This window comes from Phaethon aethereus (assembly GCF_964289735.1).
Source record: "Phaethon aethereus genome assembly, chromosome: 2".
In the NCBI taxonomy this organism is placed as follows: domain Eukaryota; kingdom Metazoa; phylum Chordata; class Aves; order Phaethontiformes; family Phaethontidae; genus Phaethon; species Phaethon aethereus.
The window spans coordinates 82704806-82776894 of record NC_138582.1 but is presented as its reverse complement, the minus strand read 5'-3'; positions in this window follow the sequence as shown (position 1 = coordinate 82776894).

The following is a 72089-nucleotide window of genomic DNA, read 5'->3' as shown; positions in this document are numbered from 1 at the left end:
CGTGAAGGGGCTATCAAATAAGTTAGAAGGAGGAAAATATAAAATGTCTGCCTTCATGCTCTATTAGATATTATAATTAAAAATAAGATAGATTATATAATTAGTGTAATTATGATTACATCTAAGAGTGCTAGCTATGGATCAGTGTACATCTATGTGTATGGAAACAGAAAAACAACTTCCTCCTTGGTAATCTTCTCTCTGTGTTTTTAGGTAGTAAATACTCCATGTACCCATCATGCTAAAGGTTACTAGTCTGCATTTTATTGTGAAAATGGTTATCTTTAAAGTGTTTTTAAAATTTCTTTCTCAAGATTTAGAAACAGTTCCTATAGCTTTGATTTCCTTTAATGTCTGAACTGATTTAAATTATATGTTTTGAAGTCCTGAAATTGATGTAAATGAAAATTATAACCAAAATAGCAAGAATGATTGATTTAAGTTGAAAATCTAGTCATATTTATCCAGTAAGTGTATGGTAATTTTACAGTATCATACTGAATTCATAACAAGTTATTGATTTGAATGCAGACAATTTATGCATTTGGAAAATAATTGTCTACACGTTGCACTGCTACAACACCAGTTAGCAAGACACTAATAAAAAATTCTTTGATATAGGAGAATGATAATACCTAGTGTTCAAGAATCCTCTTTTGTCTTCATCTATGCTGTTGTAGGCTACCAACGTTCTAGACATGTTTTAGCACTTACGTGTCTCATTTGGCCTTTGAGGAGTAACGCGTGATAGCAGACAAGCTACTGGCATATGGCTGCTGTTTGCAAGGTCTGAGCTAGTTGCACTATACGATCCTTTTATAAGCACTATTGCATACTAGAATCTGTGGTTCCATCATCAGGATTCTAAACTGAACAGAAATTAAACAGAAGATGTAGTTTAAGTACTTTGCAACATCAGAACATACGGAATTTAAGTGGTCTCAAGCTTAGACATCCATTTAAGGGAATAGGAAGCATGCAGACATCTTTTTATTCCTTTGTATGGTACACTTCAAAACCACCAAATGTGATTTCTTTTTAAGTCCAAATTTATTTAGGTCACAACATGCCACCATAATAGTTTGATACTTCAAGTACTGGGTGAGAAGAGACACATTCCTTGAGTTCAGCTATGTTGTGTCCTTTCGATAGAATTTGGGAAGTACTTTGAATAGCAAGGATAGACTTAAACATTTTCCCTCAATAAAATATGTTCTATCTTTCTAAAGTGGTGTTAAGTGGCAGGTATTGCTATTACTTTTAATGTCTTGTGCAGCTGAAATGGAAGGGGCCTGCAAAAGGGACAAAGCTGCATATTACTTCCCAACCCAGGTAACACATCAGACTGCTCAAGAACGAGTGAGAATTTGCACAGAGTGGGTGAGGTGATTTGCCAGTCATGGCTTTTAAAAAGGTGGAGGAGGGGAGAATTTTTTTTTTTAATGCCAAAAAAACACACACAGAAAATAAACAAAAAGTCAAGAATGCAGTTATAAGAACAAAAGGGAAATCAGTTGATACTACCTGCGGCTCCATACTAATTGGAAAGATACTTCTAATTGTGAGTAAAAATGGGTGTCCTTGCTGACAGCTTCCTACTGTGTTCATGGAAATAGAACTGGGTGTATCCTTAATCCATAAACAAGATTTTCTTGGATCCACTTCCCATTTATCGTTTGCTAATGCTTGCCTGCCCCCAAATTTGTAGTTGACTCATAGGTTAATAACCTAACTCATTGATTAATAACCCAATACAAATGTTCTGTGAAATAAACACACTGTATATCTTTATCAGACTCTTCTTTTTGATTCTCCTATTTTTAGGGTTCAGATGGATTTTTTCTTTTTTAGCAGTGATGTTGAACATCATTACTAAAATGAGGAACTTATTTATGTTTTCCTGATGGTGCTTACTAAGCTATGCCTTTAAAGCTTTAGGAATTGTTGCTGAATGCCAGTGGGAGTTGTAAGATGTCAGATCTACAGTTTCTCCTCACACTTTATAGGATTGCGTTATCTTTATAGATACCGAAATGTGGTACATAACAGGCTCTTAATATTCTATGAGACAAGGATTTAAAACTTCTCAGTACATCTCCCACACAGCCAAGCTCAAAATTAAGGACCTGCTTCTACAAGGTCTTCTAATCTTGCTATCCACTAACATTCATCAAAGATTGGGACAGCCTGTATGTCTCTAACGGTACTTGGTTCTTCACAGATGAGTACTGTACTTCAGAACCAGAGTTTTATCGTTCTTATTTGGAACCAGCGCGCATCTTCCCAAAGGACATTAATCTAAAATTATTCCTTTTTCTTCTCTATTTTCAAAACAACTGACAAATACTCATTTTCATAAGGGAGCCAAAAAACTAGATTGCAAATGTATTTTCCCATTTTAATGGAAATGTTTTAAAACTGATTTGCTTTTATTTAGCGTGCATGTTGTATTTTCTTCTTATAGTCACTGATTATCTTCAGAAATATCTTCAGAAACGTCACACCTTGGGTCATATATTGATGCTGAAGTGATTTGGGGGGGGGACAGGCCTTATCCACTTCAGTAGAGTATCCAATGAGAGGTACAAAATACCAACCCCAGTGACTACAGCGTCACCTTCCTGGCTGATGATCTGTCTCATTTTCCAGAATACAAGAAGTCTTGGCCTCATTTACTTACAGTGAAGAAATAAAAGCTGTAAAAGAGATCTACATGTCTTTTTAAGAGACAAAATGATGACATAAGCAGGAAAATTGCAGTTAGTGGTAGTACAGGCATATTAGGCAGTTCCTGTTCAGCTTTCGAACATGGAGAAAGACTGGCTCTGGTGGCACCTTTCCAGGTGAGTATCATCATGAGGATGGGACACTCCTTTGCGCAGAGTGCCTGGCTCCACTTCCTTTCTCCCCACCACTGCAAGGGATTTGGCACAAGAAGAAGAAAGAGTTTCAGAGAGAGAACAGTTAAGCTTCAGCAATTGCCTAGACACGCCTGGGAATGCAGATACATCTTCACTGAGGCTCCACGGCTCCACAGCTGGAGAGCTCTATGCAGTCCCTCGATACACAGTCACTAACTTGGCTTTTTGTAACCTGAGCAGTTTGAAGCCCATGAAGAATTCATCCCTCTCTAATTTGTTTTAAATGAAGAAGTAAACATACATTTTAAAGAGAGATGAAATAAGCACATTTGGACAATCAAGTCTATATGCTTAGGGTTTTTTTTTTACTTTAAATGAGTATTTTATCTTTCTATCAGTTTGCATCCAAATTCAGCTATAGAATGATCTTTTAGTTTGAACATTTTTCAGAAATTCTGTTCAATAATAAACCTCTTCTGTAGTTTCTTATTTCTTACTTAGCCATATCCTTCTACTGACACATTTAGAAAGCAAACTCAAAATAACAATGCATAGAGAAAATGTCCATTGAGCCATAGATCAAGTTGTTGTCAAGAATATTTATTATTTTATGTTCTGTAAGCAAGAGTTGTTTTCTTCTGTTGACTGTGAAATAGATTATATTCTTGTATGTTTGCTTGTTGTTTTCCCCTTCCAGTGCTTTCATTTAAAAAATAATATGATAAACAAAGACACTGTTGCTTAGCAACTTTATTTCCTTTTTAAACTTAATGCTTATAGTTTGAAATGTAATGTAAGTTCAGTGTATACTGTGTGATAAGTTATTGGAAAATAATTAGCTTCCTCTTTTTTTGTCTAATTTCTCAGAAATACACTTTATGCATTATTGTATCTGCTATTTGCCTAGAGAGAAGGAATCTGTCTAAACTATATTCATGTATAGATATTTTATTAAAAAGTCAATCTATTATCCTGCATATTGAACAATTAATTTTTCAGTAATTAAGGTTTTAGTAAAATTTATTTTCTTTGGTATGTATAGAATAATCTTAAATCACTAAACTTCTATAGTTTAAATGTACTCCATGTAGAGCACTTCTAGCTTGTATCTCTCTAATGAGTACCCAATGATATAACCAGTTCATGCTGTATAGTTACACTTTGAAATTGTTAGGTTTTGTGTGTGGAAGGCTAGAGCCTTAGTTATTTATCAGTCCAGTGATACTGAAGTCAGAAACCATTCATTGTCTTCTAGCAGAAGCAGCTGTCCCAACAGTTTTTTCCTGCTAATAAAATCAACCTGTTACTAGTGGCTAGTAGGGATATATGACCAAGCAGGGATACATAGCTATTATTTTGACTATCTGTCTTACTTAAAAGCTTCTTGCACATATTCTGAAATTGTTTCTTGCAAACGAAAGACCATATGAAGATGAGTATTTTGTCCATTTTCAGGAATTAGACACCATGGGTATATTTAATAAATATCTTGTATGTTGGTTAAAACTTTAAAATTGGCCATGCTTAATCTCATTTTTAAATCCTTCCTGGAAACAGATTTAGGTAGTAAGTTTCTAAAATACAAACCAGCAGACACAGACTTTTCCTCCTTGATAGTAAGTCTCACTTACAGTTTGGGTTTTTTGAAAATTCTTTTGCATTCCTTTTTTAGGGAGAATGAAGTTTCCACATTTTGATGGATTTGTAAGTAATTGTGGATAGAACTGAGACTTTCAGTAAAACAAGAAAGTTATGGAAGGTTGCTGTATTGTGACAAAAAGGATTTTCAGTATAGGAAAGAGAGAAAGATGAAGGAAACAAGGAAACGCTTATTTAGGGCTCATGTTAAATCTGGATGCTGTCATATTATGTTATCTATATTGTATAAAAGGAAAGGACAGTAGTTCATTATCATTTAATAGCATGCAACTCTATATAAGAGTTAATTACTGAATTTGAGGCATTTATAAATAAACCAAGTATTTCCAAACAGCAAAAAGTTGGCAGCAATTTAATATGCAAAGATGAAAACTCTTTCTTCCAATTATTAAGTATCTTTAAAGGCAATTCAGATAGATTCAGTTGCTGGGATTTTCTTTGCTGAACTTCTCTTTGAGGAAAAGTAGATCTTCAGTTAACTACCTGGTAGAAGGACAACGTTCAGTAGACTTTCCTTTCTCAACACCAGCAGTTTAATCCATACATCATGGCACAGATAACTCTGGAATGTCATATTCCTGAGGTTAGAATCACTGATTATGTCTTCCTCAAAAACTCTTTAAGTGAAAAGGGAGATAGCTTTGTTAGGAATAGGAATTCGTAAGTTTTACCAGTAAGTTTTTGCTTTCATTTCCTTTGAATTCAAAGAGTAGATCGATTTCTAAATAAATTAAGACATAAGAAGCAATAATGTTGTTAGTACTTTCTTTAACCAGAAATTACAAGCATGAAATAAATATGGATCGGAAATACTTCATCTTTTAGTCATAAATTGTCTCTTAAAATTTGGTGAGACTTACTGCCTAACAGTTGTACAGTTCTGTGTGCAGCCATCCCCTTCTTACTGATCCTAGAATCTATTAGAAGGAATAAAATTCCTTTTAGTGGAAGCTAGCATTCCTGATTTAGAAAAAGGACTATCAAATTGCAGAAAGCTGAGTTGCAATATCCTTTACACCTTGTTAAGTTCCCTAACATCAATATGTTAGGCAGAAAGCAAATTAAAAAAACACATGAAAAAGTTACTTATTTTAGTTTCAACATACACAGTTTGTCTCAAGCATGTACGTAAAAAAATTCCAAATCACTGTTTGCTGAGTTGGTTAACAGCCAGATTTCATCAAATATCAATAACACAACAAAGTACTATTATCAGTGGTAACAGCTGGGGTCATAATTTCCAGATCTAATGACAAATTATACAAACATTTTGAAGCTTAGGTAATTTTTACTTGGCAAGTCTTTCAGTAACTTTTTCAAAACCAGTACTTTTTTTTTTTCCTCTTTTTCTACTTTTTCTCTTTTTTTCCTCTTTTTTCTTTTTTGTCTCTTTTTTTTTTCCTGAAAAGTCTTTGTAAGATGAATAGATACTCTGCAGTACATTGGTTTCATAACAAACTCTCTACAGTCTGATGTCTGTATGCAATACAATTTTGTATGGCTTGTCATTAGCTCTCTGTACATATTTTGCATAGGTCAAGAAAAGCCATTTGCCTAAGAATCAAAGGCAGCTTGTGATCCAGGAGAAGATCTCAAAAAGTGCCTAAAGGTATAATGAGAATTAATCTTGCAGTCTCTCTTAAATCATATCTATCACGAACATCATAATTAACCATTTAGCTCAGATTGCCTAGCAGCCCCCGCTCTCCTTGGGGTTCTGCTTCACAACTTTTCATGAGCCTGATCTGGTTGCTGGTTGCACACCTGCATGCACCTTCCATCTGGATGCATTTTGCTCAGCTCAGGCATTCTCCCTAGAGAACATTTACAGTAGTTCTAGAGTATGTGCATTCTTATTCTTCAGCTTGGCTGCATTAATTTTTCTTGTCTTCTACCTGAAAGCAAAAAAACAGAGAATGCAAAAATAGCTTTTTGGTATAGGCTACTATTCTCACAATGGAAAAGAACCTAAAATATTATATTAACAATATTTCTTGAGAAATGCAGAATGAGATATAGATTTGGTATGAGAAGAAGAAGAGTTGCAACGAAGGCTCATGCAGCTTTTGCTGATGGAAAAAGACATGAAAGATGACTCTACATGTTCATACAGAAAATTCCTGTAGTTGAGCAATTAAATAAACAATTGACAACTTTTCGAAACTCAACTTTGTAATGTGATGATCTGAAATTTGGTAAGCTTACTAAGGTACTTCTGTTGATGTTGTAGAGAAGGTGAATTTCTTTTTTAGAGGTCCTCCAAGAAATTGTTGCCATCAGTTCCTAGGATTCTTTAGTACTGACCAGATGCCCATGAGCAGTAGTTCATTCCTGTGGAGTGGCTGCATATTAGGCACTTTGCATCATCAGCTCCCATTCCCACCGATTTCAGTAAATTCTGGCTCAAACCTGGACAGCTGAAATACAGATCAGATTGCTGTTGTGCTAACCTATATGGGCACACAAACACACTGTAATGGATATATGTCAGACCATTAAGCTCCATCATCATGAAAAAAGCCATTGCACACCTGAACTTTTTCCAGTGAGAGAAGCCCTCACTTCTGGTGTTGGAGCACCCCTGCTCCAACAAATTTCAGAAAGACAGTGGCAGTTGGTGGGGCTGGAGTCATGATCCAGGAGGTGAACAGAAAAAAGGCACTCCTTGATGGACTGGAGTACATACCCTGCCAAAGGCACGGCATCCCCTAAGTGACCTAGTCATAGAATGGGACAGCAGGAGACCATGCAGTGTCAGGAAGTAGAAAGGAACCACAAGGTGGGTCAACCTCCCAAGCTGGCTTCCACCTTAGCAGGAGGGTCCTGACCCGCTGACTGGGACCTCCAGCTGAGATGCAAGAAATTGAGACTGGGAAAAGACAGACATGTCTGTCTAGGTGCTGGTGTCCTTTTTCTTGCTACTCAAATAAGTGACTGGAGGTTTGTGGTGGCTGGCAAAAAATTAAGTAAAATTACATTTCCCAACTCTTTTGTCCATAACATGCAGTGCCATTATTTCCTCCCCCTCTATTTTTACCTGGATTTTTCTGTTTGTCTTTCTTCTGATTGAGTTCATATTTACTTGCAGGGAGGTAAAGCCTCACTGGTTTTGCCTACAAAATCCTGAATATTGTACAAAAGAAAAATTACAGAGTGTGAATATTCATTTGTGATGGTTGCTTTTCATATATGCAGGTTACCTTACATAATTTTTAAAACTCAGTATTTTTTCTCCAAAAGACTCTAGAGAAATGGCACGTTTTAAATTGGCACTTTTCTCTTCTTGTTGTTTTAAAAATATAACGGGTTTCCACACTTTCAAGAGAAATATTTTTACAAACCAGAGTTCAAGCATGATAGGAACAGGTTTCAGGAAAGAGTTTACAAGATATGTTTTCTCCTGTTTGTGTCTTGCTGCCTGTCTCCCCCAACCCACCACTGTTGAAACACTTTCCCTCCTGTACTCAAAAAACCTTCACATTTAAAAATACAAGTTTATATTTCTAAGGATAAAATTACATTTTTCTTCATATTAAACTTTAACTTTCAAAATATCTGTTCACAAAACCTTTGTTTGGTTGGTTTTTAAACCACATTTTAGTTCAGGAGTATTTTCCAAATCTGAAGCTTGTGATATTGAGAGGAACATTGCTTAAATAATAACAGAACCACTGTATTTCACAACCATTGAGATAAAATTCTAAGACAGAAGACAGAAAAACAGACAATGAGAAAAGCAACATGCATTTAACACAGCATGAAAATAAGATGCTATTAAAATCAACAGTGAGTTTTCCACTAGAAATAACAGGATATAAATATCTGAATACTTATTTATCTCTTTATTTATGTGTATTAATATCTTTTTCTAGTTTCTAATGGCAATAGGGTAATATTGCTAAAAGAGATGAATTGTAGCAGAAGAAAAGTTTTACAGGCCATCTAAAACCTATAGCTCCCAGAAATGAAGCAGATGCAGGAACTGAGTGAACATTTGTGCTTACTCAACTTGAACATGTGTTCAATAAATATTTGCAGCCATATTCAAAGGAACTGAATATTTAACTTAAGATTCAGATCACATGCAATAATCTTCTAAAAACAGGAAATCTCAAAATAGCAACAAATAAAGAAGATTAAAAAAAAGACTTCTATCAAAAAGGACAACTAACAGAAAAAAAGAAAGAAACTTTACACACTCATAATTTGGGAAAAATGGATTTTCTGAGATAGTGATTTTAGAAAACTATTGTTTTCAAACCATTTGTTTCTATGGATGATAATTTTTTTTCTGAAAATATATATTTTCCTCCACAGCAATATTTTCTGTAAATATTCAAAGTCTATCCTGAAGTACATTTGTTGTTTTATTTCAGTTTATTTTTATTAAAATCTTCTATGCTTTTAGATCTCTTGCTACTGAAAATCCTGGAAAATAGTTTTATGACTTCTGTGGTAGAAGTCTCTCTACTAATTATTACTACTGGGCATAAAGTTGCCCATCTTGAAAAGGGTGAAAACTACATACAGAATGATTTACCCAGTTCAATTCTGCTCCTGTTTTATTGAAGTCAACAGTTGTTAGGGTGAGATTATCTATATGACTTAAAAGATAAAAAAATACTTATTTTATATGGTAAACTTCACATTCTTCACTCTTTCTTCCTCTCTCCCCCCTTCCCCCATTTTTCCTGGTTTTATTGGTTTTCCCTTTATTCATTTATAATAGCAAAACTTAGTTTTAGTCATGGAGTTATTATGAAGAGATCATTTAAATGTGTTGTAAAATGAAATGCTTTGCTTAATCAGGTCCATAGTGTCTCGTGCAAGACCTGTCATTTGGACTGTGTTTCAGCATTTATTACTGAGCTTCAAAACCAGATGTTACGTAAGTACACTGTGCCTTCAAGTGAGTACATCTTCAGTGTTCTGCTACCTTGCCACTGCTTCCCATCACCTGGCCTTAATAGATTGGTATTTTCTCTGCTGGCTCTATCCTTCCATCAAAGCATCAGCTCACATACCTTGTAGTTCCTACCACTAGCTTTGCCATCTTTAAACGACCAACCGCAGGGGTTTATTTTCCCTACTCTAAACCCACAAAATCTCTCTCCTATAATCCCCAATTAATCAGCATTAGAACACCTGCATAGGTGAGTCTACCTCTCTCAAGATAGGTTTTAGTAAGTGACCAGTGGAAGGGAGCAGTTATCTGAATGTCCAAAGAAAGAATTTCACAGGAATTATCTGGTATAGATTTTCTGATATGACACTGTATGTATGTGGGACTTCTCTCCACTATGGAGTCTTCAATGTTTTGCAAAATGAGACTTGCAAAATAACAAAAAAACCTTTTCATTTTTAATCACATCGACAATTCTGTCCATGTCTTAGAATAAAAGTATCAAGCTGTATGAGAAACTGTCTACACAGTATAGGCACTCAAAGTATTTCTCACTACATGGACATCCTGGTCCTGAAAAACTGCAGATCTCTGAAGGCAACAGCTCTTGCATTTAAAACTCATGTAGTATTTAAGAAATCTCCTGCTTATTGAAACTTTCTCCTTAAAATTCTTTGATGTAAAGCATTATTGCTTATTCATTGACCCATGCTTATGTTTGCCCATTGCTTCTTTAGCAAAGTAATGGAAAATATTGCCTAGAGAGACCCTTTGTAGTTCCCAGTAAAGTTCCAGTTCCTCCGAATATTCTGCTGAAGTTTCTCATCTTTCCTTTTATTTCAGTCATTAGATGGAAGAGAGTCCATCTGTAGTTAATACTTCACATTTCTGAGAGATAAAATTCCAGAAAATAAAAATATACAGGTTTTTTCCAACTTTCCCACCTACCCTAACAGTTTCAAATGAGCATTAATTATGAAAAATTTTAGAAATGTGCAAAGAGAAATTGGGACCCAAAAGTAATGCTACAGTCATTTTGCAGTCTCTGTTTTGGTCCTTGTTTAATTTCATGATTAAAAAAAAAACCCGAAACAACCAGAAAAAAACACCTTGACATGTTGAATGCACAATAATCTTCAAAATGAAAGGTTTTCTCCTCAGAGTAGTTAATAATATCCTGCAGCCACTTTGATACTTTTTTTTTAAATTAGAGACTTGTAAGCTGTTTAATTTTGAGTAAATCTCAATTTTCTGACTAAAAATACCTTTCCAAATTTAAAAAAAGAGAAACATCTCTTTATGTATCAATCTTTTTTTTATCTTCCTTCAGTATCTCTACTTGTGAGATCCATGTTCTGACTTTCTTCCAGCAAGATTATTCTTGCGTTTATCTGGTAGAATCCATGGATGTTTTTTTTTTTCCCTTCCCTCTCTGGCTTCCTTCATCATGTCATTAATGTGTCTATGCAGCACTTCACATGCTTTTGAATTCTGAAAAGATAAAGCTGTAACTATTCTGCTTTCATTTTAGATTTGATTTTTTTTCAGGTGGTACTCTAATCTGTTGAGTGTTAAGTGTCACAGCAGATAAGCTAAGTTATAAATTGAATTTTTTCTTATCCATATATTTATCTTTCAACATTCCCTCTTTCACTGAGTCCTGCAGAAACATACATTTAATTCTTCTCATTCATTCATCAGTGCTAGTTCATCATTCAGATGAATCAGAAGTCTGCTCCTAGAAAGGAAATATGCATGTCATATATATGTTTTATGAAAAAGGTAAGCTCTTTGAGTTCAGATCCCTTTTTATTGCAGCTGAAGGGGAAGATGTTTCCTCTGAACAAAAAGGAAAAATAATGATGAAGTCTTCATGAGAAAATGAAATACCTATTGGGAATTAAATGACAGTCAGTAGAACGGCTTCTTCTGTGAAGCTGTTGTATCTCCTCCCAAGAGGCTGAAATCATCTTATTTGGCTTCCGGGAGGTACCACACAGAATTATTTCTGTCCTAAGAGAAAAATTCCTGTTAATTTTAAATTATTTAATGTTGACTTTTTGCACTCTCAATGATAAAAGCTAGAACAATTCTCCTTGCAGGCTAACAAAATAAACATCATTTCTACGTGGTTTCAAAATGTGTGCCTGTGTCTGTGTGTGGTATGTACACAGAACAAAAAATAAAATAAGCTACAGGTTCAAATTTTTAAGTGCCTGTAGCTGTTATCATTCTATAGGTTTTAGTTATTGTAAACCCGATCTGATACTTTAAGATAATGTCACCATTCTAACTAGACAAATCAAGAAACTTTCTAATTAAAATAATAATTATGAAAGGTAGAAGACTTTTCACTAGTTGAATGGCATAATTTTCAAAGGCAATACAGTGAAAAGCAACTGAGTGCCCGGAACGCTCTGCTAATACGGGATCTAGCGATTACGTTTCTCACCTTCTCTAAGATTTGAGAGGGCTACTTTGCTCTCAAACATAAAGCCATACAGCAGGATTGGATATTCTACAGACCCTTCCTCTGACTCTCTCTTTGATGATGCTCTAAACAGCACGGGTCATGGCTGTAGACATCTGACACTAGGCGTCTTTCCGTACCACCTATCCAGGTGGAGAGATAAAGGCTGAATAATACTAATGAATTAAAAACACCCACTAGACAATACTTACTGATTTCTAAAGGTATGAAGTGACTAGACATTCCCTTTTTCTTTCACAAAAGACAGTATTAGTCTTCTTTCACAGTACACAGTAAATAGTCATATTAGAACATCATCCTTAAAACCTCGGTGTCTTCCCTTCCTCCCCTTCTCTAATGTTTTGGCTAGAAGGCCTTTCAGTCAAAGTTGACCAGTCATGATTACAATCATTGCATGTTAACCATGTGCAGCACAATAACAGGAGAGAACTTAATTTCTCAAAATAAGTTACTCATTATTAGTTAGAACTGCTGCAAGAAATGGTGCAAGCTGGCTGTCTCTCTTAGTAAGCTTACAAGCTGTTTGGCTAGTTTGGTGTCTCCCCCTGATTTGTCACCACTGCTGCTTGTACTCTTCAACATCCATGATACTTGCTACAATCACCATTTCAGTTGCCGGTTCGGTTTCATTAAACCATCAACCCAATAACATTTCCTAATAATCAAAGAACAAGTGAATGGTGGTCACTATAAACTGCAGCTTGTCCCGTCTAGGATTCATCAACATCAGGAAAGTCTATATGCACTATTTTTTCCCTTTTCAGATTTATCTGCTCTTTCAGACAGTTTCCAGAATATACTGTATTGTCATTTGCAGGTCTGTACAACATTCAAAAGCAGTTAATTGAATTTGTACTCAGTGTAATTTGATTCTTACTGCGGAAACTGTCAATAAGGATTTGAGAGATTTTTACTCCTTAGGATCATACAATAATTTGGATTGTAAGGAACCTCCAGTGGCCATCTACTCCATCATCCTGTTTTATTTTACATTGTATGAAATAGTCTTTAGTGATAACTGACTGATATTCTGGCAATTTTAAGATGAGATTTTTGTAGACTATACAAATTGATGAAAAATTAAGGTCTTAAATTTGTATATAAAATGTTCATATTTTAAGAAGAAGTAATGCAAAATGAGGGGAAGTAAAGCAAAGGGTGTTGCATTTAATTGCCTAAAACACTAATCTGTGTAAGTATCCTTAAGGGACCCTATTAATGAATCAGTACTGTAGTCTGATGCATACTGTATAATTGCACACAATAAAGTGATTCCTTCCCCCAGGGCTTTTTAAGCTGTAGAGAGACAAAGGTACACACTAATACATAAAACTTGAAGAATCAACATGACCAATTCTTTCACAAATCATGGAACTAATGATTATCAAGGGTTTTATAAAAATCCATAGCAAAGCAGTGTATGAAGATAAGGTTTTTAGAAAAGATAGATGGTGGACAAGTTTGTAAATACTTATATGGGACTTCTGTCATGGATTGACCTGTTCCACCTGCCAGAGCCCACCCAGCTGTTCTCCCTCTGCCCCTCCTCAACGGGACATGGGAGGAAATAAGATGCAAAAGCTGCTGGCTTGATATAAAGATGGGGAGCTCACCGACCACCTACCATCACGGGCAAAACAGGCACAACTTGGGGAAAACTCACTAAATTTAACCAATTAGAAATAAGAGATGGATCATGAGAAACAAAGACAAAACCTAAAACAACTTCCCCCAACCGTGCCCCCTTTCTCCCCAGGCTCAGCTTCGCTCCATCATGCCCACCTCCTCTTCCTCCTCCCCCCGAACGGCGCAGGGGGATGGGGAATGGGGCGCTGCGGTAACAGCCCGTCTCTGCCGCCCCTTCCCCCTCACGCCTTCCCCCGCTCCAGCGTGGGCCCTTCCCAGGGGCTGCCGGGAAGCGCCCGCCCCGCCGGGGCCTCTCCCGGGGCCGCGGGGGCGTCTCTGCCGGGGCGCCCGGAGCAGCCCCTGCCCTCCTCCCGCTCTCCCCTCGGGGCTGGCGGGGCTGTTTCTCACAGCCTTTCCCTCAGCCCTGGCTGCCGGGCAGCGTTGTGCCCTTTCTGCCCCAGGCTTTCCCCGCGGCGCCCGCCCGGGGCTGAGGGGCTCAGCTGTGCCCTGCGCTGGAGCCGCCGGAGCCGGCTGGGACCGCCCGCGTCCGGCACCGGGCAGCCGCGGCCCCGCCGCACGGGGGCTGCCGTGCAGCCCTCCCATTCCCGCTATCAAAACCTTGCCACATAAACCAGATACAATTTGTCAAAGATGCAAGAATATAATAGCACAGGCATGAAGATTTCATGAAACACAAAAAACCCCAACCTATCTGGAGGTTGAATATTGGCTTCATGGGATAATTGGTTTCCAAAGTCACACGCTTCATACAGAAGCAGAGACAGTATATGAGACGGGACAGATGAAGGATAGTGAAAGTAAAGATAAGCGGTTTATTCGAGTATAGTGCAAAAGAGCAAGACAGTGGAAGAGGATGGGGAGAGGGATGAAAAGTCTAAAGCCCACTGGGAAAATAGTCTTTGTTGCAGTGTTCTAAATAGATCAGAAGAAGAGAAAGATTGAAACTGTCAAGGCCATGTTGTAGAAATCAGATGCAAAATGAGACTCCGAACCAGTTTTAGCTACGTATTTGAAGAGAAAAGGTCATAGCTTATATATTTTGCAGAAAAACTTGGCAAGAGTTAATGACACTTGGGCTGTAAGAGCCCAGAGTGAGTCTAAGAAGGGAGTCCTAAAGTAATGTGGGTAACTGAGAAGCAGTCTGGTGAAAATGTCTTCAGTGACAGGAGGCAGCAGAACAGCTGTTTTTTGCTGAGAACATGGCTGTATTTGGTCTGGCTTACATCTTAAAAATTTAGGATTAATTTTAAGTCTTAAATCTTGAAGACTTAAATCTTACCTTTCTGCCTCCCTACTGGCTATATGATTAGGTCTGGAACATTCTTGTATGTACAGACATTTCTTGTACACCTGATACGGATGTTTTGGTCTCCAATTTTAAACCTGACAAACCTAACTTTTTTTGAGAACCTTTCTCTCCTCCATATAGTCTGGGCATCTATGCAGCCTGTAATCATCAGCTGATCCTAATAATGATCTGCCACTTCTGTATTTTTTATGGAAATCACTGTGTAGTCCTTTCTCAAGTCTATTTGTCTGATGAATGGTCTGTGTAACACAAGCTGCTTCTTCCATTTGACTGTAATCCCTTCTTTCAGGGTGTATCTTTGATACATAATCTTGGGCTGGACACAGCACTGGAATAATTTGCCCTTGAAGAAGATAACATCCGTCAAGGTTAAAGTGAAATTCTTAAAGGAATGATTATTCAGTTATGTCTGCAGACCTGTGGTTAGTAAACATTTCCGTTTCCCTTAACTCCTTCAAGTCAATAACCTCGGTCTTAAGGCACAGATGTTTACCTCAAAGGATTGTGAGCAGCCTACATCATTTACAAGAACATAGCATTCCCTTTCCCCCAACAATGGGGGAACATAACACCTTGGACCTTTTTCAGTGTTCCTTAGTGACAGGTCAAATCCTCAGATACAATGGTGATTATAATTCTCAAGGTACTGAAGGTTTACAACTTGCCTCTTCAGCTTCTCTGTGCAAGGTAGGCTACTGTATGTGCAACCTCTCCTCAGCTAACTTTATATTAAAAATTTTGGAAGTGTTTTAGTCTGGTATCTCACATCTTTAATGAGTGATTTTGCTTGAAATTGGAGAAATGAATTTGCTAGCTCAACAGTTTATAAACTACATTAGATCCTTCTTTGATAAGGATTCTTTCTTTCAAAGCAATTAATGAGACTGTGAACTTCCTTTTTGTCCCTAGTTTCACTTTGCAAGGAAACACACTTTATAAAACGAACCAGAAGCTACCCTAAGAAAACACCAGTCCATCCCCTGGAACAAAAAGTCCTACGTTCCCACAGTTGCAGTTACAGTATGGAATAAGATGGACTACTATTATTTAGAACAAAAATGGACTATAAACAATAAAATAGAATCATCTATCTGATCTCTGCCTCCTCCCAGTTGCCTCAGAAACTTCATGAAGATTTCTGCCCTGCTGTCATCCCAAGGCTGCCAAACTGGAGCACTTGCATAAGTATTCTTGTGAAGTCAGTCAAGCCAGCTAGATGAACTGAGTCATTTGTCTTGGGGAATCTTCTGTTTTGACATCAGGTGAAAACTAAGTCAATAATCTACTTTGATGAGGTGATCCCAGGAGAATTCCACATTTTTTATATTCTAGATGCCTAACTTGTGCCATATGTCTGTGTTCTGCCCAGTCAGCCACAAGCAGTTACAGACCAATTCACCTGAATATTTAAATATACAAGAAAATGTCATTAAAGCCACTTGGCTAAAGCAAATCTTCAAAACCCTTGAAATCCTTCTTCTAACTGCACAATCTTGACATATATAGATACTCAATTTGCCCCTGTCTTGAGACAGCAAGATCACATGGTGGTACTCTCAGAATCTATTTTCTCTTCTTCCTTATCTGTGATTTTCTGTGTTGCCTGATTTTTAAAATTGTAATTATTTTTAATATTGGAACAAGCCTGTTGGATAGTTTGGTATTGTAGCATTTTTAAGAGTCTTTATTCACAGAGGAAATCATGCACATTTGATATTCTCAAGACACACCACAAAGGGCAGAGCCATGGTACTTGGTGGATGATAGAAAGGCATTAGGACTTCTACTTCCTCAACACTCACCAAAACCTTACCAGACTGGGCATCCTGCCCGTTACTACAAATCAATTAGATCTAGACAATTATGTCAGCAAATGTCAGTACCTGTATTTGTGATAGGATTCAATATAAATATGAGCTCTTCCTAGGTAAAAGCTATTGTTTCACAGTACAGAAATCAGCTCCTCCTATTGTTTTTGATGAGGTGGTCTGTTGTGGTAGGGTATGCTGATAGTGATGTAGAATGGGGTCTAACAGTTCATCAGTCGTGAAATTTTGCTATAATACAGTGCGTGTAAGGAAGTCAAAGGGGACTTCAAAGAAATGCTCTGAGTTTCTGAAGATTATTCTTTAAAATCTGCTTTTTTTGGAGATCGACTCTCCAAAACCATTTTCTCTCTGGGTAAAGCTTATTACATTGTGTTCTCCCATTTTCGATGGGAACCAAAGCAAATAAAATGAAATAGCCACACGACAGTAACATCCGGTCATTTCATTTTACCAGTGCAAACATGGCTCTGTGTATATAGTTATTTTAGATTTACAGCAGTATACCAGAATGTATGAATTGAAGCTCTCAGCAGAGATTAGTTTGAGGTGAGAAACTTCTTTTTTGATAAGGAAAACTTTTTATGGTAGTGGCCTGTTTGAGAAAGAGTTAGTTGTTTCAGCAATTAAGACACAACAGAAAAATTTGTTAGAGATCCTGACTTTTGTCATTGTATTTTTTTCATTTGCTTGAACAGTTCACATGCCACTGTTTTCAGGAGCATGTCAGAATACATTAGGTCTACACGTTCCTTATTTTAAAAAGACAAGCTTTACAATTAAATGAAAATGTTCAACTAATTTAAGGACCATATTGTTTCTTGCCTGCAACCTACAACAGTCATGTCTGTCTATCGTTTGTGTTTCGTGCCCTCAGCAGACTGCTGACTGACAACCTTTTATATATGAATAAGCTTTAATGATCTACAAACCTTTCTTGAGCAAAACTTCCGGAGAAAAAGCTGAGAAGGCTAATCTTTCTTACCCAATACATTAAAAAATACTGTAGAAGAGCAACAGTGCCTTGTCATGAAATTGTTATGGTTCAATGAAAAAACTACTTAAATGAAGATGACTAGATGACCTCTTCAGGGCCCTTCCAATCTGAATTATTTTGTGATTGTAAGATGGGTTAAAAAGGCAAAGTACTTATTTCCAGGAAGTGGCTTAAAAAGGAAGTTTTCCTTCCTCCTACCATTAAACCTAAAATAAGTATGTGCAGGTCTCTGGATGTCTCTTTATGGTGACAGCCATAGGATTGAAGGGCTTGAGGGCATTCTCTTTTTTATTCTCCAGGACAAAAGTTCCTTAAAGACAAAGAAACAGAATCTCTGTAATTCACTAATAAATAAAAATATAATTAAAATTATATAATTCAAAATTCAGTAATAAATATAGATAGCTATATAGATACTTTAATTTGGTTATGAATATAGATAGCCAAATATAAAAGCCCTTCACAAGTCTGTAACACCAACAGTTTGAAAAGAGCAGAAAAGCACTCTCTAAAATGCACAGACTCATTGCCTAAAATAGACTTAATTTCTTGACTTTTATTAAAACTCTCTGAGTTTACTTGAATGTACAGAATCACAGGATTGTTGAGGTTAGAAGGGACCAATGGGCTTGTGAAATCTCCGTCCTTCAGCATACTAAAAACTAAACAAGACAAGGCCCTGAGCAACCTGATCAACTTTAAAGTTAGCCCTGCTTAGAGCAGAAGTTTCAAATACATGATCTGCATGAGTCCTTTCCAAACCTTTTTACTACACCCTTCTATAAACTTTGTGCCAAGTCCATTTTCATTGAAAAAATTAAGTGTAATGATGATGACATGAAAACTTTGAGTTCTCACTGATTATAGTGCTTTGAGGGTATTTTACTTGTATTAAAAAATTACCTATTTTGAAAAAAATGCATTTATTGCTGCAAGTGAGAATTTAGATTGATTACAGAAAAACTGCTACAAAGGCAGTTTATTTTTATATTTTCATTGCCAGTAATTTCTTGTGAACGGAGGTTTTTTTTATTCTGTTAAGATTAAGAAATACATATTTTTAGAAATGTAGTGCTTGAAAGAATTCCACATCTTAGGATATCTGTTAAAAGAAGAGAAAGCAAAAATCTACAATGATAGAGGCAGTCTCCAAATCGAGGGAAAAAAAGTCTGTTTCTTAATCAAGTATTGTTTCATTTTTTCAGAACCTGAAAATAAATCTCTAATGAAATTGAGGGAGCATATTTTGTCTATTTGTGTGAGAAAATTTCCAGAGAAGTTAAAAACCCTATTGAAATGTAGGAGTGTATGTCCCTAAATATTTCTTTTAGGTTTTGTTTCTAAATCTTCTCTGTCTCTCCAAAGTGTTTGTATTAATACTGTGAATTCAATGCACTTGGAAGAGTATTGACCCCACAGTTGTTTCAGTTTTTCACATTCCAGATTCAGATGCTATGATGGTGCTTGAGGTTAATGTGTACATTTTATGAATACAAATGTTTTTAAATAGAGTTTTCTCACACACTTTATTTTCATCAGTTTTATGGTTACAGTCCATATTCATATGAATACAACTGTTTTTAAATAGAGTTTTCTCACACACTTTATTTTCATCAGTTTTATGGTTACAGTCCATATTCATATATTTCAACCACAGTATGTTCTTAAATAACATTGTTTGTGAAACTGAGCTTTATGTTAAAATACGCATTCATTAACAGTTATGCATTCTTACATAATTTGCAATATAGCTGTAGTCTCAGTAACAAGGTACTATGTCTAATGTCAAATAGCACTACTTTACTACAATCACTCATCTACCTTCTAGATGTCACCCGTTCAGGCTTTGTCTTAAATTTGCAGATTCTTTCTAAACAGCATTTCACTAATATTGTAGCTAAGGTTGTCATCTGGACTTCCCTTATTTTATCATGTATGCTTTTTTTAATGAACCAGGAAATTTTGCAATGACAAGGAAAGGAACAGAAGAAACCAAGTAATGGAAATACACGTCCTTCTGAGATTAATGCCAGAGTATCCTCATTAAAAGAAGGTACTATCATCCCTAGAGCTCATAACTTTTCCAGCGCAATACTGAAAGATTCAAATGAACAGGCAATATGGTTCTCTTTATGGTAAAAGATCCAAATAGAGGAAGGAGTACAGGATAATTTTGAGCTAAAAAAGAGTCTGTTCATGTGTGTAGTGAAATGACAGGTTTAACCTGGAGATCAAACCTTGATCATGCAATATCTAACTTATAAAAAAAGAAGCTTACAACTGTGAATAGTACAGGTAGCAGGACCAAGAAAGTTCTGGAGAAGACATAATAGCATTCCTGAGGTATGAAAAAGAAGAAATCTAGCATCATTTAACCTTCTTTCTCTGTCTCTGCTAGAAATAAATGCAATACAGTATCTCAAGTGTATTAAAGTATCTATTCATACATGCCTAATCTAGAGGAGAAATACCTGCAGAAGTGTACTTTATATTTGCAGGTATGAAGGAGCGGCCTTTAGAATGTCACAAATTCTTGTGAAAAATTCATTCCCTGTCATACTATAACAGGGAATCTCTTTGCCGGAAGTAAGCTATGGTAATAGAGATTTCTAGAACAGTGCAGTTTACTTACTGATAGGGAAATTAAGGATTTCCTTTTATGGGGATGATTAGAGAACTCCTCCTAGACCTGCATCACTGGTGAAACTTCATAGAACTTACTTTTATCTTCAGAAGTAGAGATAGAATATTTTTTTTTGTCTTTCAGGATGGATCATAAAAGAATCACTTAAACATGCCAGAACAGTAGTGGAAAACTTTCACATCCATAGCCATAAATATATACACTAAGGCATAATCTTGTCATAGGTGAAAGAACGTAGAGTCTAAGGAGGAAGAAGTACTGTCTGGCAGAAGAAAATCATGTAAAGAATAAGGAAAGCTTAAGAAGACCTTCATTTCAGCCAGCAGGAAATCTTTTTCACCAGAGGGTAAATGCAGTACCAAAACAGTTTACCCAGATTGGTCCTGGATTCTCTGCCCTTGGTGATTTTTAAGATTCAGATAGACAAAATAATCTCTGACCTGATGCAGTGTTGGTGTAGTCCCTTTTTGAGTTGGAGAATGGACTTACTGACCTCCAAAATTCCCTTCAAACTACTACTTCTGCGACATAAACCATCACCAAAATGAAATTGTCCTGATTCTAGGTGTGGCTAAAATCTTTTAGCTCTTTTTCAGAATAGATATAAGCAGCTTGTACTCCCCTATGGCTAGAACCAAACTTTCAACCTCATCAGAAAATTCATTTAACAAATGAGCTAAGAATGGTAAAACCATATTCAGGAAAAAAAATGCTGAAGAGCATAAAGTATTCTTGGGTAGCTGAACTTCTATCATTGCAGATGTTTAAGTGTGCAATATAATCACACGAATATGCCTAGCCAACAGTTTCTATTTGCTCTAGGGCTGGCATTTATAGCAAAGACTTCTGTTTGGAAAGACTTTAATTCTTTTTTAACACCTTCCTTACATTAGGATTGGACCATTACAGTGCCTCTTCTTGTAGAGGAAAATAAACACAGTAGGGTTCACTACTCTTGAGTGTGAGGGATAGGTTGATGTTTACACTGTCAACCGGCTGTCAACCAGTAAATTATTTGCAAGAATAGTATTGGAAAATGCCCTGGTTCTCTCCACTGTGAAGTAGATGTTACTTTATATGGTGTTTGCTATTCAGAAAAACCTTAAACTAAATGAAGAACAGTACTAATCTGTTACTAATAGGTCAAAACTAAAAATTATTATATGGTACACCTGGAAACAGTAGAGGCCAAACATTTAAAATTAATCAACATTATTACTGTTTATGTTTTTATATGGGTATTAATAACATTGGAATTACTTAATAGAATGTTATTTTAGATAAATAAATAAATACAGTTAACAAAAATTGGTTTGGAAGAATAATTCTACTCTAAATTTAATTGAAGAGTTAATAGTATTTTTTTTTAATATTTGGGAAACCTTGTTTTTCGGAATATATTGAAATCTTAAAGACTATATTTACTTATTCTTCAGTTTACATTTTCGTTAAATATTTGAGCACTTTGTAAACTAAGATCTAATCACTAAGTTACTAATCTAGACTGGTTATGTCTTCATTTTTTTGTAGACATACTTGAAAAAAAAACTTTCAAGTCTAGCTTGGAATATAGCAAATTTGTCATAGTAGCTCAATATTATAGTTTTCCTCATACAAAACATTATATATTTATCCTTAAGTATTGCAGAATCTTTAATTGGGATATGTATGGTACCTATAGTTTTTGTCATCTGTTAGAGAAATTTAACATTCAGATCATGAACATTGTAAGCAATTGTTCTTTCTGGAGCATGAGGCATATTAAAGAAAAATAATAGGAATATAGAATACCGCATTCTCTAATAGAGTGTAACAGACCATAGAGACAATTAAATACATTGAAATGTAGTGAAATAGAAAATAAAAACCACCAAAAGAAAGGAGGGATATGTTATAATTATCTATAATGGAATTATTAAATTTTCATAACTTGTCACTGATAACTTTTCTTTGTGTGAAAGTAATAGAACAGAATTTACCAGCCTTTTATCTTCTTTTAACCTACATTCCTTAAAGATAAATGAGTAGGAAAGAGTCCAAAAAAGAGGGATCAGAGATTTAGCAAATATAATCTACAGCAGATTAGGCATGTCTATCAATATGTGTAAAATTGTTTTAAAGAAAATGGTAGTAGTTTACTACAATTTGTGCATATCCCTGTATATGCACACATACTAAGATACTACAGAAAGCTCTGGGGAAGGGAAAATACTACACTGAGCTGTCTGGAGGATTTTTCAGAACAGATGAGACAAACATCTATGCAGCGTATTCCAGCTCATCACAGGGTTTTGATCTGAAAAACCTTGAAGACTATACAGGAAGTAGAATTTATTTTTATGACCCAAATACAAGTTATTTCTAAGCATTATCACTACTATTTAAATGTTTAGATTTGTAGTAGAACTTTTTTCAGTAATTAAAAATATAATAATGCAAAATAACTGGTCACTATACTAAGGTAGTTCAACACTCTCTTGAAAGCTAAGGAGGGGAGTGTGTGTGTGTATGACTGAGATTTCATCACTGTGCATTTGTACTTACTTTCAAACTGAGAAAGGTGTGAAAGAACTAATATTATGCAAGCTATCTTCATGCTTGTCCTTTTTTAGCTACAGACTTTTTCTTAAATGTTCTAAAAAGGGCACTTGTCAGTGTAATTGTTCACATTTTTCTTCTCATTTTATGCAACGAAAGAATGCTAGTCATTAAGTTCAGTTCTCAAGTGGCATACTTCAGATGGTGACTTCCACAAATTGGATGGGGATGTTGGATGTGAAATGAATAGAGTGACAATGTGAGAGCTCTTAATTTTAATGAAGAATTTTTAAAGTCCCATGGATGACTTCCCTTATTAACATCCTACTCAGACTTAAATTTTTTATTAAAATATGATTTTTTCTTATTGGCACTAGTAGTAGACAACATCAAAGTGGAAAACACTTTTTCCTCACTGTACCATTAATTTAAGAAGTTACTAAGTTTTACTCTACTAATCACTTCTCCATACGTTAAATAGCACCGTGACTTCAAATTACTAAACCAATGTAAAACAATACTATTCATACTATGATATTGTCTCTTCTTTCATTCAATCTCTATGGGAGAAGTAAGTTTCTGTACACTTATGATGAATGTCCCTTATAGAGAGTTAGGACTAAAAGCTGGACACAAAATGGTATTTACACGTTCGGTCATCAATGCAGTACGCACAAGCATATTTTTTAAAAACTGCATATGATTCTATAAATACGTAGACTTAGCCTTGTTAAGCTAAAGCTACAAGCTCCCATTTCTTAATGACTGAATTAAGTTTGAGAGTATTATTAAACGGCATTGGAATGTGGCAAAAAGAACTCAAACTGTCACTTACAAATTCTAAAAAACATGTATATATCACATATACAACTAGGATCTGCATTTCTCTCTGACCTCACTTAGGAAATGAGCAGATTTTCTGATTGTGTGTTGAGAACATCAAATTTGATTGAGAATAGAGTTGCTTCAAAATACTTCTAGTAGAATGCGAAGAAATCAGATCATTCTTGTCACATCATTATGGAGTGATGTTTTAAATTCGAATTAAAAAGGTATGTCAGGATTAATTGCCATGACGGTAATACCTGGAATAAACAAAAAAAGCAACTGGAGAGCTTACTGTAGTTTGTTTGTAGCACATAAAGAGAAACACCTGCCTTTTGCAGAAAACCAGTGTCCCAGATAGACTTTGACATATACCAGATTTCATGCTAAGTTTAGAAAAGCAAAATGTTGCAACTTTTTAAAATATTAAACCAGTAGCTTATTAAAGTGATTTATAATTTTTAATAGCAGATATTTACTTCAAAGGGAATTATATGTATATGATAATCCAAATTTATAAGTATGTAGAATTTGTCTTCCTGTTTAGTCAGCAGGGACTAGTTAGCAAGGTAAATGCTACATAACCCAGAGTAGTCATGAATTACTTTTAACCTAAATTAGATACTCAGTCTTCTGAAGAAATCTTTCTCTTAATATGCTGCTTACTTAGAAACACCTAATGCAGCACATTTGGGGAAAAAAATGGAGAAAGCAAACCCTTCTCAAACCTTATGAAGTTTAGCATTATGTCAGACTACCACAACTTCACAAATAACTTCAGCAATTTTCAACCCTAATTTTTTTCTGCTGCAGGAACAGAACAAGGCACAAAGCAGTCATAAAAAAATGGCCTAAACCATGTTGTGCACACAGAATCATACGAAAACAAGGAACCAAGACATGTATTTTTCATATTCTTGGAAACTGTAGAAGTAGAAGCTGCTTCTAGTGGCAGGCACATATAAACCTCATGTTAAAATGAAAGGAGTGAAAAAGCATCTGCTCAAAGTATGTTTTTAAAAGATTTATGTAAAGTTGAGGTACTAACCCATCATAATTTAACAGTTACTGCCTGGTCTATTTTTTTTCTACAACAAAGGAGAAGAACCTAGATGTTTGACAATGTCTGTGTTGTGGAATACGGAAAGGAGTAAATATTGTGTAAAAAAGTAATGAGAAACATTTCACATAAGACTACCTCTTCCATGTAATTATATCTACACTAAGCATATAGGGTCATTGGTTAATCATTGGACTCCAGTCTTCCAGAACATCTGTAATTATTCAGCTACATTCCTTTCTATTGCTGATGTACATAGATTTCCTACAGAATCAAGGAACAATCAGATTTGTGTGGAACAGAATTGTAAATTACTATAAAATTAGTGTCATTTCTCAAAAATATTTGAATACACTTTTACTCAACAGAGCATTTTAAATGAACAAAGAAATATTTATCATTAGATAGTTTAGGCAACTAGCTTTAGTTATGAAACCCTTTGTTTTTTCTTGTGCATTGTGTGAAGTAGTACTTGGTGATTATACAGCAAATTAAACTAAGGTGGAAGCTAGATTCCTGATTCTCATTTGGACTCGTATCCATTAACTATATCACCATTTACTATGATGGATTCCTGTGATGAGAAATGTTTGAGTGATTGTAAACTACAATTTTATTTCCATAAATGAGAGATTCCAAAAGAAGATTCAGTTCTCTAAAGAAACATACGAACAGAAAGTATGCCATATACTATAAAGGTATGTTCACAATTTGACAACAGGAATATCTTGAATAGTTGATAGGTACTGTCTGTAAATAGAGCAAGATGATAGCAGTATACTAAGGAATAGAACAGCTGGTTGGAGGTGCATGCAGCCCAGTTGGTTTGAGAGCAACTCTCATAGTGATGCTACACAACCAGTAGTAGAACTGTATTTGTCCCAGGATTATGCGGTAAACCAGTATGATTGAGTCAACCCATAAATCATTTGCACCCTTGGAGTAGCGTGCTATCATCCACGCATAGTTTTTCATGCCTGGTAGCTAAAGCCCAGATTTTCCCCTCTGCTTACCTCACTGAGGTATATGCTTTGGACTTCACAGCTACATCAACATTTTGGTGACTTGTAAGTTGAGGACGCTGGGCACCATGATTTCCATGTTGATATAGAAACAAAGTGTTTAAAAGATGATAGCAAATTTGGGCAGAACTGAAAACTGGGTATCAATGATGAGGAAAGGTAAAACTGGAGAAATCTTGATACCCCTGCAAGTGGATGAGATCAAGCTATTTAAGAGCAAGGAATAAATGGAAATACTTTCCTCTTGATGTGTGCTAGTCAGTGTGTTGCATAAGTCTAGCAAAAGTTAGGTACGCGTCCTGGTTTCATCTGGGATAAAGTTTATTTTCTTCACAGAAGCTCGTGTGAGGCTGTGTTTTGGATTTGGGATGAGAAACTGTTGATAATGTGCTGATGTTTTGAGCTGTTGCTGAGCAGTCAAGGACAGTCCAGCTTCTCATGCTGGCCGGCCAACGAGCAGGCTGGGGGTGCCTGGGGAGCTGGGGGGGGCACAGCCGGGACAGCTGACCCAGGCTGGCCAAAGGGATATTCCATACCATACGACGTCATACCCAGTACATAAACTGGACTTGGCCGGGGGGCGGGAATTGCTGCTTGGGGATGGGCTGTTGATCACTGGGTGGTGAGCAATTGCTGCACTGGGCATCACTTGTTCTTGTACATTCCGTTGTTGGTATTATCATTGTTGTTTCCTTCTCTCTTTCTGTCCTATTGAACTGTGTTTATCTCAACCCACGAGTTTTTCTTCTAATTCTCTCCCCTGTCCCACTGCGGGAGGGGGAGTGAGTGAGCGGCTGCGGGGTGCTTAGTTGCCGGCTGGGGCTAAACCACGACAATATGAAACAAAACAAATACACACCCATCACTCACTCAAATCCTTAGCTTCCTGCCAGGTAGACATAATACTTCTTGTAGATAGAAGAACATAATAGTTCTAGCATTCCAAAACCAAGGTGATTTTTTTTGTAATTACCTTAAGATGACAAAGGAATACCAACAGTACTTGGATAAAGTAGGTAAAGTACAACATACTTTTTTTTTCCGTAATGAATATAAGTTGCATTTTAATAAGGAGTAATATTTTTCCTCAAATCAAAACAGACATTGGCTATATAATAAGCATTTCATAGCATCTGTACATATTGCAGGAATAGAAAATACCTACCTACCTGAACTATGTGTCCAAAGATGTTAATTTTCTTTTATCAATGTATTGATTTACACATTAAAATATTTGACTTTATGATATTTCTGACACTGTCAGAATAAATTCTACTATAAGTATTCTGCTACTGTCCTGCACAGACACAAAAGGTAAATTATTAACAGTAACCTTTTTCTGTGATGGACATCAGTCTCTATATTTCATGAAAGACTTCATAAGAGCCAGAACCTGGAAGATTTACCTAAAGAAGTGAAATGAAAGGTAGGGAAAAGCTGTTCAAAATGCAGGTTCTGGCAGTACAGTGGGATGAATACTGGATTGGCATCTTCACCTGGGAAGCATGGAAATGGGTCAGGGCAAAGGGCTGCCCCAAAGTTGATGTCAAATTCTCCCATTAGCTAAAAGAAAGCATAAAAGGAAATGTGTTTGTGATGCCCCTGTTCAGTTAAAACTGTTATGTTCCTCCTTACTATGTTACTGATCCCAATAAAATGCGAGAGCTTCTGCATGAAGTGATTACAGGTATAGTTATTCTTCAGTAACATAACAGGCTTCCTAAATAACTCAGCCTTGTTAAAGAACTGTATATTATTTTCTGTATCTGTAATACTCTAATGGTATGAGGAGATTCTGGGTGATTTGCATTCAAAAAGTTAAGTGGGCTTTACAATATACATCAAAATAATATGAAATTGAGTAGGAAAATAATCCCTCAAATCACAGCTTGCAATACACAAATAGTGATTTGGGGATATTACCTTGGTCACTGGCAAAATAAACTGCAAGTTTTCATAATTTAGCTATATTTCTTTAATGAATACATGTGATATATAATTTTTATTTGCCAAACAAAAACACAAGGACTGCTGACAGAGGTCATGCCAAAACAAACAGATCCAAAGCCAGGTGATTGTCTAAATGCTTACTTTAGTCACCTATCACAGGACTTAGTTGCATGTGATAAGTAGATTCCAGAAATATTCTTACTATTCTTGAAATGGTTCCACTTACTCAGTTAGGAGCAAGTATACAGGGGTGCTTGATTTGCTTTCTGAAAAATGTATCAGGATTTCAAGGAAAATTAGGAAAACTCTTTTTAGGATACCACTCATGACTTCTCTCCATTGAGTAATGATTCTTTATTATTATTCAACATCTTACCATTTAGTCACTTTTTTTAATCTGTGCAACATCTTCCTCTTTATGCCAGAGTTACTGAGTTTTCTTAAGAGTTTTTGGCTCCAAAGAGCCTTGTATTTCTCTTTGGATTAGAAATACAGGACAATAATAGCCATATCATCCTTTCTCGTGGACTTCATGTCCCCTTCAGATAAGTCCCATAGGTTTGTGGAGCAGGTTTTCTTTCTGCCAATGTCATGCTCACTCTTCCTCCCTCCCAGTATGTTGGTTTTATTTACATGTCCATTATTTCTTCTTCTTATGTATTCTACTTACCTGTCCAATACAGGCTTGCAAGCATGTAGTTGCCAAGATTTCCCTTAGAATACATTGAAAAAATAGCATCGTATTTTCTACACTCCAAGGCAATTTTAAGTGAGATGTTAAATCCAGTTGACGGCTGGTCGCAAGCGGTGTTTCCCAGGGCTCGGTTCTGGGGCTGGTCTTGTTCAATATTGTTGTTGATGATCCGGAGGAGGGGATCGAGTGCTCCCTCAGTAAGTTTGCAGGTGACACCGAGTTGGGTGGGAGTGTTGGTCTGCTGGAGGGTAGGAGGGCTCTGCAGAGGGATCTGGACAGGCTGGATCGATGGGATGAGGCCAACTGTATGAGGTTTAATAAAGCCACGTGCCGGGTCCTGCACTTGGGTCACAACAACCCCAGGCTTGGGGAGGAGCAGCTGGAGAGCTGCCCAGCAGAAAAGGACCTGGGGGTGCTGTTTGACAGCCCGCTGAATATGAGCTGGCAGTGTGCCCAGGTGGCCAAGGCGGCCAACAGCATCCTGGCCTCTATCAGAAATAGTGTGGCCAGCAGGAGTAGGGAAGTGATCGTGCCCCTGTACTCAGCACTGGTGAGGCTACACCTTGAATACTGTGTTCAGTTTTGGGCCCCTCACTACAAGAAGGATGTTGAGTTGCTGGAGTGTGTCCAGAGAAGGGCAACGAAGATGGTGAGGGGTCTGGAGCACAAGTCTTATGAGGAGCGGCTGAGGGAACTGGGGTTGTTCAGTCTGGAGAAGAGGAGGCTGAGGGTAGACCTTATCACTCTCTACAACTACCTGAAGGAGGTTTTAGTGAGGTGGGTGTTGGTCTCTTCTCCCAAGTAACTAGTGATAGGACCGGAGGAAATGGCCTCAAGTTGTTCCAGGGGAGGTTTAGATTGGATATTAGGAAAAATTTCTTTACTGAGAAAGTGGTCAAACTTTGGAACAGGCTGCCCAGGGAGGTGGTAGAGTCACCATCACTGGAAGCATTCAAAAAACGTGTGGATGTGGCACTTCAGGATATGGTTTAGTGGGCATGGTGGTGTTGGGTTGATGGTTGCGCTTGATAATCTTAAAGGTCACAGAATCACAGAATCCTTAAGGTTGGAAATGACCGTGGTCTTTTCCAACCTTAATGGTTCTGTGTGATTCTGTGATTCTGTTACATTCTTCATTAGCAATTTGGCTGTTTCACCCAAGTTGTTCCTTTAAACTCGGGTGAATACCACTCAATACTTGCCACATATTTCTTTTTTCACTCTTTAATCCCTGCCTTCTCTCAGGCAATCATTCCAAGTTTAGATAGATCTTATGAACTGATTTGGGCATTAGAGTCTCTATGGCTTTTGCCATAGTGGACATCATTGTTAAGAATGGATTTAGCTTCTCTGCAATGTATCCTGATTATCCTCTTCTTCCTGAAGACTCTTTGGCATCCCCTCTGATCTTTGATGTTTTTGGAGGAGGGTCTGTTATTTTTTATTCTTTTTGTTCAGACATTCCTCAAACTTTTAACCTTCATTTATTTGTTTATTATGCCCTTTCTTCAAGACTTGAGCTTTTCGACTTTCTTCATTTGGAAGCAATTTCAGGTTTTTCGAGGATGTCTTCTTGCTTCCAGTAACTTCCCTTACCCTATTGCTTAGCCTTTTCATGTTCCTTTCATCCTGTCTTAAGCCTTTCCATCTTCAGACATTGATGTGCCTTAGCTGGCCCTTGCGGCTCTCTGACAATTTCCTCATTTTTAAGCAGTGTCCCTTTTTTGAGATAGAGCTCATTTACATACATTACAATTGCTGTTACGGTTGAGGAGGCACTCTAACATATCAAAGTCCATCCTTCATTCTACTCAGGACCAGTTGGAAGACTGCATGTTTTCTTGTGAAGCCTCCAGACAGTTGTTAGTCATTGATAGTGCATAAAAACGTGGTCTCTGCATTCGAGCCTGATGTGGCATTTGTCTAGTCTAGATGGGATCAAGTCTCTCATGACTGCTGTATTTCCTGCCTCTAATCTCTTTAAGGAGATCACAATCTGTGTCACCATCCTGTGGTATTAGGAAAATAGATCAAAAAATAAACCCTTCCTATCTGAGATCTGGATTTTCAATCTGTTCAGATTCTGTTACCCTCTGAGGTAAGTAGTTTTTTGTATGTACTGAGCTTCAGCATTAGTCCTGTATATTTTGTAGTCCAATTTCAGTCTCCTACTGATCAGAAAAATATTCAGCAGCCTATTTAATAGATAATACACACAATTTCTTAAACTTCCAGCCAATACAGAAGCCTAAGTACTGCTGCATTGGTTCTTATCTTCACATCCTGTATGAAAAGCACTCTGCCATTCCTAATTCCTCTGCTTGAGTACTGAGTGTGCATGTCTTCTTCCATAACTCATCTTTTTCTTATTTATTTCAGGCGTGAGAAACCTGGTTTTCCTATCACTGAGCTAAAATCCATTTCTTCTGTGTAGGTGCCCTTTAATCCACAGCGTCACTGGTTTCTGATGAATCCAAGTTCTTACTCCTTGCACCTTCTAAGCCAGACATGAAGATTCTTCATCTACTTCTGTCCTGCAGATTAGGAATATTTCACTAACATAGGTGTACTGGCTGTTGTCTTTCTTCTGAAGTGTCTGAATTTGCCTTCAGGTTCTTTCTCTTGCTCTTCCATGTCACCAGTGCCCATGTAAAAGTTCTCTCCAGAACTTTCTCAGGTGGATCCAGATTCCTTATGGGATCAGACACGTCAATAATCAGCAGAAAAATCACTATACAGTATTCTCTGGGATGAGAGGCTATCAATTTTGTTTAAATAGCATTTTCTACCACTGAAGTACTTCTTTCCAGCTTGGGTCTGTGTTTCCGAAGAGATGTCCTCGGTACAAGAGATTAGATGGCATCTTTTAATGAGGAAAGGAACACTGATGTCTCCCAGAGGGATTATTTCCCCTTTCTTCAGTTTAGTGTCCTCCTCCCTGAAGCTGGGACTGCTATCTTGAATTTGATTCTGCTGTGTGATGTTCCTGAAAATCTCTATGAGGCTCTGCTGTCTTTCTCAGCACAAGGGATTGTTTGCTTTGAGAATAATCTGCTCAAGGGTGTTCTTAAACTTACTGTGAGTGAACCTCTCCAGTTCAGCTACTCTGCTCTCAAGAGCTAAAATGTCCTCTGAGAACTACAAGTGGTCTCTATTATACATATATATATGCTATCTTTTCAGAAGGAGGTGTTAGCAATAAAATGAATAAGCCCTGCTTTTTTTGCTGAAGTTCTTTCTCCATTTGTTCTTTAAAAGTAGAGAAGGCAGAGGGGTTTTTAAGTTGATTTTTAGCCAGGATGAGTTTGTATACTGTCATATAGGGAATCATAAACTATAATCTGGTTATCATTTAGTTGCAGCACCAAATAAAATGTATACTAATACACTATATTATACATTTTCTAATTGAAATTGTAAATATAATTACATAGATTGCTTGTGCACTTAGCACATTCATTCATACTAATCAATATATGTAGGATGCATTGGTCACGTGGTCTACTATCTGTTTTCATCAAATGTGGCTTGCAAATAATGTTCTCAATTAAGCTATTTTTTTTTTACTATCTATAAGTCCAGTTAGGTTTGTTTGAATTGCAAATATGGCTTTTCAATTTTTCATAATTGACACCATTGTTAACATTATTATCGTTAGTTTGATTTTATGCTAATAAGTTAGAACTAAGCATTCAAAAAATGCATCTCTTCAGCTTTAACTATGACATCTGCTGTTATTACAAGTCATAGCTTGGTAAATCTGCATGCATGTATTATCATAAGACATAAATAAGATTTGGGAGCTCATGGGCCAAATGTAGTCCCTAGAAGTGCAAAAGGTTTTTTCCCTTGCTATCCCATCTCCCCATGCTTTGATTTTTATTCCTTGAAAGTCCCAAATGCTACCTATCATTATCCAATGGATACATTTACTTCTAGCCTGTTCACAGCAGTCACCACAGCACTCATAATGCTGTAGCATCTCACTTACCTTGGAGAGGAATGATGGGTTGCCTGGCAGCAATTGTCATTCGAGATGGTATCAGGCCTATCCAAGCCTCCTTGTCAAGGTCAATTCTCAATAAATAGCAAAGGGTAGTATCAGTCTGTAGAAAAATACTTTCCTGCACTGGATGCAAATCACCACCAATGTAGTTTTGACTCAAACTACGTTATAGTACATTACTATGTTAACTTAAACATATAAATGTTAACTTAAACATGTAATTAAAATGTGTTGAAGAGAACTTTCAGAAGGCAAACAACTGACAAACATGCCTATTATGATCAATCCACTTTTTAACATGATTTATTAGCTATCCAGGAAGACTGTCTTACAACTAGAGAAAGCAGTTGCTGTCAACAGCAGAAAGCCTCTAACAAGATGAACACATTAAAACACTAATCTGGCTGATGCTTCCCAGCAAAATTTATTTGGAGTAAAATAAAGGCATTTGCAGATTCTAGAATCCTTTACAATGATTTAGTGAAGCCTTATGAAAAGAAGTAGTAAAAAGACAGAGAAATCTGATATCCTACTCTACTGTGAAATTTTCAGTGAAAGGAAAAATAAAACTAGAAAAGGTATATTCTTCTTTTCACATGAAAAGACTCTAAGGAAATAACCATTGAATATTTTATTTTACTAGCGAAGTAGGCTCCATTAAGATGTGATTTGACAGTATATATGAATGCAAGCATATGCCTGTATAACGCTTTATACTCCAAAGCTGGAAATAACTTCACTAGGTGTTGCTGTTCTTCCCAAATTTCCACAACTGTGTTCATAGAACTGATTCTTCTTTTCATCGCTGAACCGTAATTCAAGAGTCAACCAAAGTGCCAGTTGTTCTGGTTATATCTACACTATATCTTTCAATTAAGTCTGAAATGTCCCTCAGAAGCCAAACCGAAACTTTTTCCTAAATGCAGTATAGATTTCCAGATGATAATGGTCATGAGCCAAACCAAGATACCAGCTATCAATCTCAATTTACTAGCTGAGAGGTGATGAGGAACCAATGAAATTCCTCTTGATTGTGAGTGATCATATCAGGCTACTGCTTCCCTTCCAGTAAAAAATCAAACAGGTTATTGACAAAACACAGTATAGGTGAACTCATCTGAGTTTGTGATGAAAAAGAGTAGGAGTACACATGCCACTAGTTAGAGATGACCGAGACTGATGGAAAGTGTAACCACTCCATTTCAATGCAAAGTCCAATAGGCAGTAATTTTTGTTTTATTGGTAATGTTAATAGAAAAATCTCTACTTTCCTGCAGGACATAAATATTATAGGTGCATAAGAATGTCTTTATTTTGAGCTACATCTGGAGCTGAACAAGATTCACCCAGGAAGGTACAGCTACTTACCCAGAAATAAATACATATTAGGAGGTTTTTTTGGGCCCAAGGCTTAGTTAATACTTGCAGATATACCCCACAGAGATACAGCAATTGGATAAACAGCAGCCCACAAGACATGAAGGGGTAACCTCAAAAAAAAAAACAAGAAAATTTTTTGTTAGATTTCATTTTCCTTCTGTGTAATTTCACTGTCACAGCTGTGAATACAGCTGGCTTGTATATAATGTCAAAGCCCACTTTTAAATAAAAACGAGACTGATTATTTAATTTTTTTGACCTTTCAGGAGGAGAAAGACAGTTTGTCGTGAAAAATAAAAACAGTTCCTCTATTTGCTTTGACAGTAAAAAAACATACAATAATTTCATTTTTTTATTTCCTTCAAGCTAGCAGTTGCTTAGTGATTAAGTGACATAAGAGGAAACCCCTACATAAACAATAAACTACTGACAAAGGCTGGTAGCATAAATTCTTAGCTTTTTTACTTTCTATAGCATAACTGTGATTGTATTCTTTTAAAATTCCTTGCCATGATATCCATCAAAACTAAACTGAGTGCATGCTGGGGTGGGGCTTTGGGTTTTTGTTTTGTTATCAATAGCCCGTACTCAGAGCAGTTTTGTTTCTGATAGGGGTAAGCATCTGGGGTAAGCATCTACACAAATTCAAAACAGTCAGACCACTGTTCCCACTAGTGCTATTAGCAGTTTCCAGGTTAAGTTTCACCAAAAGCACGTTTGCCTGTGAAGAGAAACCTGAGGCTCATTTTAGATGTTTTTTTCAAATTGTAGCAGACAGCAGCTGATGGCATTTCATGTTTCTGGTATATTGTCCTACATATAGTTTTCCAAATTCTTCTAAAAAAGCAGAATCATCCTGAATATTACATTATTTATTTAAGCACCTGAAAATAAATGTGAGTTCCTTTATGGTCTTTATGACCTGGGAATCTGTTGGCTTGATTCATGTCTCAGTTGTTCAAGCTTGGTCATTTAGCCAAGGTAGCCCAAGGTAGAATATCAGACAGATGATTCAGTAGCCTGAGGTAGAATATCAGACAAATGATTCAATAGCTTAGTTGCTAATGATTGTTTCCCATGATCTACCATCTTAGGCTACTTTCTATTCTTTGACATTGATGTTATCCAGTTGTTACCAGAGCTTCTTTTACTGATATACAAAAATTATACAAAATCAGTATTCATCTTATCTCAGTAATTTGGCTGCAACTGGCAGAAACTGAAGGTAAGCTTTTGAACTGAAATAAGATTTTGAATGCTGCTCCAGGAAAATAACCTAGAATGCTTTGACAGAGCCTTTTTTAACATAATATGTGCTCAGAGACTTCATCCTGCAGGTTAAAAAACACTTCCTAAAACCAGTCAGGTTTCAAGGTTCTAAGAACCTCCAATACTGCCGGTAAGTTTTCACCTAGATGTATATATAAGCAATCACTAAGGAACTTGCAAATTATAACAAAAGTTTCATGATCTTTTATAGGAGCGAATACAGTGTGACATAATGAAAATAGTGGAATATAATTCTCTGAAGTTACACTTAGAGAACACAGAATTTTATGTGTCACAGTATGAAATGTACATAAAAATATTTCCTTGGTTTATGGAAAATAAGTGAGTTCAATTAAATTGAATTAGAATGCCAAATTACAACAGAAGACAGCTGAATAGAAAGGAGGGATTCATTTTCTGTCTTCCCTCCCAGAGGAGGCTGGTTTTGTTTTGTATTTTATTTAAATAATGGAAAAAAAAACCTGGAAGGTCACCTTTATCTTAAGCAGCAGCAGGAGGTTCTGGAATATGGACAAAATTGTTGAGAAATATGAAAAATATATTAAAATATATAACATACTTTTAAAGAAAAATAATTTTTCATCCTCCTAACAAAGACAGAAGTATCTGTTCATAATACACTCACATACACATACCCTTGTTTTTACACATTCAATCAGTCTTTCAGATTATTGTTCTTAAATATGTGAGTGACAAAAATTTTTGTTCATACACATAATATATTTCAATAACTGAAGGTTTCATGGGATTTTTCTTTTTTCTTTGCAGTTCTCAAACCATTGCGTGTGGAAAATGCAGTAGAGATTTCCTGCCTGAGTTTGCTGCTGATATAGCTGACTCTCTGAATGTTTTTCACTTACAATAGAAAGACCAAACCTGCACTGTCAAGGGTGATACATTTAGATATTGCAGTACATGAAGATATTATCATTATAAAACTGCTATGAATGTTCCAAGTTATGATCAAAATACAATTAAGGCAGTAGATATGCATTGATCCTGCTGATCTGTGACTGCAAAGGAATAAAATCTAAACCGTAATTAGATTTGTACAGAGATGGTATTTTCAAGATGTTAAAAAATTTTTTTTTTTTTTCTTTCTTAGTGACTTGGCAGCAGATCAAGGGTTATTTAAAGTAATCAAGTCCAAGCAGAACAGACCAGATCTTGTATATACGGATGCAGAACTGTTGCAACTATGGATGGTTATTTAGAAATTGCTCTTAAACCAAGAAAACTTATTTAGAAATATCATCTTTTAGACACACAATTATTTTACCTGTACTACTCTGACTTAAAAGGAAAGTCAGATGAGAATAGCAAATTAAGTCTTCCTTTATTGTGAATATCTGAAAACAGATTATACAGTAAATGGTAACAATTTTACTTTCCCTCTTTTCTGAGAATTTCTTCACTCAGGTTGTATTTTGCTCCAGAAAAGCTCCCTCAGTATATTTACAGAGTTAATACAACTTACAGTAGAAAAAACATTATTTGTATGAAACAAGCACACCAAAGATTAGAGAAAGATATATACACAAGAAATCTGTGTACTGCCATAAAGAAAGAATACTTTCTCCCCTCTTCTCCACAATGCCCTTTCCTTTTACAGCACCTGTGACAACAACAAGACACATCACACGGGACAGTAAGAGAACACTTTGCTTTCTCTTCCTATTTTGTGAGGTCATATTAATGAAGTTTTGTTTGGCCTTACAAGAGCAAAATGAGAGTGGGAGATCTGAGTTGCCAAATACTTGATATTAATAAAGTAGGGTGTTATTTTATTAGTCTTGAAGTATTTCTCCAGGGTCATTTCAGATACATATAAGAAGACATGTATAAACACAGTTTCTGCTCTGCTCTAACATGGCTTAGGATTGTTTTGTATTCATGTCCAAAAATCTTATTTCTAGGGTATTCTTCCAACCCAATTGCTTTTTAAAAATTAGCTCTGCTATCCTGTATAACAAAACAAATTCCTTGTTTTATGGAAATATCTCCTCTTAGATTAACTAAACAGAAACTCTGTTCTTAAGGTTAACAGGAGTCTGTTAATTATTGTTCCTTTTCTGACTTAATCTTCACTGAAAAGTCTTTGAAGAGAGAGAGTTTTCTCATTTACAGCCATTAATTTTATATGAAAATATGTCGTAAATTTGCTTTAGAGCTGATACTTATTGGAATAACCATTTTTTTTCTGGAAAATTGTTTAACAAAGTGTTAAATATTGCAACTGTATTTTACATAGAAACTTCACAGATTGTGTGAGTTTACTGTCAAGCTTTCTAATACCATGCTAATATCATAAGAATGCTTTATTTTGCCTGGGACTCCTGGTAGATTTATAGAACACAGCATGAAATCTAGTTTTTATTTCATTTCTTCTCAGGTCAATACTTCTGGGTTTTTTTTTGTTTTGGTTTGGTTTGTTTGGGGTTTTTTTATTACTTTGCATCTGCAAATGTCTGTGCCTCACTTCTTTCTCAGTTTTCTCATTGTGATGGTTGATGTTACAAACGTGTATGTCAGGACTTACTTCAAAGTATAATGTGAAGAACGACCTAAAACTTTTATCAGTGTTGTGGTTTAACCCCAGTAGGCATCTAAGCTGCACACAGCCACTCAAAATCCAAAACACAGCATCGTATGAGGTACTATAAAGAAAATTACCTACATCCCAACCAGATGCAGTACAAGCTGCTTTTGATGTTCTTATAACATTGAGCAAAGCTGTCAGAGAGGTTAGTTAGTGCACCTGCTCCAGAGGTACACCTTGTCGCACAAAGGATTTTGGGATAGGTTGAAATGCACAAAGATTCATTAGTGTGGTCTATAGCTGATGGCAAACAGCTGTTCTAATGGTGAAAGTTGCTTTGGGGCATAAAAAAAGGAAGAAGAGAGAATGAGAAAAAAATTAAAAATTAAATTACTTACGGTGTGAAACTGCAAGAGCTTTAACCTGATTTGCAGCTCTTCTGCAGATATGTGCATAGCATCCTGTGATCTAGGTCACTGCCTCTGAGTCACCAAAGGTGGAATTTTATATGACTAAGTAAAAGAAGATTGCTTACTTCACAATATTGTGGCTCCTTGAGGTATGTTGTCTGTATACATGACATCATAGGGGAATCTTTGATTTTATATTGTTAACCAAAACCAACACCCAACCATTAAAGATTATCCTGTTCTTTTTTCTTTTGAATGGCAGGTGTGGTAAAACTCAGAAAATTGTCATAGTGTGAATTTGAATAGCTATATAAGTAAAGTTCCTTTAAAATATGAAGAGTCAAAGTTCAAACAAGAAGTCACATTGAGTACGGATTTTTTGAGGCATGTACCTTCATAAGGGAAGAGGAAAAAGAGTTAGACCATGGTGAGCTCTTTCAGCAGCCAGTGCTTGGGGACACTACTGCTGTGTTCATACTGATTTTCCAAAGAACTGGTTTTCCTAGCTCTAACAGGTGATGCCCTCTTCCATGTCCTTCAAATGATTATAAAAAATGCTTGCTACCTGCTAATCCAGAAGCAGTCTGGATTTGAGAAGGAGAGAGGTGTTCCTTTTACAACTGCTTTGTGCAAGTAAATGACAACTGTCCGCTGCCACAGACAGCAAAGCTTGTCATGGTGGAGATTACAGATGCATACAATCATGGTCGAGATAACATGATTCATACACTCACAGGGCAGTTCAAGCTTGGAAGAGAACTCAGGAGGTCATCCAGTCTGACCTCTTACTCAAAGCAGGGTCAGCTATGAGGTCAGGCCAAGTTGCTCAGAGATTTATCCAGTCAGGTCTTAAAAACCTCCTGGAGACTGCACGACCTCTCTGGGCAACCAGTTCGAGTGCTTACCTGTCATCATGGAGACAATGAACAAGTTTCTTGCTCTTTCAGATACAAAAATAAATTGAAAATAAAGCCATGAGTTTATGCCAGGAACACTAACTTGGTCTACATTTTCTACTGAGCCATGACAAAATACATTATTTTTTCCCAAGGCCAAACACTACTTTTCAGATCAATTTTTCATATGTTACTGTTTTCTTAACGTTAAAAAAAATAATCTCTAAACATTATTTTCACCAGATTCTTGGATCCATTATTGCACAAAAGTAGTTCTTGAACTCTTGAAGTATGCCTGTTATCTAGGACCTAATGTCTTAGTTCTCAAGCTTGGGAGCTTGCTTTGCTTGTTTGTCTCACGCTCTATGTACTTCTGTTGTTAGATGCCATAGGATTTCAGTATACCACAGCACCGAGAAGTGTACCCACTCTTCATTTTTAAAAGTCAACAGTTTGTTATGGCTTTCTCATTTTCAGAAGGCGAAGAACCGCAGACAACCACAGCCACACCATTTGAATTTCATGTTATGTGTTATGTCTTTCTAGCTGTATTCTCAGCGGTACTCACAAATACTTAGCTGATAATGACCAGAATAATGCAGCTAGAAAAAAAAATCACTACTGTCTTTTAAAAATGTGTATTTTAATAATAATTTATAGCATGTTTTAAAAGTAATACAGGCTTGCAGCTGTACCGTCTGAAGGTATCATAAACTTCCATGGATAAACCACAGGAAATAGTCCTTTTGACTTCTGTCATTTAAGGAAACAAGGACAAAAGTGAGATTTTTATCTAAAAATTTCATCTGTCTGTATTTCCTTTTTTCCAAGTAACTCTGGAGCATTTGTTATGTCATGTGATGCATTTAATACCTAATTAACATTAATTAAATGTACTTCATTGTATTGCAGATTTCGAAAGGTTCTATAGGCTAGACATTACATGATACAACTGGAGTAATCCCTAGTTATCACCTTTAGATGGATACAACGAGTCAGTGATATAGCATAGATTTAATATCCTATTACTGCTAATTAGGTTTGCTTCACTAGCTTCACTTTCTTTTGCATCCTTGTCCTGTAACTTGTCTTGTCCTTGATAGATGTAGGTGTCTAGAGACGAAATATGGTCATTGCCAGATATACTCCTGCTTTCATCAAGTGAAAGTTCTTTAAATGTTTTATAGCTCATTCTTCACCTCCTCTGCCGTACAGAGTGCTGTATTAAAATGATACAGTAATGGTAATATCTGTTTAGGTACAGCATGTAATACATCAGCTTAGTAACTCCTTTGCCATCAAATAATGCTTATCTAGGACCATAAAGATAGAGGTTTTATTTTCCTCTGCAAGTCTGTGACCTCTCTACCAATTATCCCAGGCTCAAGATCAGCCAGGCAGCAAGAGAAACAGCATGAGACAGTGGCTCAGTGCTAAAGAGAAGCCTAAGCATTTCCCCAAAAAACAATGGGCCTCATCTTTACCCGGCAGGGGGTCAGGATCATCAGCAAAGGATGAATGGTTACCTACTGTGGGATAACCAGGGTTTCAGAAGGATCCAAAGCTTTTCTGCTGCTCCAAAAGCTTACCACTGTTTAACAGCTGTCACAAGAAGGCTAATGACCCCAGGCAATGCATCGCATTTCCCATCTCTGAGACAGCAATGTACGCATCTATCATTCTATATCTGGATCAAAAGAGAGACACATTAATTTGTGGGTTTTTTCACTACTGGTGTTCACTGATGGTAGTATTTAAAATGGAAAAAAGAGACATAGTTCCAATGAGTATGATTTGCAAGTGTTGACATGCACAAGATTAACTAATTAAAGGCAATAAACCTAAATAACATTTTAGATGTAAAACAGATGATAGAACATACCCATGAAGAAGTCAAATGCAAATATTAAGGGTCACTTAAGTCACTGAACATCAGAATATAAATAAAAACTATAATGTACTTGTGTAAATTATAAAAAAAAAGGTGTTATAATTTTTGGTACTGATGTCCACACAAGCTCATGCAGGTCTTCTTGTGATGGTGAACATAGATAGTAAGTTAAGTGACAACGGGCTTTAAGCTGAATGTGTTTCAGATTTATCTTTCTTACCCTTTTGCTACATACATATAGAAACCAGCAAAAGTCACTGTTTTCTTATGGAACTTATTTTTCTGCCTGTTCTTGTAGTAGGTAAATACAATCATAATTTTTACTTTCTTTAGAAAAAGCTGGAGGAGTTTACTGGTGAACAGGAATGCATTTTTTTGAGACTGGGTGGGGTTTTTTTGTTTTTTGTTATTGTATTTGGGTTTTTTAAGGCTCTTTTGGACATGGGACACTTTGGCTGCATCTTCTGTATTTAGGTATATGAGGATGTGCTTCCTTGGTTGACCTTTGCCTGTAATTGTGCCTATAGGCTGCAATACATAGTATTTCTATACCAATTGCTTTTTATCAGACAGGAGTTTTTGTTTTGGTTTTGTTTTCACAAAGTGCATTAAGTGTCCTTACTGATAAGGAAATAGGGACTGATTTATTAGATGACTTGTCCAAATTTCCAGTAAATTAGTCTACCAGTTTAAAGTTTAAAGTTTGTGGATAGGCACAACTGAGTTTGTTACTGAGAAAAAAAAAAGATTACCACCTACCAAGGACTTGATTGAAGGTGCTGATACCTGTTTGATGTCTTTCCGTTTCCTCAAATGAGCTTTTGATTACAGTCAAAGTGCTCAGGTTGGAATTTTCAAGTCAGTTTCAAAGAAATAGGTAAACCAAATAATACTGTGTTTGTAAGGAGACGGGAGATATTTCAGTTAGGAAAAACCTTCCTTAGCTTCCCTTCTCATCTTGTGTATAGACTAAACATTTGAATATTGTAATTTTGAAATATTGGATCCATAACTGAGGGAGAACGTGTTGGAATCAAGAATGGAAGGTGGAAGTAAAGGGAGGAATAGGAGGAATCCTGCATACTACTACTAATAATGTTTGTATGGCTTACAATGATTAGTCACATGAACTTAGTTAATAGTACTACATCTCTGACTTTTGAAATACAAAACAGCAATGAAAGTCATCCTAAAATGGCAATATGAGATTTTTATATAAAGCTGCATGAGGCGTCACAGAGGATGGGTAACATGTCCAATACTTGGTTCAAAGGCAACAAAAAAATTTAGCCAAGAATATGGTAATCCTTTGCCATGCAGACAGAAAAGTAGAGTGGAACTTCATCCTAGGCAGAGGAGTATTTTGCAGCTGAAAGCAAAGTAGGTAAATAGCGGCTGATGGACACTGCAGGAAAAGCAGTCCACTTGGTGCCAAAGGCACCTGCTGGTGGAAAATACTGTTGCCGTATTTGTCCTGTGTTTGAAGCAAAGCAGTGCGAAAGTGCAGTGTTTATTTTTCCATTTATGCCTTGCCTTTGGCATCTCCTGACTACATTATACAGTCAGAACAGGGAATAGAGCCTAAAGGCAATGGAAACTCTTGCTGCTCTCTAAGCCTTCGCAGATACTTTTCTGAAATACAGGATAAGCTTACAAAATTAATTTTGCTTTATGCAGTGGCTGAAGAGGTTTCACCACCTTTCAGCAGGTGGTGAAATAGGGGTGTCTATCTCTTTGGGTGTAAGAGAAACAAAAACCGAAGGACTTCTCTTATTAGGAGTCGTATAAGCCTCTCTTTAGGGGAGAAGAGATGTTGAAATTTAGATCAAGATGTAACTGCAGCTTCATTATTTCAAAAAGGGCCAAAAGCTCCTAACTGGGCCTACTAAACATCTGTAGATGGGACTGCATGTACCCATTACTATACAAAAACCTATGCTCTATAAAAATCAAAAAGACCTAATCCTTGGGTGTAGATCAAGCAAATTAGTTATATTAAAGATGTTTAATCCGGTAATTTTGAGTTTGAACAGAACATTATTTACTTATTTAATTCACCTTCATGTTTAAAATGAAACTGCAAGAAATGAAATATTGCTTAAAATATTCAGGGCAGCAGCACATGCCTCAAGAGATAAGACTTTCACTATTAGTTTAATTAAGAGACCAAAAAGCAAGCTTCAAGTGTTATTTACAGGTTCTTGACATATTCAGTAATGAATCATAGGATGCTGTAAAGTTTATTCTGCCTATTACAAAAGAAGTGCACAATATTTCTTTTTAACCAACTTATTTTCTTTGCAAACTTTTACTCCATTCACCATAGATCAATGTGTTTGAAATAGGAAACAAAGATTCTTTTTTTAATGTTTCAGCTAGCGAGCTAACCAGCTTCATCTGTGAGACAGAGCACAGTGGTACCTTGTTGTGTTCATCGTTGTAATTAAAGAGTTAAGCATTCTACCAGCACAATTTGTACTACTCTGTGTTTTCCAGAACATTCAATGTATTTTTAGGAATATAAGGAATGTTTGGTGTCACTGCCAGCACACCAGATAACACAGGATTTCCAAAAATCCAATACATTCTTTGCTTTAGTACAATCAATCTTTATTCTTTCTGCATGCATATTTATCAACCTGATTGGTAAATTTTTTTTCTCTTTCTTTTTCTGTTAAGATCTTTCTCATGCACACGCATACATTCCTTCTTCAGTATTTATTGTCTATTGCATTAGACAATCTCTCAGCTAAAATGAACCAAGAAACAACTCTTCTTTTACAAATAAGTGATCTTAGGATTGATAGAGATAGTGCCTCCTGCCTCTGATAAAAAGGGTGCTAGAAAATGTATAACAGCATCTGTACTAGCATTATGCCAGATTTTTAAGTGATAGCTCTAAATACAACATGCCTTGCATAATAATGTGTTGCTCGTCGTCTTCTGTCTTCCGAAGAACAGGCATCAGCTTACTTCAGCTGTGGCTTGCTACAGGACAGATTTTGGGATACAGTACTTACAGTTCTTGGTTTTATTTAGAGCGCTGTCTAGATTATATAGCCAACATTGGAGAACTAGACTTGTCCCTATGAGCAAAGAACTTAAGTGCACCAGAAGATCAAACATTCTGTATTTTTCTGTTTGAAACATCTTTGCTGTTTCTCCCTTATTAAAGTGAGAGGAAGGAGCTCATTTTATAATAAATCATGAATAAAATAACACTCGTATTATTCATCTCTTCACATCACCAGGAATTAAAGGTTAAGATTTTATCTGAAAAAAATGACTGAGCGTACTGGGTATTGAAGGGAGAAATAGCAACCTGAGCTATACACACTCAGAAGAAAGGAAGAAAGGCTAACATTCAAAACTTACTTCAAGGGTAACTGTGAACAGCAAATTAGATACAGCTTGTGGTAAAGTGTGGCTGGAAAAAGACCATACCTTTCCCTGCTGAGGCCCTTGGATACATTTCCATGTCTGCTTCAGTTTCCCTGCATTTTGTGCACAGATCCAGATTTATCAGTCTCCAGCAGCCAGCAAGGGTACAGAAAAAAACTGGAGGGAATTACATTTCCCTCAGCAGCAGGTGGTTTCCCTCTGGCAAGCAATTTTCTGAGGACCTTAAATGGGCCCATTTAATTTCCAGCCATATTCTAAGAGCTGTGCTTAGTTTTGGAGGAGACTGTCTTCAACTTGCACAGTCATTTTGATGTATTTGTGTCAGGTTGTGCCCTGAAAGGTTCAGTTACAGTCAAAATGAGTGGTTTGCGTCCTCTCCACCTGCCCCATAGCCTCTCTCACCAGCTGCAAACTTGTCCAAATTAGGAGTTTTACCACATCTGCAAGCCCTTCTCTTCCCTCAAATGGAGACGGGGCAATGAAGAGCTCCTTCCACAAGCCAAGAAGAGTCACTTAGGATTGAAAAAGAACTGTCTTTGAAGCCAGGAGACTACTTTTTTTTAAGGCTATGTGCCTCTGACAACAAGGATCAGAAATACTCCTATCATTTCTCTCTGTGTGTCAGATAAAAATTTCTTGATAAAGAAGGAGTGCATTGAGGAACGAGCTACAACAGCACAGACTCAGAAATTTTGTGTCTACAGGTCTCACAAAATATTCTGTGTAAATTAAGCTGTTGTTTTCTACCCATATATTCCCCTGCCACATGCACTTAAGCAGTCTGGACCAAATTACTTCTGCTTATGGACAAAAAAGTGAATGTACATCTTTTGTCAAAAGCCTTCAAGCAGATATGCTCCAGAGTGCCTTAGGAGCAGTGAAAGTGTTTAGGGACCTACTTTGTGCAGAGCCCTGAGAAACATGAGAAAAAAACCCTGAAACATCTATTTTGATTTCTCTGTTATTCAGATCCCAATGTCCATTGTTTATAAATAATTATGATCACATCTGAGATACTTGACTTCATTACTAATTTTGCTCCTAACTGAAATAAAGTACGGAACTCAAAATTTTCGTTAACGTTTAAGAGCTAAACTAACTGCTATCTAAATGAAAAATAAGTTTTATTTGAAACAAACAAACAAACCCCAAATTATTCTTATAGATCCCACTCTTTCACACAGGTGTATTTTCAACACCTTTTGTGTAGTCCTGCCTATGGCTTCTGCATCTTTCCATCTCTTCTTTTGACAAAGAATTAGAAGCAAATGTGTTCTTGAACCCATAGCAAATGGACAGAAAAGAAGAATAAGCAACATGGAGGATGTGTAACTTATTTCCTGTTCAATATATTTTGACATCTGTTTGGTGCTTTTCGTGACCACTAGAAAGGGAGATGTGAAACAGCAGTTTGAATACTGCATAGGACTTTCTGAATAGAAAGCTATAACTCTCATGGTACATTTGGATATTTCTTTAACAATTCACATTAAAAAAAACAATCCTCTACCTGGATTTAATATGAAAACCTAAATGAAGCAATTATTGTTTTCTGAGCCTCAAAAGAGCAAATAAGATTACTTTGTAAGCTAATATGAAGTCTGTAATTTAAATACCTTGTCAAATGGGTGAAGCATTCTTTGAATTCTTCCACAGTATGCTTATTACAGGCATGTAAATTACAGTCTAGGGAAAAAAATGGTAAATCTCAATAGCAGAGTTCTCAGAATGGTAATGGAGAGATATAGTATGCTGAAAGTTCCTTATGGTATCATTAATTAAAACAGGCCTTGGAAATGTAGATCTAAGGTGAATCTTCACTTGAAGGAAGGGTAATCTTTACTTATTTCCTTTTTTGTACTTCTAATATTACCACATAATGCTCACAATTATTTGAAAGCTAAAAAAGAATTCCTCTATCAAGAAAGAACAACAATAAAACCTGAAGAATGCTGGCAGTATAGCTATGGTGATCACATGGAAATCTACTAGGCAGCCCTTTGCTTTTTAAATGACATTTTCATCAATAAATTTTAAGAAGTTACATTGCTTTTCTTCTGGGTCTTCTCCATACTTCGGAACCCAAAGGAAGGTAGAGGAAATAATGTAGAGAAACTAATAAAAAAGGTAAATGAAATAATGTAAGTAATCGACATTGTTATAGAGATTCACATATAAAAGAGAATTTTATTTTTGCTCTCAGTGCTAAAAATTCCACTAACATGGTACTACTATAAATGTACTATCCAAAAACCAGGAAAATATAGTGGCATCTAGCTGTGAATATTCTTTTATTGAATAGTGGAATCTGCAGATCTCACCTATCCCGAAGGAAAATCAGATTATTCAGAAGTGATAGAAATGGAAATTAAAAGGCTCATGGTTTCTTGTCATTAAATGACACTTGCTATGCCCTGTAGTGGTAGCAAGTAGCAGTTCCACTTTGCCTCAAATGTAACACATTATTTATTTCGTAAAATCATCTTTAATCTTTAATGTAACACATCTTTATTTTGTAAAAGTTGATTTGATAGTAGAAGTTACCTCAGATGGAGATAACCTACATGAAGAAAACATTCCCAGGATGGCAAAGGCTGCCAAGTGTTTTCTTAGCTCAAGTTGCAAACAGGTCCAGATATCCAGATATTCAGTAGAATGGGAGCTATGGACCTTGCTATTCAAAAAGAATTTTTTTAATTTTATGTGGCGTGGATACATTTTTCACAGGAATTTTTCACTATGTGTAAGATAGATCATCAAGATAATATCCTTTAAAAAGAAACAATGCAATATGTACAGTCTTGAACAGCTGGTACTGGGTAATTTCAACAATTTTAGAGAAACAGAGAGAAATGTTTTTAAATTGAAATGTTGTTACAGAGAAAACCATTGTTTTGTGCAAACTTTTATGGTTTTTTTGGAGTGTCCTTCAGTGCCAACCACACTGCCATGTGCTCATAATAGCTGGGTCTATTTGGATTCGGTGAGGGTATAATATCTTGTTTATATCTTGTTTTTCTTCTGGAGTCTTCAAAATTGTATGAAACTTGTTTAGAAGTTGCCGTCTATTCTGTTCTTCAGTTCCCTAGCAGGGAAAACCATACTCTGTTTTATATTCTTATGCACAATCTAGGGGTGCTTTCTTTATTATAGAAGTATTTCCTAGAATTCAGACTTCTCTCTTAGCATCTCGTAACCTCGTATCTTCATAAGATTCACCCTAGTTTGAATCTTATTTCCTTTCATATTGTCATGCTGTTTTTGGTGAAAAGGAGAGGAACAACTTTTTAACAGCTTTCTCTATGTTCCCACTGACCATTGATCTGTTTTGGCTGAGCCAAGGATTTCATAGCCTTTAGGCAGAAAGAGAATTTAACAAAACAAGCTGTTCCTCTGTATTGGGCCTGGATGGGAGGGAGGTAACTTCCCATAGCAGGCCTCATGGTGCCGTGCTTTCTATTTGTAGCTAGAATGGTGTTGGTAACACACCAATGTTTTGGTACTGTTGAGCAGTGCTCCAACAGCAAGGATTCCTCTCCACCACCACCCACCCCTAAAGGACCAGTAGGCTGGCAGTGGGCAAGATCTTGGGAGGGGACACAGCGGGGACAGCTGACCCAAACTGACCAAAGGGATATTCCGTACCATATGACATCATACTCAGCAAAAAAAACTAAGCAAAAAGAAGAAGAGGGGGGACACTCATTATTAAGGCATTTGTCTTCCAGAACGACCACTATATTTACTGAAGCCCTACTTCCCAAAAGTCGCTGGACATTGCCTGCTGATGTGAAGTAGAGAATAAATCTTTTTGTTTTGCTTTTCTTCTGCACTTGGCCTTTGTTTTCATTTATTAAACTGACTTTATCTTGGCCCACACTTTTTTCATCCTATTTTCTTCCCCTGTCCCGCTGAGGAGGCAAGTGAGAGAGTGGCTTGGTGGATAATGGTGGCCAGCCAAGGTCAACCCACCACATCCTCCCATGTCAATCTAACTCCTAATCTGTTGTAGGAGGTGGAGTAGGCTAATTACATAGCTATGTTGTAAGCAGGTGTAAGGTACCGCAGAAGGGCCTTTCATTCTGAAGACTTCCAAGAGCTTTTGGACAATGTTCAGTGCATCATCAGGCAAAGGGACCTGCCAGCTCCACCAGTAAAACCCATTTAGGCATATCAGCCTGGGGCTTCACCCAAGCCACCTAGGTTCTCATAATTTTGGAGTCAGCACAGCACATTAAAAAGCGTGGTGGCATTCATTCTGGACTCCTGGTAGGACATGAAGAAAAAAAATCAATACATTTGTTACTGGTCCAGGTGCATGGGAACTTCATAGATGCCATTCCTAATGATCTATCTTGGCATGCAGTGTTGCAAAAATTTGAAGTCTGAGGCCATCTTTTTCAAAAGGTGGTACATCCCTTTATGGTTTCAATTAGTGTCTTTTGCTTCCACAACTTGAGAGATATCTGTCACTTTGACTTTGGAAATGGAACTAATATTTGGAACTAATATTCCTATTACACTTGACTGAAGCTCTGCCACTCAGTGGCATGGGAGCAGAATTAGGCCCACTGTATGTTAACAGTTCTTGTACTTTGTGGTATTTACTCTAAAGTAACTAAGAGCTTGCTTATTAGAGGCACACTGAATCCAAATTGACTCAAGGTGTAGCTTCAAAGCAAACTAGCTAATGTGCATGTTTGCATAACTTCATCCAGTGGCATGATTCAGTTTCCTTTAGACTGGAAATAAGAGTAAATTGAACAAAATTACAGACATTTTGGTCCTAAATTACTGTTTCTATGCAACGGTTTGTCGTTGCTTAAGTCGTATGAAAGTTAAACCAGGTCATTTTTCTTCAGTGTCTCTACCTGGACAAAGATTAAATGATTGTTTTTGGCAAGCGTGTCATCACATGATAAAAATCATGTTGTGATTAGGGTGGATGTAGGTATTTGTCTTCTGCTGGCAGCTTCAGACAAAAGGAAGATAAGTGAAGCTATTGTAACTGTAAAGTGACCTTTTAGCTTTAGGGATATTGACAGCTATCCTCTTACTTCTATACAGTATGTTCACCATCAAGATAATTAGGTTTTTGTTAGTCTGTTGTTTTGTATACTCACAGTGCTCTCTCTTGAAATGTTTGTAGATTTCATCTGGTTTTCTCAAGATAACATTTACTATGTACCTGACAAAATGTCAAGCAAATAGTAGTACCTGTTTTCTTAAAAGGACTCTTCCTTTTTTCATGTTCATATCAAACTACAATTTTGCTGATCAGAAAAAAATATACTCTTTCTTTTTCAGTTTTAAGGAACATTTTCTTTGTGTATATCCCTCTGGGATCCATCTGGCTAAAATGCAGAAGAGTAGACCAACTGCAAAGATTCATGTTCAAAATAAGAAGGCATAAAATTATCTTTTGAGTGCAAGAAAATGAAGCTATATTTGCAACTCAGTTTTCACAGACTGCTTAAAAACTCGGGCAACTATAGGATGGAAACATTTAGTGATTTTTAAAATAAAGCTTATCTTACTGCAAGCTCATGGTGAGGACTGTTATTCATTTTGCCAGTGATGAAGTGCCAAAAAGGACTAGATGGTAAGGAGTAGACTTGAATTTGATTTGGCAACCAGTCAGGCAACTATAACATTTTTGTTGTTCAAGTACACATGAATAAATCTGCCTTTCTGCCTGCTACTCACACTTTATGTGAGATCTCTGGCAAGGTGCTGGCACTGGGCATAGTTATGGCCTGACTTCCATCTTCTTGGTCAGTACCACTGAATAAATGCAAGGATTATCCTGATTTACTGCAGCTGTAAACCAGCAAAAATTTACCATCGTTCTTTCCTCAGGGGTAGGAGGAATTTTGACTTAACAGTTTGGCTTAAGTCATAAACTAGATGTTAATATAACTCCTCTTTGACAATGCCACCCTGTGGTAGTCAAGTTGATTCACTGTTGCCCAGAAATAGAGCTGAGCAAATAATTCACGGGGCTTCTCCTTCAGCTTCTGCAATATCTGTGACTAGTCTGCTGTTTCCCAGAGTTAATACATTATTTGTGTTTTTGAGAACTATCTTTTAAGTGACTGCTATTGGGATTGTTCTCATATGTATGCATTTGTAAATAAACAAACAAATCCCATGCCTGAGAAGAAATGCCGTAGTCAATGAGGTGATACTTTGCCCATAAATTTTGCCTTCCTTGTATTGTTAGGCCACCACTACTTCAACACTAGCATTATAATTGATCGACGTACATTTATGATTTAATGTTAGGCCATTTTAATCTCTTTATAGAGAGTTTCCCTCCTATTCTGTTGTGAGTAAAGTGAATTTAACAGTAAAAGATTTTCAAAGGCACAGATACCTCACTCAAAATCAATTGAACTTCGGATAAGGGACTTAGAGGCAAAGTAAGCTCCTCTACATTTGTACTTTGACTTTTATCTTTACATACTGTGTATATGATGGGACTCATGCTAGAATCTGAAAAAAAAGTTTTAAGAAAACACTCTAAAATGCATCTTCAGGAAAATATTTCTGAACCTATTCCAACAGTTTCTAGGTTTCCAAGTCAGCTACAGATGTGGAGACATAACTACTTCTTTAGAACAATATATTACATGAAATAGCTTCCATTCTGCTGTTTATGATGAAGAAAACATCCTATATGACATAATGGCACTGACAGTAAAATTCACTGAAAAAACTCTTTCCTTATTTCTTCATAAAATAACCTTGTTTATGTCTGATATGCCGTAGCAGAACTGTTGTTTACAACAGTCTCCCTTTTATAAATCCCAAAAATAAGACCCATTTATTTTCTTAATAATTAGTAATCATTGATCTTTTGTATCAAAGATTTAGTCTTACCTTCCTTTTATACATGTAGACTCTAAAGTTTTTTATTTTTTCAATAATTTTATTACTTTTCATATGCTCTCAGTATGTTCAATGCCTTCTGTTCTTAAAAGACCATCAGTAATATTTGACAGTAAGCTACTGTCAGGCTACTTTAGAGATAGAAAGAGGAAGGTTACTGAATTTATTAATATAAGAATATTGTGTGCCAACAATGATGGGCTTAATGTGTGATAAGGACCATGTGCAAATACACCCTCTACCCCAAAGCATCTCCGTTCATGTAGACGGAGCCTGTCAGAACCACTGAAAGACCCCATGTCGCATGAATCACACATTGTCAGCTGTTGTTACTGAATTTACCTTAAGAAGGAGCTGTCTTCTGTCAATGAGAGTGCTTGCCAAGGAAAGAAAGAAACAGATATAAAGAAAAATTAATTATTTTACTTTCAGATCCCTAAAGGGCTCTCTGCAATTGGAATTCTGACTGAAATTCTGCAACAGTGCAGAGCCACATAGGTGCTTACAGATAATTTTATATAGTGGTATTAAGGTTTTTGATCCATATTATTAACTTTTTATTATTTGAATAATCCTCATAGACTCTGTTTTCTGTTATTGGAGGCAGACAGATAGAAAAACATAGATGGATATAAAATCTTTATGGACAGCAGAATATATAGAGTAAACATCGTGAAATAATCTACGCCTTACCTGGAATATTGACAATCAGTCCAAATTGTTTTATTTTTTGTTCTTTCAAATGCAGCATATAAAAATAAAAAATATGCCTGTTTGTTTTTACAAAAAGTCCTTATTAGGGAAAGATTAGTCAGAGATAAAAGGACAGAAGATAGATCATATTATTGGCAAACACTATAGTAATATGCAGTTTAAGCTCTCCAAGTACAATAATGGTATTTTAAAGTTTATTTTTCCACTTAGGAAAAAAGAAACCTACCAGTGTGGATTTTTTTTTTTTTAATACTGTAGTCTGGAGATGCCAGGGACACGGGCAAACTCATAAAACTTAGATCTGGATCTGGACGCATGCTTCTTCGAAGACTGTAAGAACCTAACACTGGAAGTTAGGTTCAACTGTTGCTTCAGCTTCATATGCGTATTCTAACTACCTGCCTTTTATGAAGAGCAGACAGGGTTAATTCGGCCTTGCACTGTCAATACATGACTGCCTGTAGTCAAAATTAAAGTATTTTATGCATAATATTATAAAAGAATATGGCATGTGTTGTGATGTTTGTACTTGTTACATGCATTTGTTCGAAGAGCCTGCCATTCCTTGCGTAATTTCTCTATTCTTATAGTAGCAAAAAGTGAGTGAAGAATGAAAAAAGTATGTAAGTTGCCTAAAAGTCTTATCCGACTTCTCTTTAAATCTATAGTTTGGAGCTGTCACTGCCAAAAGCTGTGATACAAAGTATAACAGGAATACAAAATTGTCAATGCAGAAAATGAGAGTTTAAAGGCAAGCTTTAGAGTGGTTACTTATTCTAGATAGCAGTCTCTACAAAATGATTTTTTCCCTGATGCCAGTGATTTTAACAATAAAAGTGAAAGGATAACAAATTGGTCTTTAAAGGTGACAATGTGGTGATTGAAATGAGTGATGTTCCTACACATATAAAGGAGTAAGAGCCTTTCCTCTGTCTTTAGTGCTATATAAATCAATCAGTCTTGCAGAGCCAGATCCAGAATTTTTTTCTCGTGATTAGGAGATCCTTCACATATAAACAGATTCCTGTAGAAATAAAAGACATTTGGCTGACTAACATCTTAGCACAGCCACAAACAGCATTGCTGTCTCACCTATTGTGATATATTTAAACAATAAAATGGAAATTGGTCATTCCCAGTTAATAAGAAATACTCCTTCAAGAATGTAAAACTGAAAATAAAGCCAATATATTAACTTCCGAATTACTGTCTGGAGACTCCACTTTACGGTTGTGGGAGGAGTTCAGCAAAGCACTTCTGCAGATTTTTTTTTCTTGGAGAGGAGTCAGATATGGTGAGATCCAAACATTCTGCAAGATCACTACAGTTTTGCATGATGTAGTGACATCGCTCCTCATAGAATTCATTGTTAATAAATTAAATCTATAAAGAAATAGCGTATATTTTTTTCTCTTAGAAATCATATTTACAAAATTGTATTCTTAAAATGGAAACTGTGTTTTATTGAGGAAAATTCTTCTGATGCAATATTTTTTTAAATGCATTGATGGAAAAAGTCAGGTGTTCTTTAGTCCCAGAAGCAGAATGAGTCTCTATGGTCCATTCACCAGAAGAACTGTTTCCCTGAAGGTTTTAATTCCAGAAATAGTCATTCAACTTTGATGGACAAGTTGATAAGAACAAAAGGAAAAGCATTTTCTTGATCTATCAGTATAGGTGAGCAACTTATTTTAAAAAATAAATTTTAGAAATGTAACCAGATAACTATGTCCCATAAAGGACACAGCAAGCCATGCCCAGTGGAACTTCAATTAGAGAAACATCAGACAGAACTAGAAGCATCTATATTCAGAATCATAAAGATATTTTAGTACAAACAGAAGAAAGAGGAGGAAATTGCAGGGATAGACTCTGAAGAGTAAATAATTTTTTAGCAGTAAAAATAGAAGTTACCTTGAACCAATTTTCAGAGAGAAGCGGTTCTTGAATTTTTCACATAGTTGGCTCTGGAGCTCCATTCGCTCTTTCAGATGCAAAATGGCAAGATAACAAGTATTTGGACTTTTTTGCTTTTGAACTCTGATACGGGAACAAATTCTTCTGCTTATCTTGCATATGTTTTCTTACAGTCTGATTGCACTGATCTTCCAAAGCATTGTTTAGGATCTTGAAGCAAGCATTAAACAATTGTCTACAGTTTTCTCCTTATTACTTTCCACTTTACTTTGGCTTATTGGTCCTCTTCACATTCTTTACTTTCCAGTGATACTGCCCAGAGACTGTCCATCAGTCTCAGTGGGTTAAAGATGTGGGATTTAATGCTGTGCAGACCTGTGGTTTGACTTCTCATATTTTGATTCCCATAGTCCCTGGTGCAAGACAGATTTTTTTCTTTCAATGCATACACTTTCTTAAGTACTAGCTCTAGTCAGATTATCTTCTTTACCGTTCTGCTAGCTGATAAAGTGTCCCAGTGATAATAAAATAATAGTCACATTTATGCCTCAGCCAAAGGTGAAAGAGAAGAAAGCAGAAGTATTCACAAGAAAGAAAACTAGAAAAAATAGCTATAAGGGCCTGTGGGGACCCTGTCTGTGTAAAGATGAGTTCCACCTACAACGTACAGGGCAATTTCTTTCCTAACTGCTTCTTTCATTTTACTTTTGTACTTTTGCCCTGACCCAAATGTTCATCTCTTTTTCCAAAGAGTCCATTACTTAATCTTCTCATTTCTCCATTAATCATTTGGCTCCAGCAACATCCAGTACTGCCAGGAATTTAAACCTTTTCCCATGTTGGCTATGATTCCTAGCCCTGTTGACAGGTCTAAAATATAGCTTACAGTCTATATAAAGATGAGAAGTGTAATGATGTTTGAACAACTGCGTGATCTGGAGTTTGAGCTTTGTAAACTCAGGTTTTAACAAAACATGTCTCTTTCCCACGTAAAGAGCCCTTAGGCAAGACTAGGTATCTTCAGCTACTCGCTGCAATGTCTGCTCTTGCAACCAAAAGATATGCACATGCTCATGAGGAGGTGAGAACGTAATCTCAATTTGACTGTATACTAAAGGCTAGATTGTGTCTTGAAAAACAAGAAGGAGTAACGCAACAGCAAGATTCCTTAAGGAATGACAGTAGGCTTGTTTCGAAGAATTTTTACAACAGGCCAGAATACTGTGAGGCTGCAATTCTGCCTTTATTTTCCTTCTGCCTCTTCAGTTATCCCAAAACACCTAGAAGATTACACAGTTCCAGTGTCTAAGAAAACTGGGTTAAATATTCACAGAGGCCTAAGAGGTCAGATTGTTCCCCATATTTGATACTTGTAGATGAGTTGTGTTCCAAAAAAATCAATGCACTGAGTACTGCACTCTTAAATGTATACAGGCCCCAGCTCTGGAAAATGTGGTCCCCTTGAAACTTGGATGTTAGTATTAGGGCATGAGGCTGGGTGCATGGAGCAAGGGAGTGGCTACCTGTGTACTGGTGAATTCAAGCACATGCAGAAATGTTTGTGGGCATGAGTTTGGCCTGTGCTAACTACTGCCTTCCCAAAGAATTCCCAAGCACACTATAACAATTAAAATGCTATCACAGGATAAAATCACAGAATCATTCATGTTGGAAGGTGTCACAGAGAAAAACTGTTAATTTTGCATAGTTTAAAACAAGAGCAGGTTTGAAATGGTTTATTAGTTTACTAATGACATGTAATTAACCAGCAATTAAGAAAACATACATGCAGGATGAATATTGTTAATATAGCAGAGAAAGCAGAACACATTTACAAAATGTTAATAAATCCATACAAATTTATATATATGTCTCTATAATTAATCCCAAATAGTTCTAATCACAAACATACACACAGTGTTACACACACAACCCCTGCCTAACAGCACATGTGGTTTACAGGTACCCCCTTGCCCTGTCTGGGGGTACAGGCTCCCCTACTTGCACCCACGTGCTGCAGGAGTTGTGGGTGCCCTCACCTTGTGGGGCTCCGTGCTGCTCGCTACAACTGGTGAGGCCGCACCCATGAGCTCCTGTGCCCCCCAGGAGCTGTGGGTCCCTGCTTGCAGTAGCCTGTACTGTTGCCCCCGGCCAGAGAGCAGGCAGTTGGCATCTGACCAGACTGCTCTGTCTGGCCAAGGCAGAGGTGTGGTGCCGATGGGATGACTTCTAGCAGTGTCAAACCAGGTTTTTACTGCTGCTGTGTCTGCTCCAAGGTCTCTACCCACATGTGAGAACTTGTCATGCTTCTTTTGTACTCCTCAGACTGACTCCATCTTTATTTCAAAAGTCCCTCTGTAATTCCTTGGCTATTATTTTCCAGCTGATGTCTGTCTTCTCCTTTTACGTTATCAGTTGGGGGCTGATAGTTGCCTTTCTATTTAGCACAATGAGCTGTGAGCAAATGCTCTCTAGTTTTGCACATGCAACCCGGCACACACATTAAATAGCCTCATGTTCTTACCCTAACAGACGCTGTTATTCAGGCCATTTGACAAGGGTAGACTGTGAAAACACCCCACAAAAGAAAACTTGTGAAGCCATCTAGTCCAACCTCATGCTCAAAGCAGGTTCAACATGTAACTCAGGTCAGATTGCTTAGGGCTTTTTCCAGCCCTTGGAAACCTCCAGAGCTGGAGTTTTGACAATCTCTTGGGGCAACCAGCTCCAGTTCTTAATTATACCGAGCAATTTTTCACTTGTATCTACTTGGAACCTCCCCTGTCATAATTTAAGACCATTGTTTCTTGTCCTCCAGCCACGCACCTCAGTAAAGAACTTGTTTCTGTCTTCTCAAGAACTTCCTTGCAGTAGTTGGAAGGCTACTGACAGGTCCCCTCAAAGCCATCTCTTCTCCAGGCTGTACAAGCCCAATTCCCTCAGCTTTTCCTCACAGGGCACATGCTCCAGCCCCTGACCATCTCGAGAGCCCTCCAGTGAACACACACAAGTTTATCAATGTTATTCTTGTACCGGAGGACTCAAAACCAGGTGCAGTGCTTAGGACATGGTCTGGTAAGAGTTAGAGTAACTTCCCAGTGACATTACTTCCCAGTAGTACGACACAGGATGCTGTTGGCCGCCTTTGCTGCCTCAAGTTTTGCCTGCGGTCCACCAGTACAACTAGGGCCTTTTCAGTGGATCTGAAGTCCAGTCAGTCCATCACTACACTGTGCCCATGCAGGGAATATGTCTGTTCCTAGTAGGACTCTGCATTTGTCCATCTTCAATTTCAAAAGGTTCTTGTCACCTTATTCTTTTATCCTATGTAGGCCCATCTGAGTGGCAGCCCTGACCTTGAGTGTAATGACTGCACACCCTGTTTGTTGTCCACATTCTGGGAGCATTCCTGTTTGCTGCTGTAGATGGTACTATGCCACTTCAATATCCTCATTCTGCCACTGCCCTCCAACAGTGTCACAGTAGGCGTAACAACTTCACATGTCCGACCAAAGTGATAAGAAGACACCGGAAAGCAGTAGACGTCTGTCATACACCAAGAAGGGGTTTTGTTCCTACAAAGGCTAAAGGAAATATAAAAAGTCATCTAGCCTGAACACAAGCAGCAAAACGGGGAGTGACAGGAGTTTCAGGAGCTGTAGTGTCCCAAGGCACACTGGCAGCAGCTGTGGGCTGTGTGCTGGAATACTGAAAGCTCATCAGGGACTCCAGACCTAGGGAGGGTGGGGGCAGGCTGTTTATTAAAAAAAGGGAGGTATAATAACAGTAGATAATGGCAGAACACGGCGGGCATGTTGTACTAGACATACTTCCGAGCAGTCACAAAAGCCTCTGGAATAAGTTCTGTGTCATGATCTGTCAGCTTTCAGTCTGATCAAGGCTGACTTGTTTTGGGAAACAAGGAAGTTAAAATCACTTGGAAGAGGCTGTTCCATGCCAGTAGCATCAGTGACAGAGGATCTCCTTAAATATGTTTGACTTACCAGTGTGGATTTAGACTGTATGCCTTCTTTTTCCTACTTCCCTTTCCTGCAACCACACTGCAGTATCTCAAGACCCGTGTTTGCTCAAACGTTCTCTTAAATTAATTGTCAATGGAGACTAAATGCTGACTTAAATGGATAGAAAACCATTGGGAATGGTAATTTCCCAGTGGGAATTTACACTGAAGGATAAAATTGTAAACTGAATTTCTGTTTGGAAATAAGTACAATATAATATAATTCCATTTACAGTATAAATAATACAGCAGTAAGACTGTTTATTTTGTCAAAATACTTTGTTTATATATTATCAGCAACTGAGTTCAGTAAACAGAAAATACAGTTTTCTTTTAAAGACTGACAGTTCCATGCAAGTCCAGGGATCAAAATTCCTGAAGGGAAAGAGTTTCTATTCCCTTTGTGTGGAAAAATTGAGAAAAAGCATAAGACATGCATCACTCACTCACACCTCCTGTATGGATATTTGTAGAGGCAGTCTAGCAATCAGACCTGATGAGCAGTGGATTTTCCACTTCACAGGAGACGCCAAAGTTTTGTATTTTATCCCTTTTTTAAATGAAAACTAGATGTGCAACCACGTTTTCCATTTGAAAATTTTCAGGCAGCTCTAATAGCTGCGTATGAACTTAGACACTAGGAGGGTAATGGATGCCTAGAAAGGCTCAGTGAAGGAAAACATCTCTTACTCAAAAGCTCATTTTTCGCCAGCCAGGTTTCTATTCAGAAGGACTCGCTGCTTGTTACTGCTTTCCCATGAGGCCTGTGTTGCTGCACATTGCACAGACGATAAGAAACAGTGCTGACTGAGACAACTTTTCTCAGAGACATGGCACAGAGGACACGCTGTAAGAAACGACACAACTAATCAATTTACTGCGAATGTCACAGAGGTGGCCTTACAGCAAAAATGGGGATCTTCAATACAGGAGCAGAGGTGAGCAAATTCTGATTAGCCCTTCTTTCGTCCCTCCGCAAAACAAATTCTCGGTGCAACTTTGAAGTGGATTACGTGGATTCTGTGGTTATTCCTCCCAGCTGAACCAAAGAGTTTGGAAGTCTCCTACCTGGGCTGCATCTCCTTAGATGTCCCTAAGACTCTTGAGCGACATTGCTGGTTATTAAGTTTGAGGCTTGCTTGCTTAATTGTCATTACTTGTACAGTATTTCCTGTACTAACTAACATGACTGATATTGTGAAGAGATGGGCAAAAGAAGAAACTGTGATTTGCAGTGATCAGATCTGCCAGTCAGTGAAGATTTTGGAACTGCTCAGGTGGCTTGAATATATTAAGATGAAACATGCTAGTACACGTGCCTTTGTGTAGAGGGAATAGTCTAGAGCATGTAATGTCTTGTTTTTTTATGTTAGTGGAAACTTAGTAAGAATGGGACGTTAATAAGACACAGACATATCTGACACAATATAAGATAGCACCAAGAAATTTTGAGGTATTGTAGTCATTTCCAGACAACACTTTTCTTTTATTTTCAGGACTTCCTACCAAGTATTAAAATCCTTTACCTACTCCAGCTGTAGCCTGTGACCTTTCCTGTCAAGCCCTTTGTTATATAAAGATAAGGCCAACCTTTTAGAGACAGTTTGGGTGTAAATTAGCTAATGCAATGTATGGATTGTTTCAGGGGGTAAATGTACTTTCCTTCCTTTGAGGATTGATAGTAGAAACTAACGCCTGTAAAATGAAAAAAAGAGGGTGCTGAAAACAAATGTGAATTTTACGCCTTCCTCCACATTATGATTATGAGTGTCATTGTGCAGATGTTAATCCAGAGCAGGCAATGTCTGTCTCAGACCAGTGAGCCTTGTCATCAGAGGTCAGATAGAAGCTTGCAGTTGGGGAGGGTCAAGCTGGTGAATGAGAAGGAAAAGCTGGCTGAGACCATAATCCCTTCACTCATGTCAAAACAGATTTGAGCTATTGTTCAGCCTGTGGAACCTCTATTACCTTTAGAAGTCATTCTCTTTGAAAGCATTCAGAAGCCTATGGATGGGAAACTTGAAATGAGCACAGTTTAAAGGAATTCACCTGTGTCACTTCAAGGAGAGAACAGCCTGTGCCCTACAGTTATGAACATAAAACAGAAGTGCAGTGAAAGTTCACTGGTTTATTAGTTTTGGTGGTAGAATAATTACAATCATATGGTTTTGACCATTTTTTCTAATTGTTATCATTTAACATATGAACAAAGGTAATTACTTGCCTTAATCTTGGTCTGAGGGGTAAAGTTCCTTTAGTTATCGATGGAAGCAGTACTTGTAAATGTGATATAAGCTGCCAAGCATAACCATAATGCACAGCTGCAAAGCACTGCTAAGTGAGACAAGAAACCCAGAAGAAAATTAGAATCCATTGCAGGATGAGTAAAACCCACATAAGGGATTAAAAAAAGACAAAAGTCTTCAGACTGTAGTCTGAAGAGAACTCAAAAGTTATGTGGAAGTAAGAAGGGGTGCAACATGGGAAATAGCTACTAAGGCTGGCCATGCATGAGCTCATGACTTCTGGGAAGCTAAATATTAACTTTGTAAATAGAGGTTAAAGAAGGTGAGTAGAGGACATGCAAGTTTGGAGACCAATCCATCTTCTTTACACTGAAGGCCAGTAAGGCCTAAGCAGGTTTTTTCATACTCTGAAATCACTGTTATGTTGAGACAATTATCAGCATTTAGTCAATATACATTATTAGTAAGTACATGAGCATCGTTCAACATAGCAAAAGTAAAAACCGATGATGTGATCTGATAGAAATAACAAAGTATCTAGATGTATTGGTCATATAATAAAGGGGTATATGGGCCCTTTCAAAGAATCCAAAGGAATGGCTTGTCTGAGTTTACAAAAAATCTAGGCACATATGCTGGCTCTGAAACCAGGGCCATAATTCTCAGCTGTCTGATTTAAACAAGTTTCCAGGCAGAAGGAGAAGAGAGGATAAGAGATTTTATTCTTTGGTGGGAATGAATCTAGGACACTCGATCCATAGAAGTTGATGCAGAAACAGAAAAGAACAGAGCAAAGGCAGGTTATTGTTTTTGTTCTTAAGTGTAAAGATTTGTCTCTATTTTCAGCTTGTTTGGGGAAGAAAAGAAAAAGAAAAAAAAAAAAAGGATTTATTGAGATTTTTACCGTGACACTGTCTGGCTGGCAGGAAATGCTTTTACTCCCCTCCTCTTTTCTTTTACATTCTCTTCCTTTACACTCCCCCTCCCAAGAAAGCCTATATCACCTCACAGAAAGAACAAGGCAAAAATTTCATTCCAATGCCAAAACAATTTTAAAAGAAATTTACTAGATCTGGGCAACCACAGAAACTCCTAGAGTCAATGAGGGCTGCAAGTAGGGTTTCCAGGTTACAAAAAGGAGTGTAGAAAATAATACAAAACTAAACAAATAAACAAAAAATAAGGGAAGGATGCAACATCAAAAAGCAAAAAAGAAGAGGTAGCTGGCATAAACGTCAAATTTCCTTGAGTAAAATGTGTTTTTTTCAATATTAGTAAAAATACAATAAATGGTCCATCTGAAAGACTGATGGAACTTAAAGTCTCACAACAGACTCTTGGAAATTAAATTGGAAAGTTCCTGCTGTCTTACATGTAAGGACCTTCCTGAGAACGTAACTGTGTGAAAGATGGGATTCTCTACTTGTGATGAACAAGAGAGATTTAAATCACCTCTTTAGTGTTGAAAATTTACATTTGCCACTACACCAACAGTAAATCCAGTATCGTCTTTGTCCTGGTTTCAGCTGGGATAGAGTTAATTTTCTTCACAGAAGCTCATGTGAGGCTGCGTTTTGAATTTGGGATGAAAAAATATTGATAACATGCTGGTGTTTTGAGTTGTTGCTAAGTAGTCAAGGACAGTCCAGCTTCTCGTGCTGGCCGGCCAGCGAGCAGGCTGGGGGTGCACGGGGAGCTGGGAGGGGGCACAGCCGGGACAGCTGACCCAGGCTGGCCAAAGGGATATTCCATACCATATGGCATCATGCTCAGTATATAAGGCTGGGGCAAAGAAGAAGGAGGGGGTAGAGGAACGTTCAAAGTTACGGCATCTGTCTTCCCAAGAAACCATTACGCGTGACAGAGCCCTGCTTCCCTGGAGACGGCTGAACACCTGCCTGCCCGCCCGTGGGGAGTGGTGAATGGATTCCTTGTTTTGCTTTGCTTGTGTGTGCGGCTTTTGTTTTACCTGTTAAACTGTCTTTATGTCAAACCATGAGTTTCCTCACTTCTACTCTTTTGATTCTCTCCCCCGTCCCACCATGGGGGAGTGAGCGAGCAGCTGCGTGGTGCTTAGTTGCTGGCTGGGGTTAAACCATGACAGTCTTTCTCGTCATTTCAATGACATTACCATGTTATTCCGTTAATCTATTACCATAGTTTTGACCTCCTTTATTAGATACTAATCAAGTCAAATGCCAGCATGTACGGATCAACTTTGACAGATTTGGACTTAATTGTAGAAGCCAGTCAATAAGCCACAGAAGCCTGCAGAGGGTCTTGTAGAAAGTAGGAACTACTTATGTATCAGCTTTTACAAGGGATCCTTAGAAACTGCTATTGTCAGAGATAATCTTCAGTGGTGGGAAACTTGACGTGGAGCCCAATACAAATGCCTACATTCCTTCTTCTACCATGATCCTGCAAGGCTCACATTGGGGTTGTGCTGTGCAAGTAAGTCAACACACTGTCACTAGTATTCCACACAATGCTATCTTCGGTATCTAGAATTGCAAATAATGTGTTTTCCTTGGAAATACTTCCTACAAAAAAGATGTATTCTTAAATTTGATGATCAGTGAACCAGCAAAACCTCAATGGCAGGGTTAAGAGAATTGGATGCACATGGCAAAAACCCACTTGTCTGATGGTGATGCATTCCTGGTGCTGAGTTACACTGAGATAGCCGGTCTCTCTTCTGTAACTGAAAGGATGAAGAAGAATTAGAAAAACCACCAGGTGTTGCATGGAACAAACAAACAAAATGCCATAGTTTCTGTTATGGAAACTCCCATAAACTACATTGATTACAGAAGTTGAGAAGGAAAGGAAGAGGCAGAAGGAAAGAGAAATTGTAACATTACCTGAAATAAAATCATCTCATTGTTCCACTTGGTGTGGACAGACTGGTAACATCTTGCAGTGTGTTGCAAAAAAAGCAGACAAAGTAGGGTCAAAGCTACCTTTTGAAACTTCAAATTTCAAAGGGTTCCTAAGCCCTATGTCTGAGCTCAGATTAAACTAGACAGCTGCCCACCAGATCTAAAAGAAGTTAACTTCTACCAGTAGCAGTCACAACTTTCACAAAATGATTTGAGACTAAGCTTGAGAAAATCGACAGTCTTGAGTCCTGTCAAATAACTGCCCACAGTATACCAATAAAAACATGTAATATTTGTTGTGACACTTGTGCATTCCTAGAATCTGATCAAGAATTAAATTTCAAATAAGGTGAATGCAACTGAGCTGCACTTTGTATGGGATGAAATAATTATTCCAAGTATTAAACCAGGCTAGAACTGTTAGGGAGACGTAAGTGCAGGCAGATCTCAAAAAAAAAAAACACCAGTCCGATCATGACACGGACCAAGAACTACCAGAAATTCCAATACCTCCCTTAGAAATTTCAATGGCTCAGCTAAAGAATTATATACTAATGGAAATAGTGAAAATGCAGTTATCAGATACCTTAGTTTGGTGAAGAAATGCAAGCAGCAATGTCAACCTATAGATTTTGGAAAAAGATCAGCTTTTTAAAGTAAGAAAAGGAGCACTTCAGCATTTGGCTATGGGAACAGATATTATTAAAGGAACAAAACCACAATAAGGGACTAAACTTGGAGAGAGAAGTCAGATAATGGTAAAAATATTAAGGAAAAAGGACCATGCCTCCTTCCATCATGCAGAAAGACCCTGTGTTATTACTGACAAACTGTTCTCTTCCATCTGGTGTATATGCCCACTTGAGAAATAGAAGGCAGTTGGAGAGGTAAATGCCTTGGTTTCACAATTTTTCTTCTGAACACAGTGAAAAGTTCTTTTCTACCTCTTTTGTCTTTTTTTTTTTTTTTGTTATAGCAGTCTTCCTTGACACTCTGTGTTTCAACTTTGAATTCAGTATGATTTTCTATCCATAATGGGACGGGGGGAGGTGGCATTTCATTTGTTCAAAGCTCCACCAGTTCACAACACTGAATTAATAGGCTAAAATTAATTTGTCTATTTATTGGTCAAGCCTTCTTCTAAAAATCAATCACACTCAACTAAAGAACCTTTCATTTTAAAGTAGTGAACATTAAAATTATATAAGGAAAGGCAAAATATTCTCTAGAATACACAAAGGTTTAACTCTTTCCTAGTGAAACAATCTCAGCCCTGCACTGGGTTGTAGAACTTTTATGGGCCTGTACTATTACTCAAGTGCAGCACAATCCATACTAAAGTGGTGGCATTAGTGGTTCGTAGTTATAACTCATCAACAGTGTACTATTTTTTCATTGAAATGGACAGGATTAAGCTACAGGAGTAGTGAGTTTGGAACCTTTTGCCTTAAACCCCAAAAAAGTGGAGTATTTTTGTTAGGGCAGCAAGGACAGACTCTGACCTTACATACCAAATTCTTGCTTACAGTAGATGTAATGAATTTAGGTATATGCTTGGTACTGTTAATGGTACTAGCAAGCTGGTAACATTGCAAATAATAAATATTGCTATGGCAATTACTTAGTTCCTAGCCCCAAATTAATGACTATTCATGTTAAGTAGTATCTCAAATTCTTCCAAGCAGGTCAGAAGGTTCTCAGTATCTTAATAAACAGCAGATTGTGCTTGAGATCATCCAGTGTACTAAACCGAATTACAACATCAGTGCTAAACACTGAGAAACATTACAAACTTTGATGGCTATACTTATTTGGATACCAGACTGGAAAAACAGTCCTGGATTCCCTCGTTTTTACACATTAAAAACTTAATTTCTGTCTCCCAGTGCTGTATTTAGTGCACAATGGGAGCTAAGACAAAAACAGATTCAAGCTTTATCCATCCTGAAAAAAAGACGACTGTATTGTGTTTTATACTACATAGTTCAGTGTATAGTGAGACACAAATTCAGAAATCACTACAGAACGGTGCTGTTCATGAAAGAATAAATCTACGATCTTGTTTTCTTACAGTGCGTTCCTTGTTCAAAGACATTTGCTGTGAAGGTCTATGGTACTTTTCATTAAGGACACTGAGTTAACACGTGGCTATATCACTCTAAGACGGGGGGCAGGGGGGTGTCATTTTGTCTTATTCTTACCAACTCTGAAACCCATTTGCTTTGATAAGAAACACCACAAAAGAATGTTCACCAAATCAACACTGTCCAGACTCCAGCCATTTAATTATATATACTTTCCTCTGTACCTCGTGATGATAGACTGTCATCCATAAGATGAAGTATAGAAAAAACTGAGAGACTTATTTTTTATTTATCTGGCAAAGATATATTTCTCTGATAGCATCACTTTATTCTAGAAGCATATTATCTCAGCCTGGAAGACTGACAGTCTGCTTCTGGTTTCATTCATCAGTCTGAAGATTTTTCATGGCCTTGGCCTCTATCTTCTTGTGAAAGTCAACTATATATCTAATAGGACAACAGAATGCAACTTTATTGTTTCAGTGAACTCCAAAAAGAGTAAGAAAGACTTAATGTCAATGTTTTAAGCACATTCACTTTGATTGTGGAAGGAAGGGGTGTTTTGTCTGTTAAGGTTTAGAACTCTCTGAAGCTCAATAGTAATAGGAGTATGTCTCTTTTCAACACATAGTAACAAAAATCACACAAGTTCAGATATAGCAAGATCAGGTCCATGAGTATGTGCTACCCTGAGTTCTGCTACAAGAGTGGAGCCCAGAAAAGTCTGTAGAAAAAAAAGGAGTTCTACAGAGAGAAAGGGACCAACATTGCATGCTGTGGAGGCTGACTCTGATGATGACAGATCGGGAATGTGTGATTAGAGGAGCACAGAAAAATGACTGTACTTCACCATTGTCACCTTTCTACCCTTCTACCATGTTGGTACTAGCAACGTTTTTCCCTGAGTGTACAGCAAGGCTTGACATCAGACTATAACTTTAGTGATAAAAACTCACTAAACTCAGCCTATATACTGTAGGTTTGCAAGCACTGACCTACAGCTTGCAGGCGTTTCTGACAATTAAACCAAAGTCCACTAGTTCGCACAAGCTGGCTACAGCAGCACCACAAGGTTTGCAAAAGGAACTAAAGAAAACCCAACAATTCAAAAGCATTTCTGTAGCCATTTCTGTAGTAGCAGCTCACCAAGATCATGGTGCTCTCAAGACTGGAGCCAATAAAATAAAAGATTCAAACTATGTGTGTTGCAGACTCATTGCTGTTACCATTCAAGGAAATTTTTAACTTATTTCTGAAGCTGAAGAATTAACTTTTTAAGCATGCAAAGTTATAGATGTATTCAAGCTGTTACATCCAAACATAAGCCTGCTTTCAATTTTCAGTGACATCTGCTTACCCCTTTAAAAAAGAGGAATTAAAATATCTCCCATCTTGTTTACACAATAGCTGTGACATCATATTAGAGATAGATTTTTCTCCTGATGTTGTTGGAAAAGAAACCTACAAAAGTCTTCATTTTTATGCAGAGTACATTTCTATGGTTAAGTTTGTATCCTCATCTTAATTTTCACCATTCACAAGCCACCTAAACCATAAAAGAGTGGGCAAATATTTAACCTTTAAGGCTACACTAAGATTATGTACTGTGTAAGGCAGGGGCAACCTTTCTTTCCCGTTTTATGGTAGTTAAGGTTGGAAGCAAGTACAGGGGCCCTTTCCTGGCTATTGCTCCTGTTGTGTTATATCGGATGACTTCTCTGGAGACATGAGGAGACAGTTGGAGAACAGGGAAGAACCTTGGTTTCCACCTACCTGGTCACTCCCACCTATCTGGAGAACCCATGTAGTAATAATGAAAATGTTGGAATTGGCTGCAATAAGTGCAACGGAAATGTGTTTCACTGAGCTACTGGTAATGTGCGAACTCTCAACAGCACTTGCAGCAGATTTTTAACTACTTCACCAGAGCTCTATTTTTTCAGGCCAATTCAGTGACAAGTCAGCAGCCATATATTTTGTTCTGTGTTGGAGCTAAAGCTGAAATACATTCACTTATTTCAAATGGGATCCATGCTGTTGCAAGATTGCCTGATCTGGAAGCCAGGAGAATGAAATAAGCATAGAAGAGGCAGGGCAGAGAAACAAGATAGGGAAGAAAACCAGCTATTCTGAGACCTTTTAAAGTATCTCAAAGTGAAGATTTAGCTGCTGAGAGAAGATGCTTCACCACAATGGAAATTGTTTGAGCAAGGAACTCTGAGAGTCAGTCGCCGCCCCGTCTGTTGTGCCCACAACAAATTTCAGACAGAATTCAGTTCTTACCTTCTTTTATGTAACTCTTCATTCACTTCTGCCCACACAGTGTGCTATTTAAACAGCAGTGTGAAACACAGCTGCATGAATCATATCCAGACTATTCCCAATTAGTGGGGAGATGGGAGGGTCCCTGAAACAGATCTTATCAATGCTAAGTGCTAAAGCAGACAGTTAGAATTGGATTCTGCTTAACCATCATGCAAATTTCCCTATGGAAGCAGGAAAGAAGACATACATAAGACATATATACCAAAAAGTGAGAAGAGAGCGGAGACCTAGCTTTGTGCCAGGCCTGTCTTCACCTAAAGATCTGCCTGGTTAGACAGGCAGTGGCATGTGAGACATAATACAGCAGTGCTAGCACCATGCATCCAGAAATCATGCTGGTTGCCCCATACATCAGCCAAAAATAAGCAAATTCAATATAATAATGTTGGATTCAAAATCTTTCTTGGTATTGAGCCTTTGGAATTCATACTCTTGAGTAGCTCTTCTGTGACTCTGAAACTTGCCTTGCCTCTAGTTCAGAACAATTTGTCATTAAAAAATAAAATCATGTCATGGGTCATAAAGTCAAAATTCACAGCGTAAATGTTGTTTTACAGATCACAAGAGAATTACAGGGTGATGACCCAAAGAGAGAATATAACATCAGCTTATTCTCTATCTCCTTTGTGAACAGTTGTCACTCAGTATTACTCATTTATGTTTTTTCCATGTTTGTTCGGGTTAAAGAGCAAAAACACTATAAAAAGACTCATCTTTTTATTGAGCTCAGATTGTAATAAAATGTTCCAAATGTTGCCTGCTACACAAATTCCAGCTGCTTTTGTCATATTTTCTCTGAGGAGTTAAGGAGTAACTGCTCTTGTAACTCTTTTTTGCTGTGATACCGTCACAGGGCCAAGGGTTAAGATTGTGATCATATGGTAAGAACAAGGTAGATAGTAACAAACTTTCTTCTGTATGTGCATACAGAAAATCTCTGGGGAACGTGAGCCACTGCTGCCATGTCAAGTGTGGACCTCCATGAACTACATGACAATTACTTCTTTCCTTGACTATATGACAGCATAGTTCTTTCCTTGAATTTGCACCTACAAGATATCACGAATGAGTATGTTGCTTCTCCAGAGACAATATGGGGGGTGGAGGAATAATACACAAAGTCAGTTGCTAACACAATCTGAAACGTTTTTATGTGTAAAAATTATTAGGCAAAGGAAAACATAACATTTACTTTTTATTCAGCAACACAGCTGTAAATCCACTGAATTTCTCAGAAGTATATAGCATCTCTCTAAATTTAGACAAAGTAGTACCAGAAGGTATGCAGATGATAACCTGTCTTCAGAGGAAAATTTAAATTATTGTCTCTGTCGGGACTTTATACCTGACTATAAGAACTGGTGTCATAAATCAATGTTCCGGAGTGAGATTTCTTTCTGATAGTAAATATACATTCCAAAGAACGCTTTCATGAACTGCGTGAGAAAACTTGTCCATGCTCTTCTGGGTAGTGAAAGCCATGGATACTGTCCAGAGACTATACCTATGTGCTTTGGGTCCAAATCCTATTACGAGGAGATGTTTTTAATTTTGGTGGTATTGTGTGTGCAAAATATAAAGAAAAGCTCTATACCTGTGAATCAAGTTTTTTTTGATTGGTTGGTTGGTTGCTCTTTTTTTTCCATCTCTCTGCTTTCCTATGTTTCAAACTTCAGACTTGGCCTTATTCTTTTACAGGACATGTTTCTATTTCTTTAATTTTGGGATCTTCTTTTTTCTTTTTTAATTCTTATGTAATTTTTTTGCTTTTTTATTTCTCCTGCCTCAGACTTCCTATTCTTCTGTTCTTAATTATTTTTATTCTTCAGTGTCTCCTGTATTGAAATTTATAATTAATTTTAATAATTTTTAGACATTTATAATCAATTATTCGTGTTATTTAGGTTTAACTATGCTTTTTAATATTTTTTTATTGTATGATTTTTCTTTCCTCAGATGATCTCTGCCCTGAACAAGGATAATGCAAACTCTTTTGACATCTTTCAATTTGTATCCAAAACTCAGATAACACATTTGAAATTTTTCTCTGAAAACTTTTTTTTTAATTAATCTTTTTTCTTTAACCTTTACTTTATTGCTTCACTGTTCTTAAAAATGTGCCTTCACATTTTAGAACTGTGGCAAAAAGTCAGGCAGGAAAAAAATGGAAAAAGATCTTACAAGAAATGTTATAGTGAAGCAAAGAGGGAGGCATCACTGTTACATTTACTGTCATGAAACTTGTTCAATTTTAGAAGCAAGTAATTCTTCTTTGATCCTTTATCGTTGCCATATAGTAAACACTTACTTTCATTTTCCCTTTTTTTAATTGTTTTAAAATAGTTTGCTGAGGTGGAAACTTCAGAAAAAATAATCAGTGGTGTTCAGGTAACTTGCAGTTCAGTGATTAAGGTTGCCTCCTCTTGCCCTTTTTTTTGCTTTTGGATTTGTTTTTTCTGTTGTTTTTTTTCTCTTCTTCCTTTCTTTTCCTATTTCACTTAAAATGTGACTGTCACTAAGGAATGTAAGTGAGCACAAGAGTTCTTTTCAAGTTTTGAGTTTTCCCTTGTTTTCCAGATTTGTTCCCCAGCTCCCTTCTTTACAAATAGGAAATACAGAAATAAAAAATTCAAAAAGGAAAAGAGTGACAATAAAACACAAACACCAAACCACAATTTTTTCAACTTTTTCATCTGAACTAATTTAAATGCAGCATGTTTGAATACAAACCAAAAATTTAAAAATTAAAAATATTGAATGGTGACTTTTTGAAGCAAGAAGGATGAAATTTTCATAAATAATTGGCTTCCTCACCAAGATATGCAACTCGCTTTTAACAGGGAAATTTTCTGGATAAAAAAGGTAATATTTTAACAGTTCACATTTTTTTGTTTATAACAAAGGCGAAAATGAGAAAAAAAGTTGTAAGTAATATTATTTTCTATATTTGTTTAGGCATTTCACAGGCCCAGGAAACTCAGAAAGATGTTTTCATACAGTCATAAAGTTTTGGCTGTTGTATATTGTCACTGCTGATCTTGCACATTACTCGGTGGTGGAAAATTGTAGTATCTGATCTAGGAACAGCTTTTGTATTGACTGTAATCTGACTTGTCCTATGTTATAAATGTCATATGCTGAATTACTTAATCTAAAAATACTAAAATTATCTTAAAGTAATAATAGACTTCAAACATACTAGAACTATTGTAAAGTTTGGAGAGTCTTTATGGCAGTTTTAAAGCATTAGGTTTCCATTTTATTTCATCTCTATTTGATTGAGAAACTTGGCGCTATGCACTGCAAATAGTTACTGACATCACGAAGATCCAATCATTTTGTAAGGTATTTGATGATTACACTTAACATTGATTGACTAAAATATATTAAATTTCATTTTAGGCAGATAAATTGGAGGTAATGGGCCAAATAGGACATTTGTGCTCGAGATGAAATGGTGGCATGATGTGAAAAATTAAGTTTTCTAAGCCCTTAATAAATCAATGGAAGATTAGACTACAACCTACCATTTCCTGGTAGTTCATCCCATACCTTTACCATTTAACCTGACTGCCATTATGTAAGGGATATGCTTTTTTTTTTATTTTTGGAGGCTGCTGAAGCTCCGAACTTACAGAAACTGACACTGCAATCTTATAAAATTGTTTGATTTTACTAGCTTTTATGATTCAAATAACAATCTCTGAAGCAGCAAAAATCTAAGAGAGTGTTCTTGAGAAAATACATGAAATTGAGACAATAATTCCTCCTAAAAGTCAAACATAAATTATAAGATTATACTTGTGTGCGTAGGAGAGCATCTTTATGAAGGTTCAGGAAAGATTTTACTCTAGTCAACAACACTATTATATTTTTTTACTTTTTATCATGTAACCAGCTTTAAAAAGACACTGAATGAAATTACTGCCTAGCTTTTCCAGCGTTGCTGCTGGAGCATCATAGTGATGACTAAGTGACTATTAAAATTATCACCTCAGTTTGAATAACCAGAGATCATATTAGTGTCCAAGAGTCAAAGAAAGAGACAAGATACACATTTTTGCAGTGATCCAAGTTAAGTTTGCAGTGACTACATAACTATAAAACTGTGAATATTAATGATATTAATATTAATGAATATTAATGATTTTCCAGAGATGGTAACGCGATCAGCAATGTGCCATTTTTAGTTTCCATTGCAGTTTTAAAAGTGCCTTTGGAAAACAATCTGGTGAAGAACTGACAGGCTCTGCTAGAAGTAGAGAAAAGATTTAAAGGACTTTTCAACACATTTGTTTGCACCCTGCCTGTACTTACCCTCTTTTCCACCTCTCTTCTATTGCTTTCACTTTTAACTTTTCAGTCTTAGCCAAGAAAGTGAATTATAAGCTCAGTTGGCTCAAATCACTATAGTCATTACAATAGAAACATTCAACCCCAGGGAACAAATAGAATTTCATTATAATTAGGATTTGTCAATACTACAAACATGAACTGTACAGAATTTCATTAAAATGCTGCTATGTCCTGACCTGGTTGTGAGGTGATTCTAATTTGCAGTGTAGACAGTTGGCCTTCTTTTATCTTTTTTTCCTTTATAACCTTCTCCAGTCCATTAATGATAATGGATCTGATTCTTTCCATTTTATTTTGGTGAGGAGGTTGGAGGTGTGCACATGCAGAGCTGCTGAATTACTATCACATGACCCCAAAAAATCAGCAAGAACATAGCACAGTAAATTTCATTTTTGACACTCAATTTTAATCTA